The sequence below is a fragment of the Lepus europaeus genome, chromosome 3 (assembly GCF_033115175.1).
Source record: "Lepus europaeus isolate LE1 chromosome 3, mLepTim1.pri, whole genome shotgun sequence".
Classification (NCBI taxonomy): Eukaryota; Metazoa; Chordata; class Mammalia; order Lagomorpha; family Leporidae; genus Lepus; species Lepus europaeus.
The window spans coordinates 149,484,660-149,556,748 of NC_084829.1; the positions used below are offsets into that span (position 1 = coordinate 149,484,660).

The 72,089-nt window shown below is 43.5% G+C and overlaps 1 pseudogene; it reads right to left on the reverse strand.

Moving 5' to 3' along the window:
* Positions 1 to 9,959: 9,959 nt before the first annotated feature.
* On the reverse strand, positions 9,960 to 40,791 carry LOC133756688 (eukaryotic translation initiation factor 2 subunit 3, Y-linked-like; annotated as a pseudogene).
* Positions 40,792 to 72,089: the final 31,298 nt, after the last annotated feature.

The following is a 72,089-nucleotide window of genomic DNA, read 5'->3' on the forward strand; positions in this document are numbered from 1 at the left end:
AAAAATAAAAATTAAATCTGAAAAGTGAAAGAAGAAAATATGGTATTTAAAAATCAGGATTTTTAATTCCAAATTTCCTTGAGGAAAACTGTCAAGGAATAAAAATTATGTTTGTCAGAATAAAAATGATATTCCCATTGCTTTACAAAGAAAATATTTACCCAATCTTGAAGACATTACTTTTGCTTTTGCAACACTTAATGTAAACAGTTTGGAAGTTCAACTTGCTCCCTCAAAGGTTTGAGGTTAGCTTAGCTGTGAGATGTTTTTTTCTTTTGATGAATCTGGATATTTTCACAGTGGAAAACACAGCTCCCCCAAAATCCTGTTTATGAGAAAGTCACTGGCCTGCACATTTTCATACCCACTCAAAGGACGTTTCTTCAGAAGTGGAAAGACTTTTTCTGGGAAAAAAAAATCTCTTCTGCTGTAAATGCATTACATTTGTTTTCATATTGTTTCAACCTCAGTATGAAATGCCTGGGTGCAAGAAATTTTTGTTTCCTGGGTAACCTCTAAATGAGCCCCTAAAAATTAAACTTCATGGATCTTTTAGTGTATATTTCCCTAGTTTTATAGTGGAAGAACATTTTATTAAATATTGTATTGTTCTACAACTTCACATGAAAATGACTATTGTATAGTTTGCCATGAATAAATTCACCATAAAATAAGTAACCTGCTCCAGTGCTGTTGGTGTTTTTGTTCTATCCACATGGCAGGCACCTCTTGCCGAGGTGCTGTTTGTGCATCTCCTTCGGTTGATACCAATTCTTGTCCAGGTTCTTGGACTTCCATGAAAGGGGACCCATTTCCAGCCATCACACTGGCACATCCTGGCACATCTGAGTGCTGGTCTGAGCACAACTCTTTCTTTCAAATGTAACACTGTGTTAGTCCACTGGGCTTGTGCATCAGAGTTCTTTGTCACCATAACTAAATACCTGAGGAAACTAACTGTATGTAGAGAAAAGGGTTATGTTACCCACAGGTGTGGATGCTCAAGGCCAGTTTGGACAGCCGCTGTGATCTGGGGGTGATGAGGGCAGTGGGTGACAGTGGTGAGCACAGGTGCAGGACAAGCGCATGGTGAGCCAGGAGGCAGGGAGAGACTGGGCAGGACTCAGACTTTCACCACCAACCCTCTTGTGAGAAGTGACTTCTGGGGCACTCCCCTAGCGACCAAAGGACCTCTCACTGGGCCCACCTCCTGGACGCTGTAATTGGATTACGTTTCCACCCTCTTAGTACCATTATCTTTTGATTTGGGAGTTTAAAGTCCAGTATCAATACAGCAGGCTGCTATAGCAAGGATGAGAGCCAGGGTGGCTTATAAACAACACACATTTGTTTCTCACAGTGCTGGGGGCTGGGAACTTCAAGATCAAGGTGCCAACAAGTTCCATGCACTTCCTGCTTCCCAGACCACAATCTCCCCTCTCTGATGCCACATGATGGAAGGGGCAAGGCAAGTCTTAGTGGCCTCTTTTGTAGACACTACCCCTGGGCCAAGGTTGTAGGCAGTGAGCTAAGCAACACCTGCACGCATTGGAGTGCCAGTTTGAGTTCCCAATGTGCTGCTTCCAATCCAGCTCCCTGCTAATGCACCTGGGAAAGCAGCAGAGGATGGTCTAAGTACTTGGGCCTCTGCCACCCATGTGGGAAACTCTGATAAAGTGCCAGGCTTCTGGCTTTGGCCTGGCCTATCCTTGTCCTTGAGGTTATTTGGAGAATCGACTAGCAGATAGAAGATCTCTCTCTCTCACACACTCTTTCTCTTACTCTGCCTTCAAATACATGGCAATTTTTAAAAAGACACTAATACCATTTGTGAGGGCTCTACCTTCATGTTCTAACCATTTCTCAAAGGCCCCACTTCTTAGTAACATCATCCTGTGGATTAGATTTCAATGTATGAGTTCTGGGGGGACACATATATCCTGCTGCATATATTACCCAGATCATTCTGTACTGTAAGGCAGAAACATATATATTTATTTAATATATATATTTCAAAATATTTATTTAAAGAGTGACATCGAGGATAAGAAAGCAGCAGAGATAGAAATCCATCTTCTATCCACTGGTTTACTATTCAAATGGCCCTGGCCAAAGCCAGGAGCCAGGAGCTCCACCTGGGTCTATCATGAGGGTTGCAGTGGCCCAAGTCCTTGGGCCATCATCAGCTGCCTTCCCAGGTGCATTAGCAGTGAGCTGGGTCAGAAACAGAGCAGCCAGGACTCAAACTCCAACTCCAACATGGAATGCCAGTGTTGCAAGTGGTGGTGTAACCAGCTACATCACAACCCCTGCCCCTGTGAGACAGAAATATTCACCAGTGATTACATACAAGAGATTCACACCACTGAGCAGCATTAGTAATAATGATGGTTGGATTTGCTAGTTCACTGCCAATCGCAATCTTTCTGATTGTGTCCAGAGATGTGGAAAGTAGTCGTAACTCTCTCTAGAAGAATGATTTACAATTGTAATTTACATTTACATTTACAATTGTAATGAGGCATTAAGAACCCCACCTGCCATCTTTAAATATCAAGGGTTTAGGCTTCTTGCCTGGTAAATATGATTCACTATTTACTTTGTGTGACTAGATCAGCTTGAATTCATTTCCTGTTGTATTAAGCTTGTTTGTTACCTTCTTTTAATAATTACATCCAACTGCTCTTGGAAAGATAATCCTCTGCCTTTTGGAGATGTTTGGAGAATTTTTACCATAATCTCCCTTAAAGAGTGATTTGTCCAGTGGGCAGCATCCCTATCTTTGAATACTTGGTTTGGTCACCTGTATCTAGTAGCAGAATGGGACATGGTCTCCAGGATCACTGTGGGGTCTTCAGTTGATTTTAGACAAGAGCACTATATCCAGGGAATGTTACTTGTTATTACTATCACGAGTCCTAATTCTTCAAGAAAAGTATAAAAAGGATTTGTCCTCCAGCTTCAATGTCAAGGCTTCGGCTTTCTCCTTCTCTCCCACCTGCTTGAGACAAATCTGCACACACCGCCATTCTTCCTCATCTACAAGAACATAGAGGAGCCACAGATCTGTAAAAGTTGGAATTCCTACAGAGATATGTGCCACCTAGATTTAAAGCACAGCTTCTATTTCCTAATAGCTGTAATAACAAAGTAATGGGGAAATGGTTTGTGTGAGCTATTTCCTAGCATAGCACAGCATCCTGCCACTTCTCCCACTCGGAGAACTGCCTCTGAGCCAGGCTGCTCCTGCGCGTAGCTGGGGCGCACCCAGATCTGAGACGCACCCTTTCACCTGCTGCTGCCTTCAGTCGGTGCTTGGTGGAGAAGGCTTTGGGGTAAGGGCTTGGATGCCAATGGGAGAGCAGAGCCGCATGAAAACAATCTCTGTCCGATCTCAAACACTGACTTTGACTACTGGATGAAAGGCTATCTGAGACTCTACTCCTTTTTTTATTATTTACTTACAAAAGAAAAAGAATGAAAAGCTGGTTGACCTTCAGGATCAGGGACGAAGACACAGTGGAAGCCATATTGAATTTAATTTAATGTTCTGTAACAAACAAGGGGAAGAGATAGGGAGATACTGATTTTGAGGGAAATGCTAATTATCTACAGCTTAATTACAGATAACATCATGAGGAGAATACATAAAAGGCTTGAAATGCAGCCAAAGCGTCTCCCTAAGAACATTAAAAAATGATTGTTGTTTACAATTCACAAATCGCACCAACATAAAGCTGAGCTGGGGAAAAACAGAGTCAGGCTGGAAGGAACAGCCCAGCCCGTGATTTCAAAACCAGACCGGAAGAGAAGCAGTATGATTCAGAGTCAGCTCAGGTTGTAGAGTAAATGAGATTCTGGCCAGGCTCCCCCTTTAAAATAAAAATTAGCAGATCACCGGCAAACACATTGAAGTAAAATGCTAGGAGACGACACAACCCGCACAAAAATAAATAATTCATGGGGTCTTAGTATGCGAGCCACAAATAAAATATAATTCACCAGCATTGATCTCCATGTAAGTACAACAGACATAAAGGAAAGGCAAGATTGTCACATTCCTGTCACTTCATTACCAAAGCCAATGATGGGAAAATCTACCTTTTCACAGCGACAGAATGTTCACTCAGTGCAGCATGGCTCATGGTCGCCTGCTCCACCCTTTTTTCTTTTACAACTGGTATCCTCTATGAATGTCCTATTTACCTTTCAAGGTAAGTTATGTGGTAATGGAATATGGCACTGTGGAAGGAAGTTTGCTCTTATTATGGAGATTGGAGGAAACAAATGCCTGGTAATTCCTTTTTGCCTGAAGCTGATGAGCCCCATGTTCTTGGGCAGGGTGCAGCCTGGAGTCCACGCGCTGGGGATCAGGCCAGAGCTGGGCCCCAGCAGTGTTGCATTAGATGCTACAGAACAGCTGTGGGTGATGCTTCGAGAAATAGAATTGTAATCAGAGCTCTCAACACTGGGTACTTTTTCAGAAGAATGGGAATATAGGGGATGTTTCTGTGGTCCAGGGATTTGTGTGTGTGTCTGTATATGTATTTTGTATTATGTATTTGAGTGACAGGAGAGAGCAGGGGGTCAAGGGGGAAAGATGGTGAGGACCATGGGTGGTTAAGCCACAAGTTGACCAAGATGATGATTAAGACATGCAGAGATGATGATCTGCTGAGTTCAGAGAAGGAAAAAAGGAAACAAATTTGATAAGCAGTTATTGAATGAATGAACGACTAAAGAGATCATGGACTGTATGATGACAGCCGTTGGGAAGGAGTTGCTCTCTGTCCTTTGTATTCAGGCAGTTTGTTTTCTTCCCTTCATGTTTTATTTGTTAGTTTGTTTGTTTAACTGGCGTCCTTTCTTATTACCTAAAGTTGAAGATTTTCCAGTGAGCAATTCAACGGCACTCACAATGTTGTATAACCTCTACCTCTATCAAGCTCTTTAGCATCTTCATCACCCCAAGGTAAAACCCACACACATTCAGGAAGTACTCCCCATCCTTCTTCCTCCACTCCTGGCAAGCACCTGTCCAGGTTCTGTCCCTGTGAGTTGACCTTGGCTGGCTATTTTGTCTAAAGGAGACCACACAGTAGGTGGACTCCTCTGTCTGGCTTCTTTCATTCATGTAGTATTTTCAAGGTTTATCCATACCACAGCCTTTCAGTCCTTTTTGATTCCATTGTATGTGTATGCCTCTCTTGGTTGACCCACTCATTTCTTGATGGATACTTGGGTTGTTTTCATGTTTTGATTATTGTGAATAGTAAAACAATAATTTCTGAGGATGTTTTCTAAGATACTGTTGGAGAGCAAAATTGTAAAATCAAATTGGGGTGTAAATAAAAAATATTTAAACCACTTTATGTGCTGCACAAATTGGATATTTTTTTAAAGATTTTATTTATTTATTTGACAGGTAGAGTTATAAACAGTGAGAGGAAGAGACAGAGAGAAGGGTCTTCCTTCCATTGGTTCACTCCCTAGATGGCCACATCGGCTGGAGCTGTGCCGATCTGAAGCCAGGAGTCAGGTGCTTCTTCCTGGTCTCCCACATGGGTGCAGGTGCCCAAGGACTTGGGCCATCTTCCACTGCCTTCCCAGGCCATAGCATATAGCTGGATTGGAAGAATGCAGCTGGGACTAGAACCAGCGCCCATATGGGATGCCAGCACCGCAGGTGGAGGATTAACCTACTGCGCCAAGGTGCCGGCCCCAGGATCTTTTTTTAAAGCTTATTTATCTAAAAGGCAAAGTGATAGAGAGGGAGAGACAGAGAGACAGAAATCTTCCATCTGCTGGTTCACTCCCCAAATGGCTGCAGAGAGATGGCCCAGGCCAAAGCTAGGAGTCAGGATCTCCATGCTGGTCTCCTACATGGATGGCAGAGACCCAAGCACTTGTGCCATCTTCTGCTGCCTTCCCAGGCACATTAATAGGAGCTGGACCAGAAGCAGGGCATCCAGGACTTGAACTGATGCTCCCATATGGAATGCTGATATCATAGGTGGCAGCTTACCCCACTGAGCTACAGCACTGGCCCCATTTTAATCCAGAATATTGCCAGCATTTTTTGGAAATGGGAATTCCCATTTTGAAAATATGAACAGCCTCTGTTTGGGCAGAATACCAGATTGGAAATGGCGATGGCAACTCAGTCTTAAGTGACTGTCACAAGAGCCTTCAAAATGAGCTCCATTCAGCCAAATCAGGGGACCCACAGCCCAGCAGGGGTGCTGGTGACAGGTGCTCCCCTCAGAGTTACCAAAACACTCACAGAACTGTCCCAACATGGTTGCTGCTGTCACCCAAGTGGAAAGGAACCCTCGCTCCCCACACGGCTTCCATTCATCTCCACCCAGAGTGCCTGATTCCTCCCAATCTTGTACACTCAACTTGAGCAAGCAAGGGGTCCCCAAAACTGGGGCATCACAACCCACACTGCCCCACCCCCACCCCACCTCCCAGGGCTGCAGGCAGACCTCAGGCATGTCCTCCTGAGGAAAACTTCTTACTCTGGGCATTCTCCAGCCCTTGCTTCCATATATTGATTGATTGATTGATTTTTACATTTTACTTGAACTGATAAACACATTATATATATATATGGGATATGGGACACAATATGGTATTATGACACGTGTATACATTGTAAAATGACTGAATCAGGCTAATTAACATACCTATCGCCTCACATACTTATTTCTTTGCATCCATTTAGGGTTTTTTTTTTTGATAGATTTTTATTTATTTGACAGGTAGAGTTATAGACAGTGGGGGGGGGGGGGTCTTCCTTCCATTGGTTCACTCCCCAGATGGCTGTAATAGCCAGAGCTATGCCAATCCGAAGCTAGGAGCCCGGAGCTTCTTCCCGGTCTCCCATATAGGTGCAGGGGCCAAAGTACTTGGGCCATCCTCCACTACCCTCCTGGGCCACAGCAGAGAGCTGGACTGGAAGAGGAGCAAGTGGGACTAGAACCCGACACCCATATGAGATGCTGGTGCTGCAGGCAGAGGAGTAACCTAGTGCGTCACGGTGCTGGCCCTTCCATTTCGGTTTTTTAAGAATTAAAGGTGAGTGCTTTGCCTAATGGTTAAGATGTTTAAAAGGCACCTGCCTCTCGTATTGGAGTCTCTGAGTTTGGTACCTGGCTCCAGCTGACTCCAACCTCCTGCCAGCACAGACCCTAGCGGGTAGCAGATGATGGTTCAAGTAATTGGGTTCCTGCTGCCCACGTGGGAGACTTGGATTGAGTTCCTGATTCCCAGCTTTGGCCTCAGCCTAGCACCAGTTGTTGCAGGTATTTGGAGAGTGAACCCACCTCTCTCTTTCTGCCTCTCAAATAAGTAATAAAAACATATCTTTAAGACATGGTTCAAGTTTTTCTAAAGCCATCATCCCAGCCCCCATATAGTTCTCACGTGACCAGGGTGCCAGGCAGCCTGCCTCAAAGACTGGACTCCTACAGCAAGTGTGTAGGACACGGTGTCCCCCAGCAGGCAGCACCAACTGAAGCCACTTGCTAGCCCAAACGAGATTGGCACTCGTTGTTTCCTAGTCCTTTTATAGTTTAAACCATTTCCAGTGAAGTATATGTAAATAGTCTAAATTTCACATATATTCAGAATCCTATGGCAAAGAGAAACTTATGGAAGAAAAGCTGAATTGCCAGACTGACCCAGGAAAGTCAGTATCTCCTGAAAGTTAAGTGGCACCTGAAAAACTTAAATGAAAAATTAGGAGCAGAAATGCCACCTGGCGATTAAGATGCTTGTGTCTCACTTTGGACTGCCTGAGTTCAATTCCTGGCTCCGGCTCCTGACTCCAGCTTCCCACTATTGCAGCAGGTGATGGCTCAAGTCATTGGAGTCCTGTCACTCGTACGGGAAGCCTGAATTGAGTTCCTGGGCCCAAGCTTTACCTTCTGCCCAGTGCCAGCTGTTGTGGGCAGTTGGGGAGTGAAACAGCAGACAGAAGCATCTCTCTCTCTCTCTCTCTCCCTCCCTCTCCTTCTCCCTCTCCCTCTCCCTCTCCCCCCACCTTTCTGGTTGTGTGTGTGTGTCCACCTTTCATATAAATGTTTTAAGATGTTTATTTAAAATTTTAATAAGAAAATAAGAATAAATTCAACTTTATTTAAGTGAAATCAGAAATCTTAATTTTAGAAAGAAGTTTGAGGAGGCATTTACAGGTGTGCGAGGAAACTGTTGGTCAAGTTTGGGTTGCCCTGGATGCTGCTCCAAAGACCTAGCCCCACATCCCCTTCTCCATGTAGTCTTTCTTCTCATGGGGTCTTCAAAGCAAGTCCTCATGCAAACCTTCGCATCACACGTGGCAGCGGGGGGAGAGTGGGGAACGAAGCTGGAGTGATGTGTGCACTGAGCCATGGACTCGGCTCTATCTTATGAGTGTGGACACCTGAGCTCTGCATCCTTTTGCTCATAGCTGGCTCATCCCACCATGCCCTCAACAAATGATAACCGGAGTCTCCTCCCTCATGCTTTATTTTAATTCAGTGATTAGTCTCTCCGTATTCCTGAGATTCCTGTCCATTATAAATTACTGAGTTCTTTGTTTACTTACAAGGTTTTTCTAGCATGGTACAAAAAAAAAATGTTACAGAAGGCTGGGGTGACTTTGCCAAGAGGTTAGAAATTACAGGGAAAGGGGCATGAGCTAAACGCTGGCTTTTACAGTCAAAATGGGACTATTTGCAAATGCTGGGAAGCAGAAGCAACTTCTGATTAAGTCTTAAATCAGATTGCTTTCATCAAGAAAGTGTTTCAAAACAGGAGGCTTCATTGCCTGGAGGCAGAGCTACTGCCTAACTGTGTGGCCTGGCTCAGGGCACCAGGCACCCGGCACCCTACTCCTAAATAAGTGTCTTAGATAAAAGTGGTCTGGACTTTTTCCACAGAGTTACAATTGGCAAGATGTGTTGAATCCTTACTACACAGCAGGCATGATAACAACTACTTAAACATATGTCTCTCTCTCTCTCTCTCTCTCTCTCTCTCTCTCTCTTTTTCTCTCTCTCCCTCCATCCCTCCCTCCCTCTCTCCCTGCCTCCTCCCTTCTCACCACAAAGCTATTAAATTGAAACTACAATTTCCAATTTCCAAATGTTGAAATTGAAGCTGGGAGAGATCATATAATTGGTCAACAGTCACATGACCAAAAAATGGGGGTCTGGTATTTGAGCCCAAGTTGCTTTCATCCACACAGAGGCATTTTTGCTACCGTGGAAGAGAGGTTCAGTGTGCCTCTTTATGTACTAAGGACAGTCATGCACCACTTAGTGATGAGAATACATCCTGAGAAATTGTTAGGCAATTCATCATTGTGAAAGCATCTTAGAGAGTTCTTACGCAGATGAAGATGGCTACAATAGCACTACATAATATAATCTAACAGGACCGTCATCATATGTGTGGTCCACCATTGACTGAAACGTCATTTAAATGGCACACAACCATCCCTAAGACAGAAAAGCTCATCAAACAGTGATTTGCTTAAAAGGAAGCCATGGAGGCCCTCTGAAGCCTCCAGAGAGAGCCAATGACAATGACTATTTGATGAAAAGGGTAGAACTTAAGCTGAGTGTTGGTGTTTGTGTGAAAAACTATGAAGAAAACTATTTGAAGCAGATAAAGTGGTATGTGTGATACATTAAAGACCAGTTGGAACAAGCACTTTCCTTCGAATGCGGCAATGATGCACAAATCTGGAAATGTTTGCCAGTAATCAACTTCTGCTAAGTTGTACATTAAACCATCAATATGCCAATTTTGCTCTTTATTAAAGATTGCTGTTTAAGTAGTAGAGGTTAAATTTTTGTCACAAGAAAAGAATAACCTGAAAACTTCTATTAAGGTAATGAACTATGAAATTTATTCCTTGGTTTTAATTCAAAAATATGCCCCTAAGTTACTAAGAGAAATTCTGACTTCATTCAAATGTAGTATTTAACTGTGCTTTCTCCGTCATCCACAGTTGGCCTGATGGTCACCCCTCTTCTTATCTGACCCCAACCAATTAAATGCCAGTGTTTCTCAACTCCTTGCCCAAGGGCAATTTTTTCCTCCTGCTTCTGTGCACACAGGATTAGTGAGAATCCCGAGTCTGCCTTGACTGCACTAACTCTCCCTCCTGTAGACAGGGATCCTACGTTCACCACTAGCATTCCATTCTTGGGTAGCTTTTGTGCCTTTGCTGTTTTTTTATCTCTTTCTGTACATACACCTAGAAGCCATCTATGTAGAAAATTAGAAATTTCCAGCTCTGTGAGGATCTCTGGCAAAGCTCCAACTGTACTGAGCACCTGCCCCACCCTTCTGTCAGTTCAGCACAAAGCGGGGTCAACTTTTATTCCAACGCTAGCCAATAAGACTGCCTAGAGCAGCATACTGAAAATCATTGTGTTTTGCAAAACAATGATGGAATTTTTGAAAAGATTGCTTTATACATGAGTTTTGCATCATTATCTTTGGAAACAATACCAGGTCCAATTTCTATTGCCTAGCCCACCTTTAAAACTCCTTTTAAAATCCTACCACCAGCTACAATCCCTTTAATGACATCAACCTCTTAGCCAAGTTTGCTAACACCAAATGACCTAATAACAATAAGCCAGAGATCTGAAGTGAAGCTTCTTGAAGGTACTGGAATTTTCTTTACTATATACTCATGAGTATATATATACTCATTGTAGTTCAACTGAGCAGAAATTGGGATAAGGAGTTCCTTCTGCTACCGTGCCTTGTAGAAATGCAAGGATCTGTTCACACTCTTCTTTAGCCTGATTTTTTTTATCAAATCCATTTTGTTTTGTAGAATAAAAATATGTTTCAGTTTCATAATTTCTGTGGCATTCTGTGTTCAGATATCTGAGGTTGAGGACAAGATTCATTACCAGCTATCAACAGAGGAGCTGTTTCCATCACTGCTACACCATTCAGCATAGTAGCCATCAAAGTATCATGACCGGGACAGACAACTTGTCTAGTTGACTGGAGTATATACATAATCAAATGTATGTGTAGTTATCCTTGACATCCACAAGAGACTGTTTCAGGATCTTCTCCATCAAATACTGCAGCATCGTCTTCCTCCACTAGCACCTTAGCATTCACATAGCCATGCTAGATAGTACTATTTCTTTCCAGTTCATTTTTGAACCTGACAGTGTGAATGCCAGAAATAGCTTTCCCAACTGTGGATTTCCCATGAGCAACATGCCTAATGGTAGCTATATTAATGGTGGCTTGCCTGTTAGTAATTTCTTGTGACAGTGCAGTCAACTTAGAAACATCCAATGCAGCCAGATCCTAACAAAGATGTGGCTGCCCTAACATCATCCCAACCTCCCTTAAGCTTAATTTTAATGAGCAAGCAGAACAGGTGGATATGGATGAAGATGAAGAGCAGTCCAGAAATGGCACAGCTCTGAGGTGGCATGTATAGGGTCAATGGCTCTCCTGAATGACCAGAGGGTTGGAGAGCCATAGGGAGCACATCCATGTGAGATAGCACTTGGCTGGGAATTGTGACTTTAAGGACCCTGAAAACCAGACAAAGGAACTAGAAACTAACATATCTTGAAACACTAAACAAATTCAGATTCTTTAACTAAAACATAATATGGTCAAAGCCAGGATTCAGTATCATAAATAATCTGCCAATAATTTGTGAAAAAGAGAGAACCATGGACCCTATAGCTCACCTAGGAACTGCTGGAGGGACTGGCACTGTGGTGTAGCAGATAAAGCTGCAGCCTGCACCAGCAGCATTCTGTAATGGGTGTCAGTTTGAGACATGGCTGTTCCACTTCCCATCCCGCTCCCTGCTAATGTGTGTGGGAAAGCAGAGGAAGATGGCCCAAGTGCTCAGGCCCCTGCACTCGCATGGGAGACCCGGAGGAAGCTCCTGGCTCCTGTCAGGTATTTCAATTTAGTAGCAAACAGTTGGCCAATATAGCATGATTTGAAAATGTCTCTGGGGTTTCTAGCCAGGGAAACAAGACAAAGTGGATGCTCACACCACCGCCCCTTGGGAATGACAGCTGCAGTTGTGCTGTTGACAGATAGCCCCAGGGCCACCAAGAATTGTTGGCAACTTTCTCTGCTGAGAGCCACTAGAACATGGTAGCACCTCCTTCTGGGAGCTATTTCTGATGCTTGACTGGGGACATTAAAGCTCCAGCCTGCTTGCTCTTAGCCAGCAACATCCCACCTAACAGGGCCATCCTACTTTCAGAACTACCTGCTGGGAGGCCGAGGCTCTGCTGAGACACCATCACAGCCCTCCACTCCCTTCCCTTCCTTTGCATAGCTGCTGATCATTCCTGGCATTGTGGCGTAGTGGGTAAAGCCGCTACCTGCAATGCTGGCATTCTATATGAGCACCAGGTTGTGTCCCAGCTGTTCCACTTCTGATCCAGCTCCCTACTAATGGCCACCCAGATAGGAGGTCTAGATGAAGCCCCTGGCTCCAGGCTTCAGCCTGGCCCAGTCCTAGCTGTTGCAGCCACCTAGAGAGCGAACCAGCAGATGAAAGATTCTCTCTCTCTCTCTCTCTCTCTCTCTCTCTCCCCGTCTCTAGACATATATCAAATAAATAAATAACTCTTTAAAAAAAAAAAAAAACAGTAAGGGGCCAGCGCCATGGCTCACTTCGTTAATCCTCTGCCTGTGGTGCCAGCATCCCATATGGGTGCCAGGTTCTAGTCCCGGTTGCTCCTCTTCCAATCCAGCTCTCTGCTGTGGCCCAGGAGTGCATTGGAGGATGGCCCAGGTGTTTGGGCTCCTGCACCCGCATGGGACACCAGGAGGAGGCACCTGACTCCTGGCTTCGGATCAGCACAGCACCGGTCGTGGCGGCCATTTAGAGAGTGAACCAACAGAAGGAAGACCTTTCTGTCTGCCTCCCTCTCTCTCTCACTGTCTATGACTCTACCTATCAAATAAAAAAAAAAAACAGTAAAAGCATCTGTATTTACTATACTTTAATGATTTGGTTTTATTATAAAGCAGCTCATATTTAGCAGAGAACTTGTAGAATTTTATTTACTTTAGTCAAAACTAACAATAATTAAATTACATATTGTACTGTTTCAAATACATAGCACTGAGCATTTATATCATGAATTTAATAAAATACAAGTGTGACCTGTTCTCTTGCCAACACTGGGTCATCAAAGTGTGATGGAGTCAATCACTCCTCAATGTTGCTCGGGTAAACTTGCAGTAGTTTCAAAGTGACAGCTCCTCGCCAAGGGCTCCAAATGGTCCGTTGTAAATGGCACTAGAGTTAGAAAAGAAACAACTATTTTTAGGTTTAAAGGCTCCTTTTATATAGTTAATGGTCATAGAATTGGTACAATCTTTTGTGGTGTGCATTTGGTACCATAAGTACTTTCCACATTGCTAATGCGGCTCTTTTCATTTCGTTGTTAACATTTAGCCAAGCATGCTTGTAGGTACTTTCAAAAGAGAAGGAATACTAGTGACCTACTAAAGAAAAACGGCATTCTCCACTCTCATCCCTCCTCATTTCTAACTTCCCTCCCTTCAGAGACAACCACTTTCAATCCCTGTAGATTCGGACTCCCTTATGGGTACATTTCATGTTTAAGTGGCATGTCTTCATTGTTAGATCGTAGACATCATTTACTGGCTTTCTTAGCCAGTCTCAATGTCTTACACACGCTGTTCTTTCCCCTGTACTTCTAATGAAGCTAATGATCGTTTTTATTTGCTCAACATTGTATTGTTACATGCTTATAATTACCTAAGTGGTATTCACAGCTGAATCATGTAGTTTACTGTAATTTTATCTCATTTCTTGTTCAAGGTTTGGTTATCTCAGGAGTGAATAATTTCCATGGTCTGTTCATTTTGCATGTGTGTTTACATTGTTTGCTTACTACCCATTAAGAATTTGGCCCTAATTTTTCAGAAAGAACCTTAAAAATTCTTCCCAGGTTGGCAAATCACTGGACAAATAACTTTCACGTTTTTCTTCGGAAACATTCCTTCTGGCTCTCGGTTCTTTTCCTGGAACCTGCAGTGTTTGCTCTGGCAGCTTCCGACTCTGTCATTCTGGGAGCTCCCTTCTGCTCATCCCATCGGATTTCCGGTCTCCCAGGGCCCAGACCTTTCTCTTAGCTGATTTACTCCCTCGTTTTGGTGGAGCGCATTCTTCAGCAGCTTCCTCATACTGATTTCAATGGGGGCAAATTGGGACTTTTTTCCATCTGAAATCACTTTTTTGATGATCACATTTGATCAGTATTTATTCTCAAAGACAAATCATTTCTCTTAGAATCACTGAAGGCTTGGCTCTGTTGTTTTAACCTTTCGAGTGATATTGTTCTTGAAGGCCATTCTGATGCCCAGCTCCCTGTGGGTGATGAACTTTAAAATTTTACAATGAAATGCCTCTTTTATTTATTACTTTGGGCACATTGTGGACCTTTTTGATCTGTAAGTTCCTCTTCTTCATGCATTCTTGGAGTTTTCCTACAGTATTTATTATTTTTGATAAATTCCTTCCTCTGTTATCTGGCTTTTGAAAGTCCTGTTATTAGATATGATCATATTTGATATATGGTTTCAAGTTTTCTTATCTCTTCTCCCATCTTTTCTATCTTGTTGGTCTTTTTGTTTCACTTTGTGGAAGCTATACTAAGTTTTCTCTTCCCATTTTTCTACTGGAATGTTTTTTTAAGTTTTTATTAGTACTTTAACTTCTTTTTTTAAGATTTATTTATTTATTTGGAAGTCAGAGTTACACACACAGAGAAGGAGAAGCAGAGAGAGAGAGAGGTCTTCCATCTGCTGGTTCACTCCCCAATTGGCTGCAATGGCCAGAGCTGCACCGATCCAAAGCCAGGAGCCAGGAGCCTCTTCCTGGTCTCCCATGCGGGTGCAGGGGCCCAAGGGCTAGGACTATCTTCTACTTCTTTCCTGGGCCATAACAGAGATCTGGATCAGAAGTGGAGCAGCCTGGACTTGAACTGGTGGCCATATGGGATGCTGGCACTGCAGGTGGTGGCTTTACCCTCTATTTCACAGCGCCAGCCCCTTAACTTCTTTTTTAATTTCTAAGGGCCCATTATTATTTTTCAAGTTCTCCTCTTTGTGTTTGTTCTTTTTTTTTTTTAACTTTTGTTTTGACTTTTTGTAAGATTTATTTATTTATTTGTTTATTTTAAGGGCAGAGTCAGAGAGAGGAAGAGGCAGAGGCAGTGAGGGAGAGAGAGAGATTCCATCTGCTGGTTCACTCCCCAAATGGCCACAATGGCCAGAGCTGGGTTAATCCAAAACCAGAAGCTAGGAGCCTCTTTCCATTCTCCCACATGGGTGCAAGACCCCAAGAACTTGGACCGTCTTCCGCTGCTCTCCAGGTGCATTAGCAGGAAGCCAGATCAGAAGTGGAGCAGCCAGGACGCAAACTGGGGCCCATATGGGAGGCCAGCACTATAGGCAGCAGCTTTACTTGCCATAGCACCTGCCCCTTTTTCTTTCTTTTTAAATGAGTGTTTTCTTCCCTTAACTTCATGAGGACATTAATGATAGTGGAACTTTTTTCTGATACCAGAATTAGCTGCTTCCTAAGAGTCCTATCGTAGGGTTTGGAATTTTCTCACAAGTCCCACAAGCCTTGACAGCCCATCCTGTGTACAAGCAAAATCTTAAATGCCAGTCAGAAGCTCTTTGTGCACAAATGAATCTTATGTCTGGCCTGGGGACCTGGACGTTGCTCTGGAAGATCCCAGATATTCGTCAGCTCCTTCAAAAACTCCTTTTGCTGATCAGTTTTCCCTGAGAAAAATCATCTCCTCTCTCCAGCCTGGGGTCAGAAGGCTCCCTAACAGCCTTTCTGAGAAGCAAATGGGGCGTAGGCGGGGAGGCCAAGAAAATGTCCTCTTTCCCCAACTCCTGGGCATTCATGACCATGTCTGCTTCGCAGTTGGAGCCTATGGGAGCCTTCCCCCCTTTTTCCGCTGGGAGGCCAAAGAGAGGTGCCTCTGGTAACAAGCTGATAGCTCAACACCTTACACCTTCACCTTATACCTTACACCTTACACCTTACACCTCACACCTTATCCTTACACCTTACCTCACCTCACACCTTACACCAGCTAGCTACTGGTTCTGCTTCAGCTCCAGGTACTTCCCACTGCTACCAGTTGCCTCCAATTCCCAAAACTTTCTGGGGTTCCATTTGTGAAACACATGGCTCCTGAGTGGCCCTTTACTGTTAGGTTTGAATGTTGGGGTACTGCTCTCTGCTAAGCTTTCTCCTCCCTGTCTTCAACTACCCATGTTTCCAAAACCTAATCAACAGCTCTTGTCTGCTCTCACATTGTCTCTTCGCCCTTGGGTGTGTGTCTAGTGTTTTTATTGTTGCCTTTTCAAGAGATTTGGTCAGGGAGCGGAGATGAACACATATGTTAACCTAGTATGGCTAAGAACGAACTCTCTCTCTCCCTCCCTCCCTCCTTCCCTCACTCTCCCTCCTCCCCTCACTCTCCCTCTCCCTCTCCCTCTCCCTCTCCCTCTCCCTCTCTCCCCCTCTCCCTTTCTCTCTCTCTCTCCCCCTCCCCCTCTCCTTCTCCCTCTCCCTCTCTCTTGAATTTATGCTACTTATGTTCCGTGCCAGAATATCCCCACGTTGTCTTCCGTGTCACATTTGTGTCTGAGAATCGTGAGGGGCCATTCCAGGGAAAAACCGTACTCTGTTTCCCTGTGGCTTCCTGTTTCCTGTGTGATATCTGAAGCATGAACCCCTTGATTCTGAGTTAATTTCTGATCATGTTTATTGTACGCCCCTTGTTGTACTCGGAGCCCTTTAGAGTTGTTTGAGATTGTGAGTCCTTGTGCTTTCTAGGGTGTCTCCTTACCTCTACGTCAGCATCTGTCGACATCCCCGTTACTCCTGCTCTTCAGAAGGAAGGCCCCCTGGGCAGGGATGCTATCTTCATCATCCCTGTATCTTCCATTTCCCAGGGCTTGGCAGCATAGCTGTAATATCACAGGGCTCAATGTGTGTCTGCTGGTGAGTGAGTGCGGGTGGGACATGCTTTCTCAGACTTTCTGTGATCCCTGTTTTTTATCACACACCCAGGGAGAGTCCCTGAAAGCACGCTTGATGCTGTAGCATCTTTCAGTTGAAGTATGTATGCGCTCATCAGTGAAAAGCATCATGCAATACTGAGAGTTCTTGACATACGGTAGGACAGGGGCAGGTGTAGTGATTTGGGAAAAGGACACAAATCCTCCCCTTCTTTCTTCACCCTACACACACGCCCTCCCCCAGGGTGAATCTCCCTCGTCACTCCAAGCAGATCGTTAGAGTGGCCACGCAGAAGCTGGGTCGACTTTCAAGAGAGAGCAGGTATAGTTCTGAACATCCTAAGGCAAACCTCAGAGTTCATTTCCCCAGAGAAATAAATTCATAGAATCCAAGTATACTAGAAATGGTACTTTTTAAACATTTATTTATTTATTTATTTGAAAGAGTCAGAGAGGAAGGGGGGGATATTTCCCACCTGCTGGTTCACTCCCCAAATGGCCACAAGAACTGGGGTTAGGCCAAGCTGAATCCTGGAGCCACGGACTCCTTCCTGCTCTTCCACGTGGGCGCAGCATCCCAAGCACTTGGACCATCTTCCACTGCTTCCCCAGGTGCATTAACAGGAAGCTGGGTTGAAAGTGGAGCAGCTGGAACTGGCACCCATATGGAATTCCAGTGCTGCAGGTGGCTAATTGGCTAGCTGTGCCACAGCACCAGCCCCAGAAATGGTACTATTAATAATGTATTTCAGTTCAGTATGGGTTAAATTGATTTAGAGGTTACCCTTAGAAACTAATTGTCATTTCTTAGTTTCTGGGGGAAAATTTATTTTGAGTTCCAAATGACTAAAGCTATATATAAGCTTCTAGAACACTGCTCATTCATGTGATAGGCACTGATTATATTTGTAGTCCATTTGGGGATGTGAGAACAAAAGGAAATCAAATCATCAACTGGATAATACCACTACAGGGAGCAACAAATCTAAAGTAACAAAATGGCCTATAACAGGGACTATCACATCAGAATAAAAATGTACATATTTTACACAGTCTGTGATGTTTGTGGGCTGGCTTAGTATCTTCAAGAAAGAATGTCTTCTAAAACTGTCCTGCATGGGTCTAATGAGATTATGTTTGATTCTCTCCTAGGACCTGGATAGGACAACTAAGTTATGAGTTCAGAAAAATGACTGGGAATTGTGCCACTTACCACCTAGGTAATGGCATTCATAATTACTCAATATGTATCTTTAAGTGTTTTGGAGCCTTATAAATAGACTGGGATTGGCTTGGTGATGGAAGAGAGAAGCTCAGAGGTTAAGGCACCTCTGAATATGGTTTTATTGCTTTTCTATGGTGGCTATATTGACGTGATCTTATGAAAAGCTCAACGTTTCAAAGCAAAATGAAGATAGCCTGGGCCTTTCAGAATTGTGTGATGAAACAAACACTTCTCACCAGGGGGAGCAATAGAGCCATCGTGTTTTACATGAGGGAGCACATTACTGGCATCCAACAGCAGTGATTGGTAGAAAAGAAGAAAATGAGAACATTGAGAAATCCTCCATAAGAATAAAGTCTGCAGAGAAATTAGTTTTTTCTTAAATTAAAATCTTACTGTCAAAGGCTATTTGTCCATTTTACATCATTTGATGATCTGAATACTTTTCACTTCATAGTCCAAACAAAAAATGGATACAGAATGTATATTATCTGTTTTGCTAAAGCCTTTAAGAATTTTTTAAGGCTGTTGTGAAATTATTAATGATGATGGAGCAAGTGCCTAAAGGAAAATCCAGCACACTTAGTTATCATTCAGTGAATCTACCTGCATATTAGTAAGGTATAGTTGACAAAAATTGTAAGCACTCATATTTCTGATGTGCAGCATGATTTTTTATATAGGTACACATTGTGAGATGGTTAGGTCAAGCGAATAAAGGGATGTATATTGATGTAATGCTTTATTTGGACCAGATACTGTGCTAGGTGCAAGCTTTAGATCAAATATTGGAACTAGAGGGCTTAATAAGACCATTTCATTATCTGTTCCTGCTAGGGTACAAAAAAGTTGAGTGACTTCCCAAATTAAGTATCTCTACAATTGTCAGTACTTTTTCTTGGACACATTATTTCCATAGTAATTTTAATATATTTTATAAGTTATTTTACTTTGCTACTGAGTTTACATTTTTAATTGAGGCCACTTTTACAGTCTTTCACATCTAAACTAAAGCCAAGGGACAAATATACTGAGCAGCTTGTTATTAAATTTTCAAGTTGGGTAAACTCGATCAATTGTATTTATTTTCTCTTTTTTCTTTTTTAAGATTCATTTATTAGTTTGAAAGACAGAGTTGCAGAGAGAGGGGGAGAGACAGAGATCTTCCATCTGCTGGTTCACTCAATTGTATTTAATAAACGGAGAAGAAAGACTAAAAGACTGTCTTAACTTGCTAACCAACTATTTCCTAAAAGATAAGTGATAAATAATATAAGTAGTCCTTGCTTCTCAGTACCCCACAGAAGGACAAAAACACAATGACAGTCATTACATTCTCACCCACTCTGAAGATCTATTGTCTACCATAGTGATTGTGTATCGTTAGTAAAGGAAAAGTTTCCAAAGAATATATTTTAAAAAATCAGTCTCATCAGGAGCTCATATTTTCAAGTACTGAGCACATTCCCATCTTCCAAGAGGAGGTGTGAATCAACTCCTAGTTCTGACCTTCATATGACCTGTACCTCCCCTTAACCTCTCTCAGAAAGTCTGTGTCTTCATTCTTAAAGTGCACAATAATCTGATTTGACCCAGAGGAAAGGGCCAATTAAAAGGTGGTATTACCTGTGTGTAAGTGTTTAGTAGGTGGAAGGGCATTCTTCTCATCATCATTGTTCCCTTAACTCACTTCCTGTTGTTGCTGCGAAGCAAGAGGCTCCTATGGCGTGCTCCAGGGAGTTTTCATTGTCTAAGTTAGTGCAGGTGCTGCTGGTCACATTGCTCTGTTCCATCCAGAAGAACAGATTGGATCAGACAGGACATCAGTCTTGGGACACAATCCCCATGCTTGGCCCTACCTGTTAACAGAACTCAGTCATTGCTGATCATTCTAACAAGCACTGGAAGCTAGAGGTTGTCCAGCTTTGTACGACATGTTGTCCAGCTACAGGTTGTCCATCTTGCTACAGATCCACCAGCGTGTCCACCTTGGTGCTGCTGCCATCCATATTTTGTGGCAGAGACAGGAGAGAGAAGCAAGGGGGAAAGGCTGGGGGTGACCCAGCAGCAGGAGATGTTTGTACAGATGATCAGTTCTACTGACTACAGCCAACCATCCTTCAAACTGATGAGCTCTGAAGTGTGTCGTTTAAACAGAGTGATTATTTTTCTTCAAAGGGAAAAAGACAATGAGTAGCACATCTCCCTCACCAGCATCCCAGCTTTTACCTCCTGATCACAGAAATAGCTTGTGCTGATTTCCTATTCTCAGGCAATTGGTGCTGGGAGGAGCCAGAGCCATTAGCAGGGGACCATAGTTGACCTTCGGCTAAATTATTGTTGCTTTCCCCACCTGCCTTTCTTTCATTCAGCCTAAGGGAGAAAAGAGTGGAGATTCTTTCCACTTAAAAAGGGGGGGGGGGGGGGTGGAAAGCAGGTGCATGGCCTGAACCATCTAGCAAATTGATATACTTGATGTTTACAACAGTATTCTTAGTCAGACAGCTGTTTTGGTTTGTCCCACCTCTTGTGTCAGTGAATAGGAAAATAATTTATTAGGGCTATTTGTGTAAGGGATGTATCCAATAAGTATCTGTTATGCTATCAGTATGCTGCATGTTGCTTGAAAAAAACATAATTTTTTTAAGATTTATTTATTTTATTTGAAAGTTAGAGTTACAGAAGGAGAGACAGAGAGAGAAAAAAAGAATCATCCATCCACTGGTTCACTCTCCAAATGTCCACAACAGTCAGTGCTGAGCCAGGCAGAAGCCAGGAGTCTAGAACTCCATCCAGGTCTCCCACATGGGTGCAGACCCAGGGATGTAGGCAGTCTTCTGCTGCTTTCCCAGGCACATTAGCAAGGAGCTGCATCTAAAATGGAGCAACCAGGATTTGAACAGGTACCATACGGGATGCTGGCATAGTATGCAGGAGCTTAATCTGCTGTGGCACAATGCTAGCCACAAATTTTTTTTTAACTTTCATATCCTCTCACAGTCCCTGGCAGTAGCTTTGCCAAATAAATGACAATCAGCAGATTTACAATACATATTTTTGACTCTTGCTATATCAGAAATGTGCTATCCAAAGAGAAGATTTAAATCAGGTGTATCGAAATCCCAATTTCATGTCATTTCAAATAAATATCTCTTAGGCTGTGCAAATGAGTACCAATAAATACACTTTGAAACTTGGGTAGGAGTACATTACTTTCCAACCATTGGTATTGAAAATAAAGCTACTGACAGCTAGAGCCATTTGGGGAGATTGGATGTTCTCTTGTTATAACTTTTGGAGCATTTTATATCACTTGGGGAAAACTTAGAAGTGTTTTTCAGTCATGCTGTATAAGATGAATTTCTCCTAATAGGCTACCTCATTGTTATTACACATGAGTTCAGCATGAGTAGTCAAAGAGGTAATATAACTGCTAATGGCACTCACTGCTAATGGGTTGTAAAGTAGCTTAGGTTAACATAAAAACCGGTTGTGAAAGGTGTGGGACTGGCCACAATTAATCTCAAGTAGAACCCAAATAAAGACAAAAAACCATAAACATCACTAGGGGCATTTGCTAGTTAGTTAAAGGGAGAATGGTTGAGAATTATTTTTCCTTAAATACTTTTAACTTAAATGTGGGAAATTTCTGTGTATGTGTGTCACTGTAAGGACCCTCACATTGCCTTTTTTTTTTTTTTACTTTTTATTTTTGAGATATTTTTAACATATGTTAGAATCAAAGGCTTCAAACACACCTCACTATCAAAGATACATATAGATGGAAAGTGAAAGGATGAAAAAAGATATTCCATGCTAATGGAAAGCAAAAATAAACAGGTGTAGCCATCCTAATATCAGACAAAATAGACTTTAACACAAAAATTGTTTTAAAAAATAGACAAAGAAGGGAACTATGTATTGATTAAAGAATTAATTCAACAGGAAGATGTGACCATAATAAATGTATATGCATGCAATTCCAGGGTGACTGGCTATTTAAAACAAATGTTAATTGATCTATAGGGAGACATAGACTCCAATACAATAGTAATGGGGGACTTCAGTGCCCCACTTTCATCAATGGACAGATGAATTAGACAATCAACAAATAAATAAGCTAATCAACACTATGGACCAAATAGACCTAACCGGTATCTACAGAACATTTCAACCCATAGTTGAAAAATACACATTCCTGTCATCGGCACATAGAACTTCCTCTAGGACAGACTATAGACTAGGCCATAAAGCTAGTCTGAGCAAATTCAAAACACTTGAAATCATATAATGCATCTTTTCTGACCACAATGGAAATAAGCTAGAAATAAACAACTCAGGGCTGTCGCCGTGGCTCACTAGGTTAATCCTCTGCCTGTGGCACCAGCATCCCATATGGGTGCCGGGTTCTAGTCCCAGTTGCTCCTCTTCCAGTCCAGCTCTCTGCTGTGGCCCAGGAAGGAGCAGATGATGGCCCAAGTGCTTGGGCCCTCTACCCGCATGGGAGACCAGGAAGAAGCACCTGGCTCCTGGCTTTGATTGGCATAGCTCCGGTCATGGTGGCCATTTGGGAAGTGAACCAATGGAAGGAAGACCTTTCTCTCTCTCTCTCTGTCTCACTGTCTAACTCTATCTGTCAAATAAAAAAATAATAAAGCTTCACTTTAAAAATAAAAAAAAGAAATAACCCAAGAATCCCAGGGGATATACAAACACATGGAGACTGAACATGCTCCTGAATGAACAGTGGGTCATAGGGAAATCAAAAAATTCCTGGAAATGAATGAAGGTGACAATACAACATATCAAAATTTATGGCTTTGGGCTGGCACTATGGCATAGCAGGTAAAGCTGCTGCCTGCAGTGCCAGCGTCCCATATGGGATCTCACTCAAGTCCTGGCTGCTTCATTTCTGAGCTAGCTCTCTCCTATGGCCTGGGAAGGCAGTAGAAGATGGCCCAAGTTCCCTGCATCCACATGGGAGACCCGAAGGAGGCTCCTGGCTCCTGGCTCCTGGCTGCTGGCTCCTGGCTTTGGACCTGCCCAGCTCCAGCTGATGCGGCCATTTGGGGAGGGAACCAGCAGATGAAAGGCCTCTTTCTCTCTCTCTGCCTCTCCCTCTCTGTAACTCTGCCTTTCAAATAAATAAAATAAATCTTAAAAAAAAAAAAAAAACTTATGGGATACAGCAAAAGCAATGTTAAGAGGGAAGCTAATAACAAGTAGCACCTACCTCAAGAAATTGGAAAGGCATCAAGAAAATGAACTATGAATGCATCTCAAGGACCTGGAAAAAAATAACAAAAGACCAAACACAAAATTAGTAGGAGGAGGGCCGGCGCCGCGGCTCAGTAGGCTAATCCTCTGCCTTGTGGCGCTGGCACACCGGGTTCTAGTCCCGGTCAGGGCACCGGATTCTGTCCCGGTTGCCCCTCTTCCAGGCCAGCTCTCTGCTGTGGCCCAGGAGTGCAGTGGAGGACGGCCCAAGTGCTTGGGCCCTGCACTCCATGGGAGACCAGGAGAAGTGCCTGACTCCTGGCTTTGGATCAGCGCGGTGCACCGGCCGCAGCGCGCCGGCCATGGCAGCCATTGGAGGGTGAACCAAAGGCAAAGGAAGACCTTTCTCTCTGTCTCTCTCTCTCTCACTGTCCACTCTGCCTGTAAAAAAAATAAAAAAAAAAAATTTAAAAATTAGTAGGAGGAAATAAGTGATAAAATTATAGAAGAAATAACAAAAATTTAAACAAAAACAATACAAAAGATAAGTGAAATGGAGAGCTGGTTTTTTTTAGAAAAAATAAACAATATTGACACACAAATTGGCCCAATTAACCAAAAAAAAGAGAAGACACAAATTAATAAAATCAGAGATGAAAAAGGAGATGTAATGACAGATACCACAAAAATTTTTAAAAATTAGAAATCTCTACAAACTGCTATATGCCAACAAATTGAAAAAAATCTAGAAGAACTGGATAGATTCCTGAGCATATGCAATCTACCAAAATTGAGTCCTGAAGACATACAAAACCCAAACAGACCAATAAAGAAGAGGGGGATTGAATGAGTAATAAATACTCTCCCAACAAAGAAAAACCCAGGACCAGATGGCTTCACTGCTGAATTCTACCAGACTTTTAAAGAAAAGTTAACACCAGTTCTTCTCAAACTATTCAAAACCATTGAAAGAGATGAAATGCTCCCAAATTCTTTCTATGAAGCCAACATTGCCTTAATTCCAAAACCAGAGAAAGACACAGCAAAGAGAACTATAGACCAATATGACTGATGAACATGCATGCAAAAACCCTCAACAAAATGCTAGCTAATCAAATCCAACAACACATCAGAAAGATCATTCACCCAGACCAAGTGATTTATCCCTGGTATGCAGGGAGGTTTCAACATATGCAAATTTTAAAATGTGATACATGACATTGAATAATACAAATTGAAGAATAAAAACCATATGATTGTATCAATAAATGTAGAGAAATCATTTGACAAAGTACAACATCCTCTTATGAAAAAACCTTAAGCAAATTGGGTATTGGAGGAACATTCCTAAACACAATCAAAGTGTTATACGACAAGCCCACATCCAGCATCATAGTGAATGAGGAAAATTTGGAAGTATTTTCACTAAGATCTGACAAGGGCAACCAGACAAGGATGCCTACTTTTATCATTACCATTCAATATAGTCCTGGAAGATTTAGCCAGAGCCACTAGGCAAGCAAAAGAAATCAAAGGGGTACACATTTTTTTTTTTTTTTGACAGGCAGAGTGGATAGTGAGAAAGAGAGACAGAGAGAAAGGTCTTCCTTTTTGCCGTTGGTTCACCCTCCAATAGCCACTGCAGCCAGCGCATCTCACTGATCCGAAGCCAGGAGCCAGGTACTTCTCCTGGTCTCCCATGTGGGTGCAGGGCCCAAGGACTTGGGCCATCCTCCACTGCCTTCCCGGGCCATAGCAGAGAGCTGGCCTGGAAGAGGGGCAACCGGGATAGAATCCGGCGCCCCAATCGGGAGTAGAACCTGGTGTGCCGGCGCTGCAAGGCGGAGGATTAGCCTGTTAAGCCACAGCGCCGGCCAGGGGTACACATTTTAAAGGAGGAGGTCAAATTATGCCTATTTGTAGATGACATGATTCTGGATGTAGGGAAACCAAAAGACTCCACTAAGAGACTGTTGGAACTCATAAGAGAGTTTGGTTAAGTCACAGCATATAAAATTAATACAAAAAAATCAACAGGGGCCAGTACTGTGGCATAGCAGGTAAAGCCAGCACTGCAGTGCTGGGATCCCATATGGGTGCCAGTTCGAGTCCCAGCAGCTCCACTTATGATGCAGCTCTCTGCTATGGCCTGGGAAAGCAGTAGAGGATGGCCCAAATCCTTGGGCCCCTGCTCCCACATGGGAGACCCAAAAGAAACTCCTGGTTCCTGGCTTCAGGTTGGTGCAGCCCTGGCCATTGCAGCCAATTGAGGAGTGAACCAGTGAATGGAAGACCCCTCTCTCTCTTTCTCTCTCTGCCTCTCCTCTCTGTGTAACTCTGACTTTCAAATAAATAAATAAATCTTTTTTTTAAAAAATCACCTTTCTATATGCAGAATTCCATGGCTGAAAAGGAACTTGTAAGATCAGTCCCATTCAGAAAAAAAACCTAAAAGGAATAAAATAGAAAGTTGTTCCTCAACAGTCAGGGCAAGGGCTGATCAAGTCATTGTTTCTCATAGTGTCCATTTCATTTCAACAGGTTTCCTTTTAGTGCTCAGTTAGTTGTCACCGATCAGGGAGAACATACGATATTTGTCCCTTTAAGAGTGGGAATAAGAGAGGGAGGAGATGTACAGTTCGGCACATGCTCACTCGAACTTACCCCTAACGGTAGAGCTAGAAACATGCCAGGGGATTCCAATTCAATCCCATCAAAGTGGCATGTACCAATGCCATCTTTCTTGTTAAAGTGATCAGTTTAATCTCATAATTGATCAAAAAGATAGGATTAAGTGTCAAAGGGATCACATAAACAAGACTAGTGTCTGCAAATAATTGATAGAATTAAAAAAGAGAGAAGGATCCTACATGGGAAGCAGGATATCCAGCAGACTCATAGAATGGCAAAAGCCCTAAACAGCACTATGGCCTCAGAATCAGCCCCTAAGGCATTCGGATCTGGGTAAAAAGCCCATGAGAGTTTGGCAGGCATGGAAAGCCAAGACATTGTGGCAAAAAAAAAATGACCTAAATCAAAGATCTCTGTGAGATCCCAGTGGAAAGAACAGGCCATCAAAGAAGACAGTATCTTTCTCTGAAGGGAAGAGAGAACTTCCACTTTGACTATGGCTTTGTCTAAATAAGATTGGAGTTGGTGAACTCAAGAGGCTTCCACAGCCTTGGCAGCTCATGTCAAGAGCCTCCAGTGATTACTGACATCATAAATAAGAGTGTCACTTGTTAAATCAACAACAGGAGTCACTGTGCACCTGCTCCCCATGTAGGACCTCTACCCTTAATGTGTTGTACTATGAGAATTAATGGTAAAACTACTACTCAAACAGTACTCTATACTTTGTGTGTCTTTGTGGGTGCAGTCTATTGAAATCTTTACTTAGTATATACTAAGTTGATCTTCTGTATATAAGGATAATTGAAAATGAATCTTGATGAAGAATGGGATGGGAGATCGAGTGGGAGATGGGTTGTGGATAGGAGGGAGGTTATGGGGGGAAGCTGCTATAATTCAAAAGTTGTACTTTGGAAATTTATATTTATTAAATAAAAGTTGAAAAGAAAAAAAAGATCAGTCCAATTCATAATAGCTACAAAAAATTTAAATATCTTGGAATAAAATAACCAAGAAGGTGAAATATCTCTGATAAAAAATTATAAAATATTAAAGAAACAGAAGACACTAAAAAATGAAAGATTTTCCATGTTTGTGGATTAGAAGAATTAATATCATCAAAATTTCCATACTATCAAAAGCAATTTACAGATTCCATGTCATTCCAATCAAAATACCAAAAATAGTCTTCTCAGATACAGAAAAATCAATTCTAAAATTCATGAGGAAACACAAGAGATCCTGAATAACTAAAGCAATGTTATACAACAAAAACAAAGCTGGAAGCATCACAATACCAGATTTCAAGAAATACTACAGGGCCGTTATAATCAAAACTGCCTGGTTACTGCACAGAAATAGACATATAGACCATGGAAGAGAACAAAATCCCCAGCTATAAATCTGTGCATCTACAACCAACTAATATTTGACAAAGGAGCTAAAATAAATCCCTGGAGAAAGAACAGTCTCTCAACAAATAGTACTGGGAAAATTGGATCTCTGCATGTTGAAGTCTGAAATAAGACCTCTACCTTACACCTTATACAAAAAGCAACTCAAAATGGATCAAGGATCTAAATCTATGACCTGATACCATCAAATTACTAAAGGAGAACATTGGGGAAACTCTGCAAGACATTGGCATAGGCAAAGACTTCTTGGGAAAGACCCCAGAAGCACAGACAATAAAAGCCAAAATTGACAAATGGGATTACATCAAGCTGAGAAGCTTCTGCACTGCAAAGGAAACACTCAGCAAAATGAAGAGGCAACTAAGAAAATGGGAGAAAATATTTGCAAACTGTGCAACTGATAAAAGATTCATACCCAGAATCTATGAAGAGCTCAAGAAACTCAATAACAACAAAACAAACAATCCAGTTAAGAAATGGGTAAAGGACTTGAACAGGCATTTTTCAAAAGATGAGATTCAAATGGCCAACAGACACTTGAAAAAATGCTCAGGATCACTGGCCATCAGGGAAATGCAAATCAAAGCCACAATGAAGCTTCACCTCATCCCAATTAAAATTGCTTTCATACAGAAATCAACAAACAATAAATGCTGATGAGAATATGGGGGAAAATATTCCATAATCTACTGCTGGTGGGAATGCAAGCCAGTACATCCATTGTAGAAGATATTATGGAGATTCCTCAGAAAACTGAAATGATCTAGCCATCTCATTCCTGGGAATTTACCCAAAGGAAATGAAATCAGCATATGAAAGAATTATCTATATCCCCATGTTTATTGTATATATGGAACATATACATTATGGAAATTACTTAATCATAAAAAAGAATGAAATCCTGTCTTTTGCAACAAAATGCAATTGGAACCCATTATACTTAATTAAATAACCCAGTCTCAAAAATACAAATATCATGATTTCCTGATCTGGTAACTAATGGAGTACAAAAATATGTATAATTATTTGCATTGCAATCTGCATAAAATTATTCCTGTGCATAATTGTTGAGAGGAAATGGCTTAAAGTCTAAATGAACTTAATTATATCTCATAACCACACAGGAAATATTTACATGTGACATTGTCATTGGTTGTATTTCATTGAAAGAAATTATGAATGACTAATTGAAAAGAAAACCATATATGGGTGATTTATACAATCAATTATTCTTTTTTGTCTGTATTCCCACTAAATTTGGGTCTTTTTGCTTTTTAATTGCTAAACTTCTTATTTGGTGAGGTATGAAGCCTTTTTACTGTAATGTAAATTAAAATATGTTATCTCAAAAACTAACAAAAAGAAACTAGAAGGAAAGAGGGTGGGAGGGCAGGAGGGAAGGAATGATGGAGGAGGGGACATCATTATGTTCTTAAACTTGTATCTACAAATCATATCGAATCTGTTAAATATTCATTTAAATTAAAAATAGAGGAAAAAGAATCAAAGGCTTATTTGCTCTACTAAATAAAGCATTCAACAAATAAAAAGTAAAGAGACCATAGTCCAACAGGAAAATACACAAAGGCTATAAGCAAAAGTCAAATGAAAAGGGGTTAAACTTCACCCATATAAAGTAAATTTTTAAAGAGTCACAAAGTCACTAATATTGTAGTAATATATAATTCCTGACAATTTGTTGGAAAAATATTAAGACAAAATTAGAACTTTGCATTTGCTACAAATTGATATAAATAGGCATTTCTTCCTTACTTCCTTTCCATTTTAGCTCCAACTTATAAGAGATAGCATGAAGTATTTGTCTTCCTGTCTCTGGCTTATCTCACTCAGCACGATGTCCTCCAATTCCAACCATTTTGCTGCAAATAATAGAACATCATTCTTTTTTATAGTTGAATGATATTCCATTGTGTATATATACACTACATTTTCTCTCTTTATTCATCTGATGATGGACACCTTGATTGATTTGTATTTTGACTATTGTGAACAGTGCTGCTATAAACATGATGGTGCAGGTGTCTCTGAGGCAATGTGCTCATGTCTTTTGGATATATACTCAGTACTGTGATTGTTGTATCATATGACAACTCTATTTGGTTTTTAAAGAAATATCTAGGCCGGCACCGTGGCTCAACAGGCTAATCCTCTGCCTTGTGGCGCTGGCACACCAGGTTCTAGTCCCAGTCTGGGCTCCGGATTCTGTCCCGGCTGCCCCTCTTCCAGGCCAGCTCTCTGCTGTGGCCAGGGAGTGCAGTGGATGATGGCCCAAGTGCTTGGGCCCTGCACCCCACGGGATACCAGGATAAGCACCTGGCTCCTGCCATCGGATCAGCGCTGTGCACCAGCCACAGCACACTGGCCATGGCGGCCATTGGAGGGTGAACCAACGGCAAAGGAAGACCTTTCTCTCTATCTCTCTCTCTATCTCTCTCTCTCTCTCTCACTGTCCACTCTGCCTGTCAAAATTGCATTCTTTGCTCATCTATGAGAGGCAGCTCCTCAAATGTTAAAGTTTTATTATTAGATGAAAACAATTCAGTCACCACTTCTAATTCTGACTCTCTTGCTGCTTATACCACATCTGCAATAACATTGAAATCTTGAACCCCTCAAAGTCATGCATCAGGGTTAGAATCAACTTCTCCAAAACTCTTGCGATTATTGGTATTTTGACCTCCTCCTGTGAACCATAAATGCTCACTGTGGCATCTAGAATGATGAATCCTTTCCACAAGGTTTTCAGACCCATCATAAAAATCACTGTCAGCCATAGCCTAGAAATGTATTTCTTAAATAATCAGTCTTGAGAGTTGATCCATGGGCTGCAGGATGGGTGTTGTGTCAAGAGGCCTAAAAACAACACTAATCCCACTGTCCATCTCCATCCAAGCACTTGGATAACCATGTGCATTGCCAATGAGCAGCAATATTTTGAACTTGTGTTTTCTTAGCCATAGATCTTAATAGTGAACCATATTGTAAATAGATTTGCTTTCTTGTTCCACAAAGCAGAGTGGATTTACTATAAATCTCATGGGCCCTAGAAGTTTAGGAATCGTAAATAATCATTTGCTTCAACTTAAAGTTGTGTTATCTCCAAACTGGAAAGCCAGCCTGCCCTTAGCTGTGAAGGTCTAGATGGCAACTTCTAGTAGAGACCTGTCTTGCCTACATGGAAAATGTGTTGTTTAGTAGAACCACCTTCATCGGGAATCCACTAAATCTGCCAGATTTGCCCACAGCTTCTACATCAGCATTTGTGGCTTAGTTTGCACTTGCGTATTTGGGAGACGGCGCCTTTCCTTCGGCCTCGTGAACAAACATGTGCTAGCATCAGATTTTTCCTCTGCGGCTTCCTCACCTCTCTGAGGCTTCATAGAACTAATGAGAGTTAGGGCCTCGCTAGGGATTAGGCTTTGGTTAAAGGAATGTAGTGGCTGGCTTAATCTATCCAGACCACTAAAACTTTCTCCATATCAGTAATAAGGCTGTTTGCTTTCTTATCATTTATGTGTCCTCTGGAGCAGTGCTTTTAATTTCCTTCAAGAGTTTTTCCTTTACATTCATGACTTGGCTAACTGGTGCAACAGCCCTAGTTTTCAGCCTAGCTCAGCTTGTTTGGCAGGGCTTCCTAGTAAGCTTAATAATTTCCAGCATTTGCTGTAAAGTTAGAGACATAAGCCTTGACCTTTCACTTGAACGTTTTGAGATCACTGAGAGGTTATTAATTGGTCTGATTTCAACCTTGTTGTGCCTCTGGGAATATGGAGGCCCAAGTAAAGGGGAAGAGGTAGTGGAGGAGTCAAAACACATGCAGTTTTCAACAAGTTCACCTTCTTTCATGGGCAAAGTTCATGGCACCCCAAGACAATTATACCAGTAATATCAAAGATCACCAGAACAGGTGTAAAGACAATGACAAAGATTGAAGGACTGTCAGAACTGCCACAATGTCATACAGAGACATCGATTGACCACCTGCCGCTGGGAAAATGGTGCCAGCAGACTTACTCAGCACAAGGTTGCCACAAACCTTCACTTCGTACAGAGCACAGTCCTTGCAAAGTACAGCAAAATAAGATGTGCTGCTTTTCACATTGTCTCTTTGCCTTTTATTTCTTTTTTCACAAATTTCTCTTGATCTCCTGGTCATAAAGATAATTTCCTGTGGTGTCTTTTTAAAATCTTACACTAATATTTGTGTGTTCATGTTTGAATCTTTAATGTACATAGACCTAAATACTGTAAGTGCTGAGAAATAGGCATCCAATTTCATTCTTTTCCTGTGTGCGTGACCACCTGCCCTGTACTATTTATTGAAAAGATCATTTCTTTCTGTTGCTGATAGCAACAGCAGAAATGTTGTAACTCACATTTATGCTTGTGTCCATTTCTCCATCTCGCTCCCGTTCTGTTGTGCTAATTGTCCATTTCAGTATCATCAAAATATTATTAGAGTATTTGGGCATTTCCCTACCCTTGTTCCTTATCTAAAATAGCAATCTGAAAATGGTGGTGGTGGAGGCAGCGGGGGGTTGGAGAGAGACAGTTTCTAACATGAAAGAAATAGTGGGTTTACCTTCATTATTCCCCATCTAAAACGCATTAAAATACCTATCATGTTTTATATAAGCTCTAAAAAGTGAAAAATTAATGCAATATAGTCCTTGTCCCAAAAGGACAAACAACCAAGGAGGGGAGCCTGGTAAAGAATTTCACCTTAATTCTGTTATAAGCAAGAATAAAAGATGTATAAGATGCTGTGTGCACAGAAAAGACAGAATAGTCATGCCAAGGGATAGTTAAAACATTCCTCACCGGTTTGGCCAGTAAGTGATAGCTTCTACCTGGTCTGAAAGCATAAATTGGCATTTTACAGGCGAGAAAGGCAGAGGAAGCTCCAAGGAAGTGTGGAAGTGCGTGACCTGTTTGTTAATAAAAGGTCCAGGGACAGGAGTCATTGGGAAGGGCTGTGTCTGTGCAGCTGAGATGTGTGAACTTTACCGTGTAGGCGGAGGTAGGCTCAGAGAATTTGAAAGAGGAGAAGACGATGGCGCTCTTGGCATGAACTTGGTGGTATAAGATCAGAGATAAGTGGGCTGTGCCAGGGCATTGTGGATGAGGAGGCCAGATCAGAGGCAGTTGCCTTGGCCGTGGGAGAGCTGCTGTGTCTGTTTTCTGTTGCTAACCACATAACATCACTTGCTGGGGAAGTTATAAAGAAAAGAGGTTGAGTTGGGCTCAAGATTCTGGAAGTACAGGATCTAGGGGCTTCATCTGGTGCTGCACTTGCTGGCAGAATTTTAAAGGGACACAGGAAATCACACACAAGCACATATGTGTGTGTCTGTCTAGTCTCTCTCCCTTTTCTTTTAAAGCAATCAGGATTCAGTCATGGGAACTCCCCCACGACAACATTATCTAACCCTTTTCACTTCCCAAATGCCCATTCCCAAACACCACAGGGGGATTAAGCTTCCACCCTCTTAATATCTCACAGTAGGGATTCAATTTCAGCACAGAAAGCCCCAGGGAACGCTCAAACCGTAGCAGACACCAAGGTCTGAATTTAGACGGGAGCAGAGGGAATGGAGAGAAGAGATATTGAACGGGAGAAAGAGCAGGCCATGGTGACTGCACTTGCCAGGAGCAAGGGAACGGTAGAGGAAGTGACTCCCAAGCTCCTAGCTTAGCTGGCTAAGTGGATGTGGGCATCACTCTCTGGCCCTGGGGAGGAGCAGACACTGTGCTGGAATATCACAGGGTGTCTGGCAGAGGCCAGGAGTGATCCATGACTTTCAACTTGGTCAAACCAAACGTGAGGGCTACGGACACCTGGGTGGACAGAGAGGCAGAAGTCCAAACATTTCTCTTATTCTTTCCCTCCTTGATAGGCCATTCTGGATAACCTGGTCCTCATAGATGGGAAACCCTTTAGCCACATATATGCTTTTTCTACTTCCCACAACTGCTGACGACGGATTTTCCAAATGAAAATAGTCGGGGTTTCAGAGAGTTCATGCTTTGTGCATTTGCAGCCTTCAGACATAACTGGAACATATCTTGTTCTGCTTTCCCTGGGGAGAGGTGCTGTCTTAGTGGCTCTCCTGGGACTTGGCAGGAGTAACAGCAAAGGTGCTGCCATGGGAATAGTTTCCCTGTTGGGGACAGTGAATTACTCAGTTCTTATAGACTCCAACATGTTGACAGGAAAAGAGATGTCATTTATTTTTAATTATTTTTAAGATTTATTTATTCATTTATTTGAAAGGAAGTTACAAGAAGAAAAAGAGGGAAGGAGACACAGAGAGAGAGAGAGCTAGATATTTCATCTGCTGGTTCACTCCCCCAAATGGCCACAATGGCCAGGGCTAGGCCAGCCTGAAGCCAGGAGCCAGGAACTGCATCTGGGTCTCCAAGCACCTGGGCCATCTTCTACTGCTTTCCCCAGTTCCTTCGCAGGGAGCTGGATCATAAGTGGAGCAGCCAGGACTTGAACCAGTGCTCATACGGGATGCCAGCCATTGCAGGCAGCAGCTTAACCTACCATGCCACACATTACAGCTGGTATGAACCCCAGGAACTAGCTCCATTCACAATGATGTATGAGGCAGGTGAACAAACCGAGAAGGTGATTAAGCAAAAGAGTTTTGTTCAAAAGAGCAGAGGGATGGAACAGCAAAGAGAAGGTTCCCAGGAAAGCAGCCAGGAGAGGTTTCTTGAGCAGGAAAAAGCCACTGAAAGGAAGCGATCAAAGGATTTTATGCCTATTGGGATGTTTGTACGAAGTCCTTTAAGAAAAGTGTTTCTTGTGTGGTGAGCTCATCCTGCCTTCTTGTCTTCCATTCCCCCTATTTGGTTGTGACTTTCACAGATCAGAGAGAAACTTCTACCTTGGGGCCTGTGGGCATGGAGCTGTTTGTGTTCACTGGTCACAGACAGCTCCAGCCACCCAGTTTTCTGCATGGCCTGGGCACCAGAGCCTGCTTTTCTCCAGGCTGATCAATGAAATTGGTTTTGTCTCTTTGATTATCACATTTGCTTTCCTGTTCAGTCTAGTTTCCCAGCTAGGTTAAGCCACAGGACCGGAGAGGCCCCTTTGTTCTCTCTACCCTCTTACCATTCTTGCTGTACTGACTCCTTCCAACAACACTGGCCAAGAGGTAGCGTAGAACTGTGCACGCAGCCCCCTCACCTCCAACAAACGCTCTGCCAGGCTGCTTTGGATCTTTGGGGCCCCAGGTCCCTTCATGGAGAGAACGATATTGGATTGAAAAGCACACTCAGAGTGCAGGAGCTCAAAGTATTTGTTTAATTAAATCATAGACTGTTAATAAAGGTACCTATTTGTTTTATTCTATGATTATGATGTGACCGTTATGTTTCCAGAGTAAAATAGAATAATTTGAAAGAGATTGATCTCTAGCTGCTTAGAGAACATTTCTTTATATATTAAATATCTATGATAACTTCTAATGACTGCCATTATACATTACATGTAGTAAACTGAGATTCCCCAGAAATTAATGAGGAAGTTATTGTTGGGGGAGGCATTTGGTGCAGTGATTAAGCAGCTGCGTGGGTGCCTGCATCCAACACAGGGATGTCCAGGTTCAGATCGGCACTCTGATTCCTGACACCAGATTCCTGCTGTGGCAGACCCTGGGAGGCAGCAGGTGATGACTCAGTTCAAATGTGTCCAGGGTATTTGGCACAAGCATCCCATGATCGAGTATTGTAAATCCCTCACCTGTGCTGCTGTTTACACTGAAATATATTAATCCAAATGAGGTTTGATTCCCATTGGAAAAAGGATGAAACGAGAAAACATGAAAATATAAGTATAGCCTGAACACATTTACATCCTATATTTCACCAATTTCCAAATAACAATCAACCATAGGAGTAGTTGTTATGCAAAAAAGGCAGGAAACCTACTCCTTAAAACTCTTGAGTGCTATCCTCACCTAAAACAATCCTTCTGTTCTCCCATTTTAATGGTTCATAGGCATAAGAGTGCTCTGATACCAAGCAGCGTTGAGTCCCGTTCACGTCTTGGAACTTTCTCCCTTTCTGAGTGTGATAAGCTGTCCATCAGGGACTGCAGGTGTCTTGCTGAAGTCTTCCCAGTAATCCCAGGTGGATTTAAGGGCTCGGTCCTCAGTGCTCCTGCAGCAGCTGGCTCACTTCTCTGAAACAGCACAACCTGCCCTACAGCCCATGTGAGCTGTGAGCTCCATCATGGAAGACCTGCGGCTCCTCTGAGAACCTCTTAGCATCTCAGTCACTCCCCACTCTACAACAGGGATCTCAGAGTGTTCTCAATGCCAAGCTTTCCCACCCTAACTCACTTGCCATCCACCTGGTCTGATATGGGTTCAGTTGTGTCTCCCTCGAATTGCTGATGTTGAAGTCCTAACCCCCAGAACCTTCAAATGTAACCTTCCTAGGAAACAGAGCTGATGAAAATACATATTGTTAAGATGAGGTCCAAGCAGCATAGGGTGGACCTCTAATCCAATGTAGCTTGTGTCCCTATTAAAAAGGGAAATTTGGAAACTCATGCAAATACAGGAAAAATGCCCTGTGAACAAGAAAGCCTGGAGCTGGATGTGCACCTGCAAGCTAAGAAATACCAAAGATTTCCGGCAAACACCCAGAAGCGAGGAGAATTGGCATGACGTCGATTCTCCCTCATTTCCCTCAGAAGGAACCCACCTGCCAGCACCTTGATCTTGGACTCTACACCTCCAGAACTGTGCGACAGTGAATTTCTGTTTCAGTGACCCAGTTTATGGTACTGTTATAACAGCCCTAGTGAACTAATACTTAGCCTGCATTCTTGAAAGAAAGTAGGGAAATCACCAGGTTATTATTATCAGTTCATAAGAGCAGAAGTGACAACTTTCTAACAGAAAAAAATTAATCATTTTCAGAGTATTCACTTGATAGCCTTCTGATTCTTAAAACCATAATTGCCATGTGTGGTAATAGAAAGTGGAGTGAGAACAGGTCTGATGAAAATGCGTTCTCTAAATGAGTGATGTATATTACACTGATGGATGGTTGACAGCTATAGTTGAGAGAATGAGGCCCTGTTATGATGAGACAGACTCAGAGCTATGTATAATCTAAACTTATTGCTGCCAAGGGCCCAATGCACAAGACTTGTGCTTTGACATTAAGCTGATGTATACGTTAAAAAGATACTAAAGACAAATGTTCAAAAATAATCACAAACCGCTTGTCTATTCATAAAAAGGAGGAACCCAAAGATTTTACTCTTACATAGCTATGGTCAGAATTGAATACAAAACAGCGATTGATGAATACAAATATAAACTGACAAAGAGATATATAGTCCCTGTAAGAGAGTCATGAGAGAGGATTAAAAGAGCACAAGTTTTGGAGCCAGGGTTCTATCCCTGCTGCTACTACCCTCTAGGTCTATGACCTTCAGCAAGTCACTTAACCTGGAGGACTGTTGGTTACCTGGAAAATGGGAATATTTGTAACTCTCAGAGAACTGGTCTGAGGATTGACTGAGATGGCACTGATCAACAGAGTACTGACATAGTAAACTGATCAACACAGTACCCGGTAATATGTTCAGTAATACAAGTTATGTTCAGTCGGTGGTAGATTAAATTTTGTGTTTGTCCTTGCTATGGATACAACAGTTCTGCATTCAGATACAAATCACCTTGACTGTTCTAGCCTAGGAGGTCCATTTATTGGAGTAAAATGGTAGTGACCCTATTGATTTCTAGAAGTCTCAAAGTTGCTACTAATATTTCCCATTTCCTTTTTCTTCCTTTTCTTTTTTTGGAAGATTTATTTGTTTATTCGAAAGGCAGAGTTACAGAGAAAGAGAGAATGAGAGACAGAGCGAGAGGTCTTCCATTTGCTGGTTCACTCCCCAAATGGCCATAATGGCAAGGGCTGGGCCAAGCCAAAGTCAGGAGTCAGGAGCTTCTTCCAGGTGCCCCATGTGGATGCAAGTGCCCAACCACTGGGGCCATCTTCTGCTGCTTTCCCAGGCACTTTGGCATGAAGCTGGACCAGAAATGGAGCCGCCAGGACTTGAACTGGCACCCATATGGTATGCCAGCACCACAGGCAGTGGCTTTTCTGTCTGTACCACAGCACCGGCACTTTTTTTCCTTTTCATAACCACAAAGCATATACCCAGGCTATGAACTGAAGCCCTGAAGTACAACAGTATAGCTCATACTTGGGATTCAATAAGCAATGGTACAAGTTAATCCATATGGATCATCATCTCCTACTCTGAAGGACAAATTAAAAATAAGATAGACTCTGTTCATATTCAGGTAAATTAGGAGATAAAGTTTTGGAACATTAAGAGCACACAGCAGACTCTCTTTAATGTCAAAACAGATGTCCTTGAACTCACTGGAAAGTAGGTCAGGCTTTTTAACTTGATTCCAGTTGGTGTAGCTTCCACGTGCCATCTCTGAGGGAAGCAGGCTGGAAATACCAAGTAGGAAGAAGGCCTCGAGGAGCCACGCGTGTTTCCTGATCATCCCAGCAAATCCCTGAGCATCCTCTCTCTGCAAGGAATTTAATTATGCTCCAGTCGATTCCAGTCAGCAGGCTGGAAAGTAAACGCAGGAGCTTGGGGTTTGAAATAACAATTTTGTGGAAAAGGAACAAGCCAACCAACTTGTTTGTTGACGAGGTTCCACTTCCCAGAAGGGTGGGTAGGGGAGCCGCTGTCACACGTACGCTCTCATCCTTGGGCAGTTCCATCCCTCAGTGCCTTTGGACTCCAACTCTCTAAGTTCAAGGTTGCCATGTGTTTTCCTGCAAAGAGGTTAATACTTCCTGATTTGAATCGAGTGAATTACTTCAGGTAATATTCATCAGGCCCGTTCTGCCGACGCTCTCTCCTCCACATTCCTTGTTGTAATTGCCCATTAATCAGCCTTGAGCCTGACGATAGGGAAACTCATCCACAGGGCTCTGAACTTGATGGGATTAGAACAAATTAGCCTGCAACATGCAGTGGCAGGCTCGGGTTGTGTGACAAGCCTGGAATGCACAATTTGGTGGGAGAACACCCTGGAGGAGAAGGGCTGCAGCAAGGCTGTTGAGGTGCAATGTCTATTGGTCTTGCAGAGAGGCAATGTGAACTCTGAGCTGCTTTTTTGCACGGAGAGGGAGACACAATGAGGAGGTTAGAGCTTAGATGGGAGCCAACACACATCTCATCTGAATCACTGATTTTATAGATAAATAAACTAACCCCACAATAGGAAAGCAGTCATGTATAAAATTACACAGGAACAAGACCCTGCTCTGCTCCTTGCCAAGTGGGGATACTGATCCAGGTCCCCAGTAGGAAATAGACCATGTGGAGTACATTGTGTCCAGATTCTAATGCTGTCTCCCAGAAAAGTTCCCTACCCGTTCCTCCAGTGAGAGCGGCCTTCCTTGCTGCAGGAGGAGCGGAGTTAACAGAGCAGCTTGGGGCTCTGCCTCAGTCTCCCCACCCCCACCCCTTTCTCTGGAACATGGCACTTGCTCAGTACTAAAGAGCTGTAACACTCTTTCTTCCCCTGAGGAGGGAATCCTGGCCTTGTCCTCACAGCTGGAATCATCCCTAGCACATTCGTCTTTAAATTTTTTCTTTACCTTTATTTATTGGAGAAGCAGAGAGAAAGGATATTGGTAGAGAGCTCCCATCCTCTGTTTCACTCCCCCAAAAGCCCACAAGAGCCAGGGGCTTGCCAGGCTGAAATTGGGAGCCCAGAACTTCATCCAGAGCTCCCACAGGGGTGGCATACTCCCTGGGTGTGCATTAGTAGGACACTGGAATTGGGAGCGGAGCCAGGCCTCAGACCCAGGCACTCCAATAGGGATGCAGGTGTCCTAAGTGACATCTTATCCACCAGGCCACACACCTGTCCCCATAGCACCTCTTTACATGTCTAGAGAACTGGCCGATTGTCATTTCTCCTGTGTATTGACACATGGGGGTTGGCCTGAAGTGGGAAAATAGAAAGAAGTTTCAGGTGACAGTCCATGGAGGCAAAGGAAGTGTCCCACTGATGGGCAAGTCCCAGGCTTCGCTGTGAGCCTTCTGCTCCGACGGCCTTCAAGAACTGTTGTGGCTAAGACTGCTTTGTCTCAGTTATCCAAGTTCTGCCTGGAGCCAGAGGATGGAACACTGGACATCTTTAAGTTCCTGCCAAACTTGAGATGGAGTTTCTTTCAGTTCCATAGAGCGCCAGGGGAACGATGGCCTCCTGAGGGCAACAGGAGCTGTTGGAGGAAGGAGCAGAGGCAGGGCATGGCACTAGGAGCCAATGCCGAGTCTGTCTCTCCCTGGCCTCTCCCTTGCTCTGGGAAGCTTCCAGCTTCCCCTTGCAGAGTTCCGGAAGTAGGATAACCATTCTGAAATCGGTTTGCTTGAGCTACAAACTGTGTCTGTCCTTATGACTCCTCTCCCTTCTACCGCTACAGCCGTCGGTGGGTAGCCCGATTCTGGGACCTCTGCTTCTTTCACTCTGAGATGCAGAGTCATGCATTTATACGATGTCTCCCAGGAGACAGGAGGGCCACTAAGGACAGAAATGATGATGATAATTTGTGCATCGCAACCTCTGCTCATTACAACCTGTGATTTCCCGTCCTCTGGAAAAAAAAATTCAATGCTACTATTTTAGGAATTTGAATGTAAAATCTCCTCTTGCATATTAGCTTTAAATACATGTTAGAATGCAACCCTGCTATAACCCTGCTCAGAATATCACAGAATCTTTTGTGGGTAGTTTGTGACATTGCTGCTAGAAGAATGGCCTTATTGTGGTGACTTCATTCTTTCCCATCAACAGCAAGGACTGTTGGCAGCCACAAGGAAATGGGAGCCCTCTCCTATGTCCATGCTTAGAGGGCCAACATTGTGCCTACCACAGTGGCCATGCTGCAGCATGCAAACCTCTCCACCCTCCACCTAACTGCGCTCCAGAGTCATTGCAATTGGCTCTCACAGGCTTGAACCTGCACTTGAGTGGCACAGAAGACGAACAGTTCCTTCCATCCTGCACCCTGGCAGGCCCTGCACTTCCACTACCCAGCCTCATCCCTGTTCTTCCACTGACTCACAATCACTTTGAAACCTCTGTCATCATCTTGGCTAGTCTCAGCCTCATCACATTCTGGGGACATGATGCCCCGAGGGTGGTCCCTGGGCTAGCAGGGAACTTGTGACAAATGGGCATGTTCAGTCCCCAGATCAGACCTGCTGATTCAGAAACCCTGGTGGCAGGTACCAGCCATCTGTGGTCCCCTCTAGATGACTCAGATGGAAGTTTGAGTTTGAGAGCCACGGGGTGGAGAGGAGGCAGGTGGCTGTTGATTACTTGGTTGAACAGTTTGTCCAGCTTTCCTGATGTGCAGCATCTGGAGCCGCTGTATCACACTCCAGCAAGCACCCACAACTGTAGTCTGGAAAGAGCTGCGACTCCCCCACCCCCAATTCTCTCCAGGATCTGGAATATGGTAACTTCAGTAGCAGCATTGGAGCCCCAAGCTCCCGCTTGTCTGGGAGGGACGTCCAGATATGTATAAAGCATGTGGGAAGGGACTGGCACTGTGGCTCAGCAGTTCAAACTGCAGCTTGCAGAGCCAGCATCCCATATGGGCAACAGTCCAAGCCCTGGCTACTCCACTTCCAATCAGATGCTGATGTGGCTGGGATGGCAGTGGAGGATGGTCCAAGTGCTTGGGCTTCTGCACCCATGTGGAAGACCCAGAGGAAGCTCCTGGCTCCTGGCTTCAACCTGCCCAGCCCCAGCAGTTGCAGCCATTTTGGGAATGAACCAATGGATGGAAGATTCTCTCTCTCTCTCTCTCTCTCTCTCTCTCTCCCTCCCTCCCTCCCTCCCTCCCCTCTCTCCCTCACTCCCTCTTTCCCTATCTCTCTCTTTCCCTCTCTCCCTCTCCCTCCCTCCCTCACTCTCTTTCTGATTCTGCCTTTCAAATAAATAAGTGGATCTTTAAAAAAATTTTAAGGCTGATTTTTATTAATTTTAAAGAGTTACAGACAGAGGTAGAGCCAGAGGGAGAGAGGTCTTCCATCCACTGGTTCACTCCCCAACTGTCCACAATGGCCAGAGCCGCGCCAACCCAAAGCCCAGAAGCTTCTTCTAGGTCTCCCACGTTGGTGCAGGGGCCAAAGCACTTGAGCCATTTTCTACTATTTCCCAGGCCATAGCAGAGAGCTGGATCAGAAGTGGAGCAGCCAGGACTTGAACCAGTGTCCATATGGGATGCTGGCACTGCAGGCTTGGCTTTAACCCACTGTGCCACAGCGCCAGCCCTTTAAAAAAAATTTTTTCAAAGAATGATGGGAAAAAGTGAAGGTGTTTTTCTAACACAAAGAGATTAAAGATGGACATGACATGTGACTTCAAATACTTTGAGTCATTCTGTAGAAGCCTTAGAATGGTTCCCTATGTATCTGTTAGAAGCAGGGCTGATAGACAAACAGGTGCATGACAATGAAGAACACCCTGGCAGCCATGGGAACACACATGGAAGGGGCTGCCTGGAGGGGTGAGGGGTCCTCCTCACTGCTCATATCCAGGCACAGGCTATCAAACTCTTACCAAGGATATGGGAGAGCGACTTCATAAAAAGAAAGAGTTGACCCTAGACAACCTAAAGTTTCTCCTGGTGTCTTGTCATCTGGGTACTGTGCAGATAATAAATGTTCAACTCATACAGGAAGAAAGAGAAGGGAGGAGGGACTGGAAAAGAGAAGCATAAAGAATAGAGGCCAGCACCACAGCTCACTTGGCTAATCCTCTGCCTGCGGCGCCGGCACCCCAGGTTCTGGTCCCGGTTGGGGCACCAGATTCTGTCCCAATTGCTCCTCTTCCAGTCCAGCTCTCTGCTGTGGCCCGGGAAGGCAGTGGAGGATGGCCCAAGTCCTTGGGCCCTGCACCCCATGGGAGACCAGGAGAAGCACCTGGCTCCTGGCTTCGGAGCAGCGCAGCGCGCCAGCCATAGCAGCCATTTCGGGGGTGAACCAACAAAAAAGGAAGATCTCTCTCTCTCTCTCTCTCTCTCTCTCTCTCTCCCTCTAACTCTGCCTGTCCAAAAGAGAAAGAGAGAAAGAGAAAGAAAGAAAGACACAGAAAGTTGTGTAGTACTTTTATATAGTTGGTAGTAACAAAATAGCTAATATTTTTGTTATTAGAAACTTGAGGCAGTTGTTGATGATCTGCCAAAGTAGTAGTCCTGCCGATTGTATTTATGCACAAGCTCTCTCCCTTTCTCCAATCCCTGATTTTCGAGTCACTCCCCACTCTTAGGATAAGAATTGCTGGTTTTTAGAAAGTTTGGAACTAAAACAGGGATTCCTACACAGTTCCAAGGACAAACATGGGGATGAAGATGGTCAGAGTACCAGTAATAATTGCTTTACCTATGATATTGACCTCATTGGGAATATTCTGGCTCCATTGATTAAAGGGCTTCCATTCTTGTTTTAACATATCTGTACATATACATATCCATGCATATATATTGATATATACACATATATTGATTATATGGCAAGAGGATATGCAGAAAAATCAAGGATGTGCTTCTGGAAGTGAATTTACATATACTCAGGGCACAGCACAGAGTGGCATCCCACACAGACTTTAACTTCTGATGATTGGAAGAACTTAGGGTTCACTGCGTCCACCAGTCGCCCCTCTGGGCATCGGTTGTGTTGGACAGTGCCGTGGTCCTGGAGACTAGCCTGACACTGCCTGGTCTCACCCTATGACAGCCTTGAGAACTATACTTTTGAATCTCTCCCTGACAGCGACTTGCTGACTTTCCATGTCTTCCACACAGCCACACTGTCACATGTGGATGGAGAGGAAGCCAGCTCCTGTTGCTGAGATAACTCGGGGACTGAAGACTGGGTCCTTGATGGTGACTGGGGAACACTTTGTGTGGCTGTGACTCTTAGACACACGGGTAGCTGAGGCCTCCTGCTTCACCACCAGCAGAAAAGCAGCAGGCTGCCCAGCTCCCAGGGGTGCATCCAAGGTGCCATCTTGGTATGCGAAGAGCTGCCGGTTTTGCTTCTGTTCCAGTGTTGCATTTATGAGCCATTGCACCTTCTCTGACAATGTCACACGTGCCGAATACCATATCTGGGAAGAGGGGAAGAATGGGCATATCCGTGATAGTCATTCAGCTATCTGTTCAGATGATCAAGTCTTTCAGATGAACTTAGGCAGTCCTTTTATCCATGACCTATGTGCTGCAAACAATGGTCGTGTACAAGTACAGTACATTCAAAACCGAAAATCTATTCTTCACCAAGCTGGCATTGCCATCCTCTCCTTACAGCCCCACTGTCTTTCCACACAGCCAGCTGCGTGAAATCTCTTCTCACTCCATCTCTCTCCTTGCTGCCAGCACCGCAACCCCCCTTCACTGTTCAGTCAGATACCAGGTGCCGCTCTGCCTGCCTTGCTGGCCTCTCGAGCATCCATTGCCCTGTCTCCGCACCCCTGCCATGATCTCAACCAGGCCTGTGGTTTTGGAAGCTGACAAGAACCACTTGGCCCAACTCTTTGCTTTGTATATGAAAAAAAAAATGACCTAAAGAACTGAAGCTAATGCTGCTGACCCCAGGATTACAGCTTGGATATGACCAAACCGTGCCTCTCTCTCTGTACACTGTTGCACAGCTGGTCTCTCTCCACTTCCATCCATCCTGCACAGGTTCCAGACTCTTCTGCCTGGACCATGGCAGCTAGGCTGGTTCGCAGCCCCAAAAGCTTACCTTCAGTGCTGCTCCACACCCCCCAGAATAAAATCCCAACTTCTAAACCTGCATTCAACAATCAAGCTCACTTTCTTCCCAAGCCTGCACTTTGCAGCCAAAGCAAACTGACCCGCCTATCCCCAAGTACTTCTCACCTCACCTGTGCGAATGTAGTTTGCATGCCTGGATCCCACTCATTCATCAGGCAGATGCTGAGCCCGCGGCTTCCCAGGAAGCCCAGAAAACTACCCGAATCCCCCGGTCAAGGTAGTCTCCACCGTGGTGACCCAGCGTTCCGTGCGTAGCTCCCTGTGTCACTCACTGCCTTGTAGAGCGACTGTGTGATACCCAGTGATATTCTGTGCCCATCTAAAGCTTCTTCAGGACTAAATTCTGGTGTGTTTGACTTCTGTGTCACCCAAAACCCTTACTACTCACTCACCTAAGATTCAGAAATGAACCAAAGTGCCCAGGTGCTTTCAAATGATCTCCCAGGACAGGCAGACCTCTACAATTCCTCCAAGCCAGTGACAACTTTCTGTTCATCCTTTTTGTCACAGACAGCTGAGGAGACCAATTATATTATTTTTGCTATGATACACAGTCACTGTTACATAAACAATGTAACTGCCATCCGCCTGAAAGCTTTTTAAATTAATTATATACTACTGGGTTTATTTGACATAAAAACGTAAAACAATATAAAACATCAAATAAATACAGATTTTTTTTTTCTCGAGCAGGTCTCCCATTCTCCCCCCACATACAGGTTCACACACAAAAGGTTAAAATTGTCCAGGAACTCATCAAACGTCTACTGCCATCTTGTGGACAGACAGATGTTAGCAGGATGGTAAATGGAACGGAGTCATGTGTTTTTCTAAACAGCCGGCTTAACTGTTCTATGATGAACCCAGAGAAAGCAGCCTCTTCGTTAATTAAACTATTTGCCAAGAGAGTGGCTAGTCAAGGCCAGCGAGGCCTTTGTTCATTGTTCTTTATCTTTTCAGAACCCTAAAGGGTGCACCCAAATTATTTTCGTTCCTACGATCCAGGAAAGAGGGCTGCTGATAGGCTGTTGTCAGGAAAAGGAGACAGCAGATTTTAGAGGCTTCGCTTCTAGAAGCAACAATGCAGCAGAAAGGTTTCCATCAGTGCATTAACAATTAGAAATGTCATTAAGAGTTAGTGAGTTGTACCCCAAAGTGGCCGAATTTTCCCCAATCAGACGGCAAAGCAACACTGACTATAAATCCGCATTTCATAGACAGGACTACCAGAAGGCCATTTAATGGCCACTCGCATGTTAGAATTCTAATTAATTCCTAAGACATGGGCATGAAACAGGGAAAACACAGTTAAACGTTAGGCAAGAGTCATCCGCCTCTCCATGGGTGGAGGAGACCCCATAGCAGGTTTTTACTGGTAAGTCAATGATCTCCTTTTTAAATGGCAAAGATCCTTGGAATCTTTTCTTTCTGTATTCAATATAGTCCTTATTCAAATACAGAACAAATCTACCAAGGTATTCATGCCATTATTTTGTCTCCAGGGTGCTTTACTGCCTTCTCTTTGGCTTATAATGAAACTCACATGTGGCATTGAACTTATCTTAAAGAAATGTCTCCTTATGTGCATAAAATGAGTTCTGAAAGAGAACCACAATGCTTGGAGCAAAACCCATTTTCGTGGCCAGAGCTCTCCCTTCTCCTGCCCCTGCTCTAGTTATCGGGCCATCGGGATCACGTGGTTTGCATTTCTTTCCTTCATCCCTGCCTGCCTTTTGTTAATCACTCCAGAAAAGTGGTTTGGAAAGTAGCTATCAGTTAAGGCCATGCCCAGCAGTCAGAGGACTGAGTTACACATTCACTTTTTTATTTACTGAACCAAAGTATATCGACCACCTATTTGGTCCCAGGTTCTTTGGGAAGCCCTGGGACCTAAAGGTGCAGAATTGCTGCTCTCCATCAGCTCAGTCTGGGGAGTTGGCAGTTACAGGCTGGCCCGATAAGTGCAGTGCCAGGGGTCTGGAAGCGGTATTACGAGGCCCTAGCTGTTAGATGAGAGGTACTCTAGGAAGGAACGAAGGGCCCATTCATCGCCTAAGTAAATCCAAAGGAACCGTAGGCTGAAGGAACTTGGCTCCGAGCTGGAGAATGAGAGCTGACGATGGGTTTAACGCTGGCCAGTGAAGTCTCGAGTTTTATTTTATTTCCTGGGGAGCAATACAGAAGATCAATGGAAGAAGACTCAAGACTGGAATGAGGAAGACTCATTACTGAAACCTTCAGCGAATCTCAGCCGTGGTGGCCAAACCCTGGGCCATGGTGGAGACGGAGCAGAGGGGACAGATACTCAACGCTTAGAGATCCAGAAGCAGCAAGACTGTGTGAACAACTGGCAAAAACCTGGACTAGGATACCTGGTATCTGGCTCAGGTAGCTATGTAAAGTGCAGTGCTGGAGGGGGAAAAGTAACATCTTTCCCTATTGCCCATCGCAAGATTCATGGCTCAAGCTCCTGGAACAAAAGACGGGTGAACAAGAGGAAAGCAGACAGATTTATTTAATGTAAGTGTTTACAGAGACGTGAGAACTTTCCGAAAAGAAGACCCAGAGAAACAGGAATTCTGTGTATTTTTTTAAATATTTTAATGTATTTATTTATTTATTATTTGACAGGTAGAGTTATAGACAGTGAGAGACAGAGAGAAAGGTCTTCCTTCCATTGGTTCACCCCTCAAATGGCCGCTACAGCCGGCGCTGTGCTGATCCGAAGCCAGGAGCCAGATGCTTTTTCCTGGTCTCCCATGCAAGTGCAGGGCCCAAGCACTTGGGCCATCCTCCACTGCCTTCCCGGGCCACAGCAGAGAGAGAGGAGCAACCGGGACTAGAACCAGGCACTCATATGGGATGCCAGCACCACAGGAGGATTAGCCAAGTGAGCAACGGTGCCGGCCCTGAAATCTGTATATTTTTATGAATAGTCATGCAGAGCAATGGGTGGAGAGCAATAGGGTCTGATCCAATGGTGATTCCTGGAGGGAACTTAGTGAGACCTGTTACTCAGCTCCTCCTCATTGTCATGTCTCTCTGTGACATGCCCTCCTCCCGGGCCCAGGGAAGGGCACCTGTCACTTCAGGGGGCAGGACAGAGAAGGTCAGGGAATGACCTTCCTAAGGCCTATGGCCCACTTCAGGGGAAATGAGAGTGGCCTTCCTGCTTCTGTTGTTGGCTCAAATGCCAGGGTGCCATATTTGAGGGTAGCACGCCCTGCAGCCCAGCAACTCTGTTCCATGAGAAAAGTGCAACTTTTGAGAAACAACTGTGGAGGTCAGCAGGATGGAAATTCTGTGTCCAGAAGTTGATGGCTGGAAGGTTCTAAAACGGAAATAGAAGAAAATATTCATGGGATTTCGTGATTACACCATGGATTAACTTAGCAGGAGAAATCTTGGGGAAGTGATGATTATAAACCCAGGTTGCAAGAATTAATAGAAACATGGATAAATCCAGTTCTCGACTTTGGCTGCATATTCAAGTCACCAAGGGGGTCTTTGAAAGCTACCAAAGTTTTGGCTGCATCCAGGCCTGCTCAACTATGCAGGAAATCCCAGTGTGACCCCAGGGTGAGGATGCTGGTATAGACTCTTCTAGAAAAGTGATGTGGTGGAGGTTATTCCTAAAATGAGAATTACTTGAGAATCGACTAAAGGGAACAACCACTAGTTAGGAATGAGAAAACCAGGAAAGGAAACAATTGCTGATGAAAGCTCTGGGAGGGAGTGGGAGGAGCAGGGGAGGATTTGAAAGCAGCTTAAATGGGAGGCAGGAAGTCTGGAAGTGAGGTTAGCTAGGAAAGCTGGCAGCCATAGCATTCACTTTGAGGGTGACAGGTGAGACGACTTCATCATCAACGTTAACAATAACGAAATCTGTCCCCAGATGAGTCAGGGTGACTTGTCCCCTACTACACATTAACAAACTCGTTAAGAAAACATCTCAGGAGACTCATTGCAGGAAGGAGGCATGGATGCATGGATGGGTGAACAGATTCCTTCCAGTTTAGCTCTGTCTTTACTTCCCTAATCTCACCCTACCACTAAGATTAAGCTATTCTATTAAGCTGGTCTCTTTTTTTTTTTTTGCCATTTTTTTTTTACAGATAGAGTTAATTAGTGAGAGAGAGAGAGAGACAGAGATAAAGGTCTTCCTTCCGTTGGTTCACCCCCCCAAATGGCTGCAATGGCTGGAGCTACGCCGATTCAAAGCCAGGAGCCAGGTGCTTCTTCCTGGTCTCCCATGTGGGTGCAGGCGCCCAAGCACCCAGGCCATCCTCCACTGCCTTCCTGGGCCACAGCAGAGAGCTGGACTGGAAGAGGAGCAACCGGGACTAGAACCTGGTGCCTACATGGGATGCCGGCACCGCAGGCGGAGGATTAATCAAGTGAGCCATGGTGCTGGCCCCTTAAGCTGGTCTCTTTCTATAATCATCACCAGTTTGTCTTCTTCGTCACCTGCACCAATACAAATTTTCATGAGCATGTTACCATAGTAGGAATCAGCAAAGACCACGTAGGCCCTATGCTGCCCTCTGTACATTTGTGAACTGATAAACAACAGTGATCTGGGTGGAGGAGCCGAACATCAAGCAGGTGACAATGCTGCTGCTAAAAATCTCAGTGGATTCTCTCTCTGTGTGTGTGTGTGTGTGTGTGTGAGCATGCAAAGCACATCATGCTTGCAGTCAACAAGAGACTGCATCTACAGCAGTATACGAGGTGTGTGGTGCGCTATACAACCTGGATTTGTGTAAGTACACTCTACGATGTTTGCACAACAAATCCACCTAACACCGCACTTCTTGGAATGTGTCCTATCCTGAAGTGACACGTGAGCTTGTGTTTAGATATGTGGGATGCATGCCAACCTGTGCAGAGCTTGGTGCAGGATGCTACCGTTTTGTCCCATGACCCTTTTACCCGGCCAAATTCTTTTAAGGCATTGGACTTGATGTGTGCTCCTAGTGTTGCCTAGAAACCAGCAGTTCTCTTGCCTTCTCAGGCTGCCTCCACACTGTTCTCCCAGCATGCTCTGCTGTGAAGACTGGTACCCTCTGCCATAAGTGCAGGAGCTTGGATATGATGCTCTCGGTCACTTGTACTTTCTGAAAAGTAAAGCTAAGCTTTGCAACAGGTACCCAGTCAGTGTCACAGGCTGTTCTGTGTCTGTTCCTTGCGCAGCCAGGCTGGCTCCTTCCCTGACTCCCTTTGCTGCTTAGACTTCCACACGCAGGCCATCCCTGCCTATTTCCCCGTTAAACCTGAGCTCCAGAAGTTCAGATGAGAGCAAAGTGGAATGTTTTACATTCTAATGGGTTGAAATGTAGACCCTTAACAAGGTCTATTTCAGGCTTCATTTCATGAAATAAACATGATGCGCAATAAACTTTTACGATCTCACACATGATCTGTTAACAAGTTTCTCATCTCATCTTCCTGATAGAACCATCAAAAACGATCTGATCCCTTGGGAAGATGCTTGAGAGAAATATAACCCCAATAGAATCCAGCTAGGGATGCTTTCTAAGTTATCTGTGAACACCTTCTTCAAAAGGTTGCCCTTCATTAATGAAGTTGAGGACAGAAATTCTGGAGTCAGATTAGCTGTGTCACTTTTTTTTTTTTTTTTTTGACAGGCAGAGTGGATAGTGAGAGAGAGAGACAGAGAGAAAGGTCTTCCTTTTGCCGTTGGTTCACCCTCCAATGGCCGCTGCGGCCAGCGCATCTCGCTGATCCGAAGCCAGGAGCCAGGTGCTTATCCTGGTCTCCCATGGGGTGCAGGGCCCAAGGACTTGGGCTATCCTCCACTGCACTCCCAGGCCACAGCAGAGAACTGGCCTGGAAGAGGGGCAACCAGGACAGAATCTGGAGCCCCAACCGGGACTAGAACCCAGGGTGCCAGCGCCACAAGGCGGAGGATTAGCCTGTTAAGCCACAGCGCCGGCCGCTGTGTCACTCTTGCCCTGAGTCCGCTGTCATGTCTGAAAGGCATTTGTCACCTCATCACAAATGTATGGGCGTAGTGAATGAACTTCCATACTGCAGGTACTGCAACAAACACAGGGCCTGCTCACAGTGAGGCCTGGGAGACGCATACTTGGGTTTTTATTTGTATCAGGGAAAGGATTTTATTGAGGGAAGGCATAGAGGAGGAGAAGGAGGAGTGTGGTCCTGCCAAAGGGAAGAGCCCAGCCTTTTGGTTCCGTGCATCCTCTGTGGTCTCTGTTTCAAGCAGCGAGCTTCATCTTTAAGAAAAAAAAAAGATTTATTTATTTATTTGAGTTATAGAGAGAGAGGGAGAGACACAAAGAGAGATCTTCCATCTGCTGGTCCACTCCCTAGATGCCTGCAACCTTCAGGGCTGGGCCAAGCCAAAGCCAGGAGCTAGGAGCTCTATCTGGGTCTTCTCATGTGGGTGGCAGGGGCCCAAGCACTTGGGCCATCTTCTGCTGCTTTTCCCAGGCCATTAGCAGGGAGCTGGATCAGAAGTGGAGCAGAAGGCTGCTTAACCCATACACAACGCCAACCCTGGCAGCGTTTTTTTCACATGGCACAGTAGGAGTTTTTGGGTTTGTTTGTTTTTGCTATAGAAGACCATGGCTCTTACAGTGGATGATGTCTTCCCCTTCATACTTTATGCTAGAAAGCTGACCACGTACAAAAACCAGGTACCATGCAGCATGCTCTTTCAATACTGATCTCATCTGATTTTTTTTTTAATTGACAGGCAGAGTTAGACAGAGAAACAGAGAGAAAGGTCTTCCTTCCATTGGTTCACTCCCCAAATGGCCGCAACGGCTGGAGCTCCACCGATCTGAAGCCAGGAGCCAGGTGCTTCCTCCTGGTCTCCCATACAGGTGCAGGCACCCAAGCACTTGGGCCATCCTCCACTGCCTTCCTGGGCCACAGCAGAGAGCTGGACTGGAAGAGGAGCAACCGGGACTAGAACCCGGCGCCCATATGGGATGCCGGTGCCACAGGCGGAGGATTAACCTAGTGAGTCATGGCGCTGGCCCCTTCTTATCTGATTTTCATGTACTATGTTTTCCTCTTAGCCCTAATTTCTTAACATTTATTTTAAATTCCGATTATATAGTTTTATTATGTGTCATTATGCCAGTTGCTTTAAATCACGTTTTTGGATAAAAGATATCCTTGATCAAAAGTAATGCAGAATGAATATATCCTTTGGGTTCTCATTTTGAATAATATTTCATTTATCCCAGAATTTAGCCAGTCAGAATCCTGCTCCAAGCCAGCAGCATCATACCAAAGCTTCCCCGGCATGACTGGAGAAGTCACCTTTAGGCGTGAATAGGCAGTGTATTTAAAACGGCCCATTCATTCTGTCCTTGGCACAGATGCTGTGGTGGTTAATTATTTTGATGCTAATATGTGTGTATAGCTTTTTTAATGTGGATACCAGACTGAAAAATTGGATTGAGACCAATAAGCAACAGATGGCAATCACTCGGGGTCATGACTGTCCCAGGCCAGGTTTTCACCACTGCCTTCAATCGTTCTGAGACTTCAGTGGGGAGGTATGGTTCTCCCCCAATGTCTATATTCCCCCCAGAACCATCCCACCATGAAAATCTCTGAAGGCTCTCCTTCAAGAAAAGAATAAAAGCTTTCTGTGTGTGCCAGAACAAATATCCCAAAGTGGAAATTACATGAGATCTAATCTCTTCGTATTAATAAAAATTTTAAAGCTAATAAGATAAAATAGGAAAAAAATAAATTGTCTACCATCAACCCATCAGTGAACTTGAAATGCCCCACGTTTTTCTTTCTTAGTGTTAGGGAATGTTTTCCAAGCTAGTTCTTGTCTAAAGTATCTGCCTCATAGTGTCATTTGGGAATTGCACCGAAGAGACTGTTACACAGATACTTTAAAAATATGTGCGATCTGTCAATAATATTTGGATGACTCCATCTAATTTCACACTTCCCTATTGAACACGTATTGTTTTGAAATCACTGTGCGTGCTACAGGATGACTGCTCTGCAGGCGTCTACCACCCGTGCACGTACAACACTTTCAAGTTGCGGTATTGTAGATGTAGTGCAAGATGATGAGGGTTTGTCCCCATCTTTGCTTTATTATGTACAGCCATGTTCATGCAGTGTGAGGAGCCAGCAATGGCAGCTGTCACCCCAGAGTAGCTCAGTCGTGCCCAGAATCAACCCTTGAATGTTAAGAACCTTGGCTGGGACCCTCTCAGTGAGAATGATGGAGTACTCCCACTCAACCTGGGTTAAACAAAAACAGAGACTGCACTGGCCATCACAACAGAAAGCTGAAAGCCTGGAAGCTACTTCAAAACGTTTCAATCCTGTGTCTGCAATACTCTCGCCAGGACCGCTCTGGCCGTCTCAGGACCTCCAAGGCTGCCTGTCTGTGCTGGCTTTAGCCGCAGAGGTTCAACCCCATTGGCAGCCCTGGAAGCTCCCATCTTGCGTCCTCACAGCTATAGAGGAAAAGAGATCTCTTTCCCAATCACTTCCACAAGAATCCTGGGATTCATTTTGATTCACTTGACTTGAGTCCCACAGTCATCCCCATATTATTTTGGTAGGTAGCATAAAAAAGAACCAGAGAGTGGGCAGCTTAAGCAACACCGATTTATTGCCTCGTGGTTCTACAGGCTGAAGTCCAGGATCCAGACCTTGGCAGTGTTGGTCCCTTCTGAAGACTGTGAATTGGGGTCTAGATCAGGCCTCTTTCTTGTCTTTGGGGGTCTTTGCTTATAAGTGACATTCTCCCTGAATGTTCACATCATCTCCCCTTTTACATGCCCAAGTTTTTCCTTAAAAAAAAAAAAACTTAAAAACTTATTTATTTATTTGAAAGGCAAAGTGAAAGAAAAAAGGAGGAAGGAAGAAAGGAAGGAAGGGAGGGAGGGAGGGAGGGAGGGAGGGAGGGAGGGAGGAAGGAAGGAAGGAAGGAAGGAAGGAAGGAGAAAAGAAAAAAGAAAAAAGAGAAGGGAAGGGAAGGGAGGGGAGGGGAGGGAAGGAAGGGAAAAGAAATGGAGAGATCATCCATCTGCTTGTTCACTCACCAAATGAGCACAGTAGCAGGCTGAAGCCAGGACCCAAGAACTCTGTCCTGGTTTCCCACATGGCTGACAGGGGCCCAAGCATGTGAGCCTTCTCACACTGCCTTCCCAGACACACTAGGGGGGAGCTGGATCAGAAACAGAGCAGTCGGGACTGGAACTTGTGCTCACATCCAGAATGCTGGCATCCCAAGCAGCAGCTTAACCCCTGTGCCACAGAGACAACTGCAAGCGGACCCTCTTGACAAGAACACTGGTTAGGTGGGGTCTGGGCCCCCAAGGTGATCTCATTTTAATGTCACTTCCATTCCCAAATACAGCCACATTTTGGGAAGGACACGAATCAAACACAATGCAAGCACCGATTGGTCAGTTCTGGGTCCCCTGAGCACCACCCAGAACTGAGAATGAGGTCACCTCCATAAACATAAGGTATGAGATTGAGATAAGGCTGGCTCTCCTGGGAGCAATCAGGTTTTTCTACCAAAAGAAAGGGAACTAGTTGCTGATAGGCAAGTGCAATAGTCATTACATTAACTATATCAAAGGCCCCAAATCTTAAGCCCGTCCCTACATTTGGCCTACCAATTAAGAGCCAGATGACTAAAAAAGCATAGATAGTGTGATGTTATTCAAATAGAACCATATTGTCAGTAGTGTTGCCATGAACATGGGGATGCAGGTGTTGCTGTCACATACTGATTTCATTCCCACAGATATGTACGCAGGAGTGGGATTGCCGGGTCTCATGGTAGACCTGTGCTTAGCTTTCTGAGGAGCCCACGTCTGTTCTCCATGGTGGCCATACTAATTCGCATTCCACCAACAGTGTTTAAGGATTACCTCTTTATCTACCTTTTTGCCAGTGTTTGTTATTTTTATCTTCTTGACAATTGCTGTTCTAACTGGAGAGAGAGGACACCTCCCTATAGGTTTCATTGGCGTTTCCCTGAAGGCTAGTGATGTTGAACATTTCTTCCATGTCTTTGTTAGCCATTTGAGCTTCTACTGAGAAATGGCTCTTCAGATCTTTTGCCATTTCTGAACTGGATTCTTTGTTATGTTCTGGTTGAGGTTTTCGGGTTCCTTATATATACTGAACATTAATCTTTTGCCATATGCGTAGTTTGCAAATATTTCCTCTTGTTCTGTCAGTTGTCTCTTCATTTTGTTGATTGTTTCCTTTGCTGTGCAAAGATTCTGGGTTTGACATAGCCTCATCTGTCTATTTTTGCTTTTACTGTCTGTGCTTTTGGGATCTTATCCAAGAAATCATTGCCCATAACGATGAATTGAAGTGTTTCTTCCTATGTTTTCTTTCAGTGTTTTCATAGTTTCTGGTTTTATATGGAGTGAGAGGTAGGGGGCCAAGGTTAAATCTTCTACATACGGATATCCTGTTTTCCCAGCACCATGTCTTGAAGAGACGGCTCCTTATGTAGTGTATTTTGTTGGTGCTTTTGCTGAGAATCTGTTGACTCCAGATGTGTGCATTCATTTCTGGGATCTCTATTCTGTTTCAAGACCACTGTGTCTCTTTTTATGCCAGGACCAAGCTGTTTTGGTTATAATAGCTCTGTAGTATATCTTGAAATCAGGTATTGTGATTCCTCCAGCTTTGTTCTTTTTGTTTAAGATTGCTTTGGCTGTTCAGGGTCTTTGGTGCTTCCATATGAATTTTAGGATTATTTTCTCATTCTGTGAAGACTACCATTGGTATTTTGATGATGTTTGCATCAAATCTGTAAATCGCTTTAGAAACTATGGACAACTTAATAATATTAGTTCTTCCAATCCATGAGTATGAGAGATATTTCCAATTTTGCATGTATATCTTCTTCAATTTCTTTCATCAGTATTTTATAAATTTCACTGCCGAGGTCTTTGCCTCTGTGGTTAAATTTATTTCAAGATATTTTGGGAGCTATTTTAAGCCTATTAAGAGCCAAATTACTTTAAAAAATCATATACACTATGATATTATTCAAATGGAATAATAATGTCAATGGTGTTGCAGTGAACAAAATACTAACAAAATAAATCCAACAACACATAAAAAAGATCATTCATCATGATCAAATGGGATTTATCTCAGGAACGTGGGAATGGTTCAACATATGTAAATTAATAAACATCACATCAACAGAATAGAGAATAAAGATCATATGGCCCTCTCAATAGATGCTGCAAAAACATCTGATAAGATTGAACATCCACTCACAGTAAAAACTCTGAAAAATTATGTCCAGAAAGAACATGCCTCAAAATGATAAAGGCTATATAAGATAAACCCATCTCCAACGTCATACTGAATGGGAGAAAGCTGTTAGTATTCAATACAGTAGTGGTAGTTTGTGCCAGAGCAATTTGGCCAGAGAAAAGAAAAAGACATACAAATAGGAAAGAAGGGAGTCATCACAGACGGCATAATCTCCACAGACTCCAGCAAAAGACTGCTCAGACTGATAACGTTTCAGGACACCAGATCAACGCACAAAAATCAGTACCATTGCTACCCATCAAAAACGAAGTCACTGAAAAGTAAAATATCAAGAAACTTTACATTGTAGCATCATTTTAATAAGATGAATTGCACTTGGTTGTTTAGATGTGGACAAGGAGGAGAGTAAATGTAACAAGAACAAAATTATGTGACATCCCATTCCCATCACCACGGAGTGATGATTCTGCAGGGAAAGAGCCCAGGCAGTGGACATGGCGTGATCCGTGGTTGGTGTCTGGCCATGGATGAATGCGAGAAGGCAGGGATTTGAACCCGTGGCATGCGTCTTCCCATGGTGCATGCTATGCATCAAATAATGCATTTGTTCCCACTGAGCCTCAGGAGGGCTCAGAATCCAGCGACTGTGTGTGTGTTACGTGAACGACACACCCGGCATTTTGCAGTGCACATCTTTGCACTCACACCAGGTAGTTGGGCCAGTTCTCAGGCGAAGCTCTTTGTAGTCTTCACTACCCAATTGGAACCGGTTCAAGCAATCTGAGCCATTTGTGCTCCCACTCATAAAAGCAAAGCCTCTGCTGGGCCTTCTGACATACCTGTCCTAATACAGTTCCTCACCTGAGCTCTCCTATACCTGTCTTTTTCCTAAATGCTTAGTTTAGGTGCATACAAATTTGCACAAGACATATAGTCATTATCATATAATATGTTAAGAGTACTTCATAAATTCCTTGGCTTGGGTCCCTTCTGGTATAAATTAGAAATTGTATTCTTTATTTCAGGGAATGTCATCGCATACTGTAATTCCTAGAGGCTCAGGAATGCGTTTTTCTCAGAATTGTTCAGGACACAGGCTGGTGTTTTGCCAGTTTCCTCACTGCTAATTCATTTCTTTAATAGCGTCTTGGTGAGTGTCTTTTCAAAACCCAGGGACTCCAGCCTCAGCCCCTTCCATTAACTAAAAACCCTTGAATAACCTTCCATACGGTGCTGCCATGGCATTTCATAAATACCTGGCTGATTATTTATATGACTCTACGCCTGTTTTGACAGGCGGATCACATTAGTCTGTACTGAAACCACGCTTTTGTTGTAAACATCTTCCCATGGCGCTGTATTGCCATGGTAAGTGATCTACTGAATTTCTGCCACAGAAAACTTGGGAGAAACGAGAAAAGAGAACGTACATCTAAGACAAAAGCAGACAAAAGCAATTCTAAAAAGCACGAAAATGGACAAAACTCTATCAGCGGCCCTGGTGAATGTATTTGTTCCCTCTGTCAGCACGTCTCTTGACTGTAAACTGCTTTAACTACCAGGATCGATAAAGGGCAAGGCCCTGAGATAGTAATTATGCTAATTGGAAGTGACTAGAAAGCAGGCAGGCAGCAGGATAAGCAGGCAGTGTCTTGGGAGAAACAGACACATTTGTTAAGGACGACAAGGTCTGGTTCACTCGATGAGGCTTTTCCTATAATCAGTTTTCTAAGAAATACCAGATGCATTCATCAACATCATTTGAGCTGTTACCTCAAAAGAAGATTCTAGCAGGCACTACAGAATAATATCAAAGGAAGAGAAGATACAGCTCTGCCTTCGGGATGCTCACAGCTTGTTCCATCTACAGCAATGCCTGTAAGAACGTGAATCCCAGAGTGCTCTCAAGAGAAGGGTTAGAGTCAGGTGGGATGTTTCAACAGGAAGTCTCTTGTAGGTACTGTGTTGGGGTAGGGTGTTGGCTGGAGGAATGATACAGGCATCCCAGGGCAAGAGAATCTCCTCTTATTAAAGATGGTTCAGGGCAGGCGCCGTGGCTCAATAGGCTAATCCTCCACCTGCAGCGCCAGCACACCGGGTTCTAGTCCAGGCCGGGGCACCGGAATCTGTCCTGGTTGCTCCTCTTCCTGTCCAGCTCTCTGCTGTGGCCCGGGAAGGCGGTGGAGGATGGCCCAAGTGCTGGGGCCCTGCACCTGCATGGGAGACCAGGAGAAGCACCTGGCTCCTGGCTTCGGATCAGCACAGTGTGCCGGCCGCAGCGCACCAACCACAGTGGCCATTGCATAGTGAACCAATGGAAAAAGGAAGACCTTTCTCTCTGTCTCTCTCTCTCACTGTCCACTCTGCCTGTCAAAAAAAAAAAAAATAGACTGGACCCTGAGGAGCTCCCCACTCCCTTTCCATTATTTGGGGATTTAATAAAAACACAGCGATCTACATCTGAAAATGGCCCTGGCAAGAACCCAAGCCTGGTGGCCCCCTGATCTCAGACTTCCAGCCTCCAGACCTCTGAAAAATAAATCTCTGCTATCGATAAGCCACCGGGCTATAGTGCTATCTTAGGGCAGCCTCAACTAAGACAAGCACCGTCGTGAACCCAAAAACTAGACTGGTTAAACAGTGTGTGGCTGTTTTACCAGAAGAGAAGAAAACCAGTTGATTTAAATTAATTATCTCATCAGGCTGCATGAAACGCTGACCCTTCCAATGAACATTACCCATTTCAACTTTGCACACAAAGTCCTAACAATCATTTTAATTACATTTAAGACTCAAATTAATAAAACTTAAATACATGAAAATTTAGAAAGACTATTGGAACATAGGCTTGGCTATATAAATATCTAATTCATTTCTCTTTTGTTTTATATTTATTTATTTATTTGAATGGCAGAGTTACAGAGAGGCAGAGGCAGAGAGAGGAGAGAGAATCCTCCATCTGTTGGTTCACTCCCCAAATAGCTACAACAGCCAGAGCTGGGCCAATCTGAAGCCAGGAGCCAGGAACTTACTCCAGGTCTCCCACGTGGGTCTAGGGGCCCAAGCACTTGGGCCATCTCCTACTGCTTTCCCAGGCTACAGCAGAGAGCTGGATCAGAAGTGGAGCAGCTGGGTCTCAAACCAGCACCCATATGGAATGCCAGCACTGCAGGCAGCAGCTTTACCTGCTATGCCACAGCACCAGCCCAAATTCATTTCTCTTAATCTCATCCTCAAATTACTAGCTTCAGGCTAAGATTGAGCTACAGAATAGTGAGCGATGTTCATCTATTATTTTTATTCCATGGGAAGAATATGAGTAGTTAGAAATACCATGTACATATTAGGAATCGGATTTTAACATTTAAGGAACATTCTGACAGTTCTACTTAAGTAGGTTAGATACATAAGATAAAATTCACCAGATATGCCTGGAATCTCATGCCTATCTTTAAAAAGAATGTCCAAACAACACAGTGACATTAAACACTATCTATTTTGGAACTGTGAGCTTCATGTGTTGGGTGTTTCATAAAGTTGGATGGTGTTGACAGAGACTTGAGCTGAAAGCTGTGATAATGAACACATCATGTCCCCTCCAAGGGCAGGTTGCAGCTTCCAGTCTGTAGACAGGGTTGGGTGTGGCAGGGGTACCATGACCTGAATTATCTCTGAGAGCTGTAGAGTTCTAAGCACACATTGGAAACCCCGATTTAGGAAACTGTTTGCAGGGTGACATAACTGCCACCAGCAGGGGGAAGTACTACTCAGATAATCTCCACTTCTTGCCCTTTCTCAATTAGGAAAACCTATGAAAAAAGGGAATTTATCCCCTCAGCCTTTGGCACATTACTAAGGTTTAAGTGGGCCACAGTCAACAACTGCTTTCACCATAAAGCGTTCGTATCTTCAAAGTCCCAACAGCTACCCCATAGCTATAGCGTCAGCTCATAGTATCCATGAATACTTTCACTGATGGTGTTGTTAATGATTGATTTGCCCTCTTTGTCTTCCGTGTTTCCTGGTTGTTTCTACTTGGAGAAAGAATAGATTTATATCGTAATTTAAGAAACATAGAAATCCTTTGCCTATCATTCTCTCCCCAAAACAAAGTCTCCTGCTTGATGTGAAATTTGAGAGCAGAAGTGAAAACATTATATATAAGTAAATGACTCTTCCTTTTGTTAGAAAAGTGCTAAAAAAAAAAAAAAATAGAGTTGCTGTGTTCCCTGAATCCTGTTTTGTTGTTATGACCTAAGTGTTCACTTAAAAACCCAATGTAGGGGATAGGCATTAGGCACCAAAGTTATGATGCCACTTGGGACATTGACCTCCCATATCACAGTGCCTGGGTTGGAGTCCCAGCTCCACTTCCAATTCCAACTTCCTGCTGATGTGTACCCTGGAAGGCAACAGATATGACTCAAATGGGGTCCCTGACAGCCACATGGGAAAACTGGATGGCATTCTAGGCTCCTGGCTTCAGCCTGGCACAGCCCTGACAATTGCTGCAGATGTGGAGTGAACCAGTAGATGGATGAGTGTTTTCTCTTTCTCTCCTTTTTCTCTCTCTCTCTCCCTCTCTCTGCCTTTCATATAAGTACTGCGTGCTAACTGATTGCACCACTGGAGCTCCGGCCTCTCTCTACCTTTCAAATACATAAAAATAAATTTAAAATAACACAAATTCCATTTACTGATTTTTTAAAGTTTAGATTTGATAGCAAATTAATTTTAGCCTCATTTTCAAGATAATCTTTAAATTGTTAGAAAACATTTGTCCCATTTAATAAAAGTATATTTTTCTATAATAAATTTATATTATTCAAAGTGTCTTCAAAAGTTAATGGAAATATGCATTATTTAAAAACTGTGGGAGCCAACATTGTAGCACATCTGGTTAAGCCTCCACCTGCAAAGCCAGCAATCCATTTGAATGCTGGTTCCAGTCCTGGCTGCTCTACTTCCAGAAATCCAGCTCCCTGCTAATGCGCCTGGGAAAGCAGTGGAAGATGACCCAAGTACTTGGGCCCCTGCACCAACATGGGAGACATGGACAGAGTTCCAGGCTCCTGGTTTCAGCCTGCTGCAGTCCTGGCCATTGTGCCATTTGGGGAGTAAACCGACAAATGGAAGGTCTTTCTCCTCTCCTCTTCTCCCTCTCCCTCTCCCTCTCCCCTCTCTTATCTGTAACTCTTCCTTTCAGATAAATAAATATTTTTAAATGGAAAAGCTGTGCATGGATTTTAGTTTTTTCCACCAAAACAAACATCTTTTCTATCATTCCATAAACTTTTTGAAGTACCCGTATATATTGGTCTTTCATCTGGGTGAAATATGTACCCTTGAAATGCTTCATCTAAACTTAGAGATCACTTTCTCAATAAACAAGAGTACTAGAAGGCTTTAATATCCAGAAATGTTACATACATAAAGTACCACAGGGTGTGGCCCAGATGTTGCCATTGTCAGAGAATTACAGTCCCTTAGATAAAAGCACTTCTGTTCATTTTCTTCTTTTCCCTTTCCCTTCCCTGTCTTTTGGTATCATTCATGTGCTGTGATAACTTCAGGTAGGGTTGCATAGTAGGAAAACATCCTGTGCTTTGAGGTGGGCATTCTGAAGTTTAAAATAATTCTGTGTACCTTATAATTTGACCTTGAACAAGTTACAGTAACCACTTGGCGCTTATCTTGGCCATCCTTGATAGAGGGGAAATAATATATATCTGATCTAGTTGTGAGAATGAATTGAGAACACCTGCAAAGCCACAAACAGCACAAACCAACCCCTTGGTAATGGTAGTCAAGGGACCTCCTCAAGGAACCTAGTGGTAGAAAGGTCTCCAGGATAGTGTCATTGATTCCCTCCCTCCCTATATGCACATACTGCTCCTCACATCAAGAGGCAGAGTCAAATTCTTCTCTTCTGAAACTGGACTAGCCTCAGTGATGTTTTGACTGGTAGACTGCAGTGGACTAGCACTCTGGGACTTCTGAGCCTGGGCCATATGATGTCTTACACCCTCCACCTTATGTTTGTTTTAACACTCTGTCGCAGAACACAGCCACCAGGCTAAGAAACACAAGATAGGCCATTGGTGGATATTTCAGCTGGCAACCATCTGAGCTCCCAGTAAACAGTTGGCATCAACTGCAGGCCACATGAGGGAGCAGTCTTGGACATGTGGCTTACTTAGGCCTTTAGATGCTCCAACTCCAGACCATATAACAGATCCTGCATGAGAACCGTCCTGCTGAGCCCAGCCAACAAACTTGTAATTTTAACCACTAAATGTCAAGGTGGTTAATTATGCATGTCGTGATAGATAACTGGAGCAAAACTACAGGGAAGTTTTCTTATTTAGGGAACAAATAAAGCACTGGGAACCAGGGGGTAGGGGATGATGTGCCATCTTCCTTTTAAAGCATTTATTTCTATTTCCTAATTTTATTTCTTAAGTCATAATTTCAAAACTTCCAGATAAGTTCAATTAGATTTTGAAGGGACATGTGGAGATTCAGTAAATATTGATCAGATGACTAAGGAAATGAGCAGTGAATGAATGTTTCCTATTATATAAGTCCTCAGAACAAAGCCTCTAATGACCAACAATCCATCAAGAAGTTTCATTAAGAATCTATTATTTAGAGGCCATTTTCAAATATAAACCCAAATATAAAGAAGGTCAAGTTTTATAAATATCAAACAGAAAATTAGAAATAATGATAATGTGCAGAGTAGTTTTGTGGCAATTATAGACAAAAGATGGGGAAATGCACTTGGTGATAAACAAAGGCAATTGGGTTGATAGAATGTGGGAAATGCCTTTACCTCCCTAGGGGACCCACAATGCACCTGGAAGATTAGGTGGAATGACAGGAAGGGCATTCTGGGTAAGAATAAGTTTAGGAGGCAGGACCAAGAGGTAGAAAGTACACTTGGTAAGGAATAAAGATTTTGTAGTGGGGATTGGTACTTTCAACATGACTAAGTGCCCAATGCATGGAATGAACACAGAGCAGTAAGAGGTACAAATTCCAGGAGGCTCAGAACCCAACAGGATATAATAGACCATGGGGTTCCTTTGTTGGGAACTTGGTAGAGTCTAAAAAGAGGAATGGGAGAGAGTGAGCTGAAAAGTCTCAGTTCCTTGGGTTTGGAAGCATGTGGGGGTGAACCATATCTTGTTCTCCTGGCCTAAAATCTATGCATGAAAGAATTGAATGAGGTGGGGGAGGGGGACACTCGCTCCCACTGAGCATACCCCGTAGGATCAGGCTGGGGCACCACCTGGAAGTAACACTGTGGGCCTTTGCAGAGGATTTTTGCTCTAACTACAGTCTCCCTAAACCCTGCCCAGCAGGGAAAAAAGGAAGCAAAAGCTGAGGGTGTGGCCTGCCCAAGGTCACCCGAGTGGTGGATGGATGGCCAGGCCCAGGTCTTCTGCCGTATCAGTGTTCCGCCTTCTCCAGACCTCATTTTTGCCCAGAGCCCTCCCATGTCTCCAGATGACCTTGTTTACCGCACCAAACAGTGTGACAAGGCTGCTGTTAAAGGCATTTTGAGAAATGGCATCTCACTCTTTGTTAGCAATGATGGTACTGATTGCTTAGCCCACAATAGAATATGTCTATCACTGAAATAATTCAAAAAGCTATTTTTGTGGGTCACATTCTGTGTGATAAAAACCATCATTTTGGTTGACTTTAAAGGACACATCCCCCTGAAATCCATACCCCGCACTGTACTCTGTCGGCCGTGTGTGACACTTTGCACAAAGAGTATATAAATGACTCTGATTCAGAACACAGGGAGAACAGATAAATAAAGTTGACAGTTCACAGAAGAGGTCTTCATTACTAAATTATTTTGGGAGGTTTTGTAAGTCTGGAAAACTAATCTGCAACTAACGGCCCATCCGTGCCACTTATCCTGTATCCATCTCCCCACACCAGCGACAGGAGTACAAGAACATACAGGCTCGCCTCCCATCATCAATTACAAATACGTCCTTTTCCCTGCTCTCCGTGAAACTGCATTTCTTATAAATTGCCCTATGCCAGTGCCTGGTGAAGCCAACATCCCAACTCCTGAGACATCTGTGTCTGCTGAAACCGTGAGTGACAGCCACCCCTCTTGGTGTTGCAAGGGCCAGGCTGACCCTGTGTGCACTCTGACGTGCCAGGTCATGAGGCTGTTGAGCTACATTCCACATGGTTGATCTGCAAAGGCTTCTGGGCTTGCAAAAAAACTCATGGCCACAGGCACAAATCAAGCCTGTAGCCCCTGCCCAACCCCATGCACGTCTGTGGAAGCCTGTTTGGTGGTGAGGGTCTGGGGCTTGCTGCAGCACAGATGGTGGAAATGTTGGTGTGGAAGCCAGGAGAAGGCAGGAGTCCTCTGTAGATGACCACTGGAGGCAGGCTTCCTGCTGGAGGGCCTTCAAGCTTGGTCTATAAGCTGGAAGAATCCTCACTGTAGACGGTTTAGAGACCTGCAAGGCTTAACTCTGTGTTTCACTGGGAATCATTGCTGAATGACACAAAGAATTGATGTGTGGAGGAGAGATCTTTATTTTGAAATCTCACAAGACCACCTGAGAACGCCCACAGTGATGTGAACAACAAAATAGATTTGAGCAGAATCATTTAAACTTATTACTGCCTACTCAGAGGATATAGAAGAAAATCAGAGCATGGGAAGATAATCTGTATTTTTGCTTTTGCATGACCCCATGTATGTATTCCTGTCAGAAAAGCCTACTTACTTTGCTTTCCTTTGTGAATAGTATGTGCATAGCAGAAAATATTTGACACACCACACATTAGACTTCTTTTTATCCTTTAAAACTAATTCCATTTGGTTTCTTTCTGTTTTAATAATTGCAGAAAGTAAGGGCACAGCCATCACCTGGCTTGTAACATTTTTATTGAATGCCTGTGCTCCTTCAACCAAAGTCTGCCCTTTGAAGTTCCTTAGGATTCAAAATACTCTCAACTATTTGATCAGATTATGCCTAAATGAACATGAATTAGTCAACAGTTCAGTTTGCTCAAAGCCCTGGTTTCCTGCAAGATCAATATAGAGCTAGTTGAGGCTGAGTTGTAAGGAATGGCTTACTTGTTATGTTTTTTCTAGTGTCTGAGAAAAAAAAATCTAATTGGACTTCTTGGTGGTCTCTAATTTTGGACACCGATGAAAAGGAGACGGAGGATGAGCCTGTGGATGTTGGTTATTGAGTTTGATAGAAGGTCATGGTCCCTGTCCGTGTCAGTTTTGATTACCAAGGGCAGACCTGGGATGCTGCTGTAGGTGAGTGGCCGAGGAAGCTGTTCCCCTCCCTTATCAAGTGGTCACAGGTGCTGCTGTAGCATCTGCAATCAACACCTACTCTGACACGCAGGCAGCAGGAAACAAGTGTGCACTGAGTGAACTCCACAGTCACAGAGCTCCAGCCTTGGCTCCCGTGTTCTCAGAATTACATTGCATGCCTAGTTTTAGGAAATCATTCTCTTCCCTCCAGATAGGACTGAAGGGAGCACATCTCTCTTAAAAAGCCCTTTGTGCCTTTTACAGTAAAGAGATGTGGATTTCTTTTTATGGTTTCTCTTTTTAATATTCAAAAATGAATGCCTCCATAGACAATGGCTGAACTGGGCTTACCTAAGTTGAGCATTTCTGGTACTCTAACTGGTTTATTGAACTTTCATTTCAACTACCAAAAATTTGTCTTCCTTTGAATGCTTTTTTAAATATTTTATTTATTTATTTTGAGAAATAGAGTTATAGACAGAGAGAGGGAGAGACAGAAAGAAGTCTTCCATCCACTGGTTCACTCCCCTAATGGCCACAGTGGCCTGAGCTGGGCCACTCCAAAGCCAGGAGCCAGGAGCTTCTTCTGGGTCTCCCACGTGGGTGCAGGGGCCCAAGCACTTGAGCTATCTTCTACTGCTTTCCCAAGGCCAGAGCAGAGAGCTGGATTGGGAGAGGAGCAGCCAAGACCCTAACCAGTACCCATATGGGGTGCTAGCACCACAGGCGGAGGCTTTAGCCCACTATGCCACAATACCAGCCCCTCCTTTGAGTATTAAAAGTTGAATATCCCTGATCTGAAAATTCAAAATTCGAAGTACTCCAAAGCGAAAACTTTTTGAGGGCTGCCAGAAATAGTAAATTCTACTTTATGAATCTTTGTTTCATATACAAAATTATTGAAAATATTGTATAAAATTATCTTCAAGCTGTGTGCATAAGGTATATATGAAATGTAAATGGATTTCATGTGTAGACTTGGGATCCACTCTCAAAAAAATCTGATTGTGCATATATATATATTCCAAAATCCAGAAAACATCCAGAATCTGAAAAATTCTGACTCCAACCACTTCAAATGAGCAACACTCAACATGGACCATGGTTTAGATTTTGAATCTACATATTCAAGAAGTGTATACAAATGAGAACTTTCCAACAATGAACACTAATCTCCTAAATGCACTATATTCCCCTTGGAAAATGCTCTTAGGCAACAGCAAGATGACCAACCTAAGGGTTGTATTTTTTTTTTCAGTTGAACCCCTCTCTTCATCTTCATTTTCTTAGCAATATGTCCTTCAGGTACATATTGTGCTTTAGTGCAAGTGAAATAATAGAAAGCCAGACAGAAGTCACAATGGCACTCAGAGAAAAGAAGACATTTGTCTGAATGTTTAAGTCTGGTTTTAGTGTAGACCTAAGAAGAGGGAGTCTTTATGGCTCAGATATGTTGATACTTCATGTAGTAGCCTAAGGAAATACTCTGGAAATTGTAATGAAACCAATGGACTATTATTTTGCCTTAAATGTCCTCTGAAAAGGTTTTGTGAAAGATTGAAGGTATAGACATAGAGATGAACATAGATACAGATGTAGGCAGAGAGAGAGAGAGAGAGAGAGAATGTGCAAGAGTTCAGACAAGAATTCAGGATTCAAATCCTGGATACCCCAGTTTTGTCCATTAGAAGCATGGTTAGAATATAGTGCAAAAGAAAGATGATTATATCAACACAAAATGGGATTGTCCCCTTCAGGATTCTATATAATTCTTAATACTGAATCAAACAATTGGGTTTTAATTGATGGAGCAACTATTTCCAAAAAAATTGGACCCTATGACTACAGTGCATTTTATACTGATTTTTGGTTGACTTTTTATATGGGTGGATTTGATTCCAGAAAAATATTTTAAAACCATGCAAAACAAACCAAAAAAAAAAAAAAAGCTTTCTAAACAGAAGCAGACTTGCATCAATGACTTTAACCTCTTTTTCTTCAAGAGAAGGAGTGAGCAGAGAGAACAGGGTGGCAGAGAGACATTACCAAGAAACCGTAGAGCAGGAGCAGGTGCAGACTGACTGGTCCACCCCTACAGGAGCGGCTTCTGTGACCGACAGAGGACGTCACCCACTTGTAGCTCAGGGTCAGAAGTTCCAGAGACTTATTCTCTTCCTGGAACCAGGTGTTTCATATAGGCCCCATGGTCCTGATACTCTGTTTCACCAGGCATTAGTAACTGAGATAGTTTCTACTCAATTATCCTCTTTAATGAATCTACCATTGGTAGGTATACTTTAAGCTGTAAAATATAATTCAGAGCAAAATATAAAGAAACATGAATGAATCACAAAGGAAATATCAGCCAGACAATGTTGAATGTCTGTTTACTTGTGACCTTGTACTATTGTCAATCACTATTGAATTTCACCTTGGCACAGTTTCTGTCCTTACATAAAGTAAATCTAGCACATGTTCTGAGCCAGAGATAGGTCTTTTCTGGATCTCCTTAGTGATTCTAGCACACAATGACATCGACTAGCTTTCTATGCAAGCCTCTGTTACGTGTTCTCCGTTAAGACCTTGGGACCCTCGCCTGTTATTTATGGGAACATTGAAGTCATTTACAAAGGAGAATGGGAAGAGCCTTAGGATATGATGCAAAGGGTATGTACTTTGAAGCTAAGCTGCATGGTTTAAATCCTGGTTTGATCTCTAAATGACCACAGACATGTTAAGGAAACATTCTGAGTTTCTCGATTTGTAAAATTGGAGTGAGACACTGCTTGGTTGTTGGGACAAATAAGCAAGATAAATCTGTAAAGCTCCTTGTACACAGAGCATCTGAGTTCCTTCCCACTATCTCCACTAATTCCCCTGTTCTAGTTGCTGCCAGCCAAGTGACTATAGAAAGCCAGGGAATTCTCTCAACCTGTTTCTCATCACTAAAACAGACACTGTGGCTCTAAATATAATATCAGGCTAACACCTATCAAGTGCTGGCAGTGGGGCCTGTGTTTAGTCACTTTTAATTCAAAATCCTTCCCTCTTTTCCCCTTTTCTTAAAAATAGCAAGGAATTCTTCAAACACTTGTAATTCCCAGGCTAGTAGTTCACTCTGATCTCGAGATTAGATTAGAGCCTGCAGGGTCACTTTAAATGCACTCTAAATTAGACCTGATGGCTGGCTTCCCATCCAGAAAAGATTCACACACCACTCCCAGGTTGCTGGGTCTGAATCAATCTTAAGGCTGTAGAGGAAGCCAGAAATGTGTGCATCACATGAGAATTTCCCTGAGCAGATCTTTCTCCTTTCCCCCTTAAGGACCCTTCAATAGCCAATGCCCAAAAATGCAAGGTGCAAAGAGAGAGTGCATCTCCACCCTTTTTGCAGGGGGAAGAGGGCTTCTGCTCCCACTACTGTCTCCTGGCCTCACTCACTATCTCATTCAGAGAGAGAGAGAGAGAGAGAGAGAGAGAGAGAGAGAGAGAAGAAAGCAGACCACCTCCCATGCATTCTGGCATCCTGTATCGTCCCCCCAAGCAAAGCAGGATGCTGGGAAAAAATGCAGCTGACCACAGCCACCTAGCAATTGGCAGGCCCTTCCCCCTGTGGATGGAAAGAGTAGATTAAAATGAAGAGATCCCACAGCATACACTTTATCTTCACCGACACACAGGCCCTTCATGAACCCCCCTCTTGTGTTCTGGGTGCTGTCCTTCCAAGGAGCAAGAAATGCGGTGTCCCTTGTAACTTGTCTGGTTAGTGTGACTTTCTGCAGCTGTGGAGACAATTGTTCTTTTACAGCTGTGGATACTCACTTAAGGTGCAGTATGTTTAATCTGGTCAGGCTTCTGTGGGTCGTTCGGGGAAGGCTGAGCAATATCTTATTTTCTGTTTTCAGGCCTCAAAACATCATAGCAGGGCTTCTGCAATTTTTATTTTTTATTTGCATGTATCGATGGTCCTGGAACCTGTTTGGTAATGGACATAGGCAGTGCATATATTTCAGAAACTACTATGCTTAACATCGAAAGAGCAAGGCCAGATCAGCTTATGGAGTGACAACTCCATGTGTATTGTCCTATGTGACCTGTGACAGTTGACCCTAAATGGATCTTTTTCCCTGCTGTAGAATTTCATTTGGTCAAGATGTACTATCTTTTTTATACTCTGAAAGTTAAAGTCCCAATGAACATGATAACCATTTCTAATTTAGAAGCCTCATCGGCTACAGGATCGGGAAACAGCAGCAGTAAATCACCCACCCTGGAGCCCAGTGCAGAGGGTCAAACTGATTCCCAAGGACAAAGTCCTCCGGGTGACCTTGAACCCAGAGTGAAATTACAGTGCTATCTGTGCCTCCCCCAAGTGCCTCTATCACACTGTAGGGACACAATCAACTGCTCACACAGAGAAAAGCTGGCCTCGCCACAGCGCTTGGCACCAGGTAGCTGGTATGCAGCCTTTCCAACAACACTTATATTTCCTTTTCAGCCACTCGGAGCCCCAGGTGCTTTTTATTTTTGGCATTGTTGGGCTCACCACTCCTTCCCAGCATGGATCTGGATTCAGGGATGCTCACACCAAGCATGGTGGTCTGTTACTGGCAATCTTCTTTCCTATGCAAGCCCTCCATGCCCTCCATAAATGACTTGTTCCACAAAAACATTCTGCTCCTTTTCAAGTTCTACCACAGATTTGGGAATGAAGAAAACCAAAGCCAGGAAACCTTCATGGCTGGACCTGCCTGCCACCAGTTCTGAGTGTGAGGCACAGAGGCACATTGGACAAGGAGAAAGATAAAGGAAGGGCAAAACCCTGAATTAAAACCCCCAAACCTTGTTGTTAATATGTACAGTAGCACTGTGGCAAATAAAAAAAAAAAAGTCCTACATGAAGGATCTGTGTGATACCCCAGGGGCCATCAAAGAAGGAGATACTTTCCTCTGAAGGGAGGAGAACTTCCACTTTGTTTATGGCCCTGTCCAAATACTGATGGAGTTTGTGTATCCAAAAAGCTTCTGTAGCCTAGGCAGCTCATGCAAGAGCCTTGGGTGATCACTGACATCATACATAAGAGTGTTAAGTGTTAAATTAACAAGAGTCACTGTGCACTTAGTCCCCATGCAGGACCTCTGTCCTTAATGAGTTATACTATGAGATAACTGTAACACTTGTTCCCGAACAGTCCTTTATTTCTTGTGGGGGAGGGGGTGCAAATTGTTGAAATCTTTACTTAGGATAGAGTTGGTATTCTGTATATAAAGTTAATTTTAAAAATCTTAATGAAGAATGAGATGGGAGAGGGAGGAGGAGGTAGGACGGGAGTAGGAGTGGGAGGGTAGGTATGGGGGGAAGAACCACTATATTCTTAAAGTTGTACTTATGAAATTTGCACTCATTAAATAAAAGGTATAGATATGTATTATATATTATATATATTAACAGTAAACACAGCTCTCCACTCTACATGAAAGTCTAGACTTCTCTCCAAGAAACAGTGGAATCTCCCTAGAGAAGGCACCGTTAGGTCCTCTATGCCCTTTTCTGGTGCACATGGCTGTTGGGGGTTCGAGGTTTTATTTTCAGGCCACCCCTGGTTTGCCCTTGACAGAGTGCTCTCAAAATCATTTTAGTTTGTTGGAAAATGTGAATTATTTTGCATCCTCTTTTTCTGATATATTGTTGACAAATAAGTAAAAGTCACTAATACTCAAGATGTCTCTTGTTACTGCTCTCTCTGAAAAAGGACTCCCATGTGTCTGTTAGAGTCACTTGTGTCCCATGACCTTAGCTGACTGAGTCAGTCACAGACTAAACAGACCATGCCTATGCCCCTCAATTTCATAAAACACAGTCTGGGAACATTCATTGACGGGTGGTTTCCCAAAAGTTGTGAAATCTGACAATGGGTTATGCCAGGGGATTCCTTTAAGTACCAAGATGCCCTTGAATTTGAACTAAAAAAAAAAAAAAAAAAAAAAAAAAAAAAAAAAAAAAAAGACTTGATTTAGAATCCTAGGTTTAGGTCTAGTTTTTGAAAGGCATCTATAAAAGTACATGTACCTGGACTTGGTGCAATGAATAGTAAGTCACATAAAATGTTGGATTTTGCCAATTGAAAAGATGAAAACCCTGTGCCAGACTCAAATTGTTGTTTCACATATTTTGGGGAAGTTGCACAAGATGCAAGTGACTCACTGGGTCACGAACACCAGCACACAAGTGAACACAGGTATGAGGCCAAGCCCGCACAACAGGTTCTGAAGGCCTAGCAGTTAGTAGAGCAGCTAAAATAAGCGTAGTCCTCATTGGGCTTCCAGAGATGAAAAGTAAACAAGGATTTTCAATAATCCCCCTCCCTGAAATCATCTCTTTCCTCTTAAAAAGTTGCTTTTTTTTGACCCACTTCCCAATTCCACAATCCTCTCAGTTTATAAGCATTTGGGGTTTTTTTTGGTGTTTTGTTTTGTTTTGTTTTGTTTTTGTATATTTAAGCAAGTTGATCTGGCAAGGCTGATCCTAATTTGGGGAGGCCAAGAAATAGAGAAAATGTGCCAAATGTAAATAACTACTTTCCTGGATAAAACCATGCATTTTTAGAAAACTCTGCTGTTAGTAAAATGAAGCAGGGATTAGAGGGGAATCTCCATACACAAGAAAACTGACTCAGGTGGTCCACTCTGCCTTGGACCAATGTAGTGTTGGCTTCTGGCCTCCTGCACCAGGCTTTGGAGGTCAAACTCAGCTTCCGACCACAGTTGAGTTTTCCTGTGAATGAGCAACTGCACAACAAGTCCTGTGTGATTAGAAACTGGAGTTGTGGTTACAACACACAGGGAAGGTTGTTAACAAACACGTGCTTTTATGCATTTGAGTTCTGCTTTCCATCATAAGCTTTGACAACTTCATTGGATTCAAATAGCCAAGAAATGTTCATTAAACGTTTGAAGGTCACAAGACCACAGAAAGAAATGACCAAAATTCTCCCAGATGTCTGCCATCAGACTTTGTCTGGGTTCTGTT